This window comes from Microtus oregoni, unplaced genomic scaffold, assembly GCF_018167655.1.
Source record: "Microtus oregoni isolate MIOR12 unplaced genomic scaffold, Mior012 000069F_ref0000032, whole genome shotgun sequence".
Classification (NCBI taxonomy): domain Eukaryota; kingdom Metazoa; phylum Chordata; class Mammalia; order Rodentia; family Cricetidae; genus Microtus; species Microtus oregoni.
Genome location: NW_024543976.1, coordinates 4,803,188 through 4,870,417, shown reverse-complemented (window position 1 = coordinate 4,870,417; position 67,230 = coordinate 4,803,188). Strand labels below are relative to the sequence as shown.

Below are 67,230 nucleotides of genomic sequence, written 5' to 3'. Positions count from 1 at the left end.
ACATTTGGGGGATATGACATTTAGATATTTAATCATTAAAAACTTTTCATAACAAAAAGAGATACGTCGGCTCCTAGCAGCAGCACTCTATTTCCTCCAAAGACAGAAGACAAATGGGCACATAACAACATCCATCTGCAATTCACTTCAACTGCCAAGTGCTGACCACTGGGAAAAACTGCCTTTCATCTAAACTGAAGATCACCTGATGTGGACAGAATCACTGAAATTGACAGCCTAGCCGCTCAGCTCAAGGTAGACTTGTCTTCCTACAGATTTCTCAGTTCACAGGATCTTCTGGAGCCTGTCAGGTCCTGCACTAAACAGGAAAAGGCAAATGTGACCTTTAGTGACCATGGAGGACCCTGAGGAGTAGCTCTGGGTGTCAACCAAGTGAGTTTTCTGTCATTTTTTAATCGGTAACTCAAGTAAAATTTGTCCTTCTCAAAGATCTCTGATGCTGTCTTTACAGCTGAGAGGCTTTGTCAGTTTAAAAGGACAACCTCACCAAAAAAAAAATTTCAACAAAGTACAAATACAAGACCTGCAAGTTATAAAGGTGTGAGGGCAAATACAAGTTATCAAGCTTCTTTGTCATGCTGCCTTCCATAGTCTTAAAAATACTTTTCATTGTGCAAAAAAATAATCTGTCACAGTCATTCTGACATAAATATGCTACTTTTATACATATTTGTGTCTAAAACTTCTGTTTTCACAAACCCAAAGATTCTTCTGGGTTCCAGGGAGCCAAATTGAAGGATCCACCTTAAACAGGTCAGATACACCCCCCTCAATTCCCTGGTCCTAAATTTTTCCCCTTAACTTAACCTCTGCCAATACCTTAAACAGGTGTAAGAAATACTAGACATTTCCAGACCACAAACACCGGACAGGAACAAAGAGACTAACCATGCCAGGAGTGACCAGCACCTAGCCTTCTCAGGTTCCTCCCAAAAGAAGACGTCCACAAATAAGCGGAAGTAGCCTTGAGAATCCTACAACCCAATTCCTTTAACCTGTGGTGCCTAATCTCCCGTATTTTATTATAAAAAGGAGATGGGAATGTAATTATCTATTCTGTCCCTTTAAGAGACAATCCATGTCCACTCTCTTCCTGCTTGCAGCCTTAGTCTTTCTCTTCTCCATCTTCCACTGAGGAGGCAGCTTCTGCCACTCCCCACTTCTCCCCTTCCCCCTTCTCTCTCTCTCTCTCTCTCTCTCTCTCTCTCTCTCTCTCTCCTTTCCTCCCCTTTTCCCATCCCCTCCATAACCCACCTAATAAATGTCCAACTTTACTCTGCATGGTGTGCCTAGCTGTCTTTCACCCACCTGCCCCCACCACATGGCTCGCCAGCCAAGGATGCCACCAGGGACCAGCCACCTTTGGAGACCTGACACATGGCCTCAAACCCCAGCCCTGCCTGGAACTAGCTACTTTTGGGACTCGCTGCCCCCTGCCTGCTGTGGATCCTGCAGCAATTTTTAATAATCAATTATAATATGTCAACCCTTTATTTTCCACAAACTTGCCTACAAGTCCTTGTATGAGAGCACAACAGACCTCACAATCAGTTATGAAAACAGCAGATCCCCATTGTCACCCTGTAGTCTCCTCTTTCTATCTCACCCACATAAAATTAGTTCAAAGACTCAGGCTCTATTTCCTAATACGCTTACAATTGATCATCCCTCCTCCTTTATGCTCTGCAAGACCTCCTCAATTCCAGCTATGATTATGTCATCGATATTGCTATATTTCCTGTGATTGATTTTGCAATAACAATGATGATAAAGCAGCCAGAGTTATTTTAGTGACACTGAAGTCATACTATGTCAAGTCAATTCTGACAGGCACACAAAGATTTCTGTTTCAGTTGGAGCATTCATTGGTTATGCAGTGCACATGCTCCATACATTATACCTTTGAATACTTATTGCATTTCTGGAGCCTCTAGTGTCTGAATTCCAGCCCCCTGATGTCTTGGGCTGTCTTCTCATCTCATCACTTTGTGACTGCTTCTATGTCTTTTTGTTCTCTCCCTGTAACCACATGGCTGTTATTCACCTTTCTCTAGGTTAGGCTTCAGTTAGGCCAGATTCAGGATTTAATTCAAATTGGGATGTACAAATACCTTCCTCTTATCATTTGCCATCCTTTCATTATGTTTCAGTTTCTCCACAGCACTTGCTACCGCATAGTGTGTATTTGTCTTTCATTTGATGTTACCCCCCCACAATATAATAACCTCATGCAGCAGAAAGTGCTTTTGTCTTGCTTTTTGTCTACAACTGATAAATACCTTCGGTGATGTGGCAGGATACAAGATCAACTCAAAATATCACCCTCCTATACACAAAGGATAGAGAAGCAGAGAGGGAAATCAGAGAAACTTCACCTTTCACAATAGCCACAAATAGCATAAAGTATCTTGGGGTTACACTAACCAAGGAAGTGAAAGATCTATTTGACAAGAACTTTAAGGCTTTGAAGAAAGAAACTGAAGAGAACACCAGAAAATGGAAGGATCTCCCATGCTCTTGGATGGGTAGGATCAAAATAGTAAAATGGCAGTTCTACCAAAGGCAATCTACAAATTCAACGCAATCCCTATCAAACTCCCAAAAAATTCTTCACAGACCTTGAGAGAACAATAATCAACTTTATATGGAAAAACAAAAAAACCCAGGATAGCCAAAACAATCCTATACAATAAAGGAACTTCCAGAGGCATTACCATCCCTTACTTCAAACTCTATTACAGGGCTACAGTAATGAAAACAGCTTGGTATTGACATAAAAACAGAGACGCTGACCAATGGAATTGAATCAAAGACCCGGATATTAACCCACAAACCTATGAACACCTGATTTTCTACAAAGGAGCTAAAATTATACAATGGAAGAAAGAAAGCATCTTCAACAAATGGTGCTGGCACAACGGGATGTCAACCTGTAGAAGAATGAAAATAGATCCATATCTATCACCATGCACAAAACTCAATTCTAAATGGATTAAAGACCTCAATATAAATCTGACCACACTGAACCTGATAAAAGAGAAAGTGGGAAGTAGACTGCAACACATGAGCACAGGAGACCACTTCCTACATATAATCCCAGTAGCACAGACAACAAGAACAACATTGAATAGATGGGACCTCCTGAAACTGAGAAACTTCTGTAAAGCAAAGGACATTGTCATTAAGACAAAAAGGCATCCTACTGAATAGGAAAAGATCTTCACCAACCCCGCATCAGACAAAGGTCTGATCTCCAAAATATATAAAGAACTCAAGAAACTGGACATTAAAATTCTAATTAACCCAATTAAAAAATGGGCTACTAAACTGAAAAAAGAATTCTCATCAGACAAAGTTCAAATGGCCAAAAGACACATGTCTTTAAGGTCATGTTCAACCTCCTTAGCAAATCAAAACAACTTCCAGAAAGTGCTATTGTCTTGCGCACTTCTTCACCATGAACATGCAGATACATCATCAGGCAATGAATGGGGACTATGAGGAAAACACTTGGACTTTACTGTGAACACTTGTGCCTGTTCTGTAATTCTAACTGCTCAGTGGGAACCTGAAGTCTTAGTATATTCATAGACAGTGAATGCCAACAGCCTTGGAAGAGAATAAAAACAGTCTAATACAAAACAGAGATGTCCTTAGAATCATACTGTGAATAGGCACATACAGACTCACTGCACAGGCAGCCCCTATCCAATCTGCAAGACAAGTGGGGACAGCTGTGCAGGAAACCAAAGCTGAGAACGTTGATCAGTCTGACTGTAGGCAGAGGACGGGAAGAGGTTGGTAAAGAGATTATCCTAAAATGGAAGCTAAGCCTGATTAAATAAACACCATAGCCTGATTTATTGTTGACGGAGGGTGGTGGGGACAGCCACCCACAGAATGTCCCTGAAGCACACAAACTGTTCTCATTGTTTCAGGTTTCCCCTCTCATTCTTTCAGTTCTAGCTCCTGGATATCTGGTGCAGACTCCAGTGTGACAGTTGTCTGCAAGGTCTTTCCACAGAATATGAACACAGGGAATGAGAAGGCTGTGACACAGCAGGCATTAGAAAAGGATGCCTGCCAAATGACAGCTGTCACCACACCCTGACACAGCTCATGTTCTCACAGATGGAGAGAAGATCTTAGCACTCCTGCTTTACAGTAAAGAAAACCACAGTGAAGAAGATTCTTCAGGCTCAGATTTCCACAGCCAGCTATAGCAGAAACAGTGTGCAGAGAGACCTCTTCTCCACAAGTTGGAGGCCCCGGGATGTAGGAATTAAGTAGTTTACAATGAACTAGGAAGCAATTTGAGATGAGATACAATAAACCTAATACAGATGGCAGAGATATTCTATTATTTTATTTACAACCATTTTAGTGAGAGGAATAAGAGACCAAGCAAAACAACTTAATGAGTTTTTACCAAAACCAATATTGAGATCATTTCCTTCAGGCCTACTTCAACTTGAATGATTGGCTAAGACCATCTACAAACCTGTCCTGCTTGACTCCCACAAAGTTTCTTAGCTTCCAAACTGTGGCCCCCCACTTTCAGGGCATGTTTCTAAATGTCCTGCTACCTGTCATATCTTTAGAGATGGTGAGGGTTCAAAGGTAGATCTGAATACTGCTGTCCCCTTACCAGATTATCCTGTGTCCAGCGGATTTGCTCACTGAGTTCAGCTGCAGGAACCACACTCCACTGTGCTACAGTCTTTTCTCTTGTATCCCCTCTCTGCTTCCTCTGTGGAAAGCAGCATGATCAAGGCAGCAGGGTAGGACTTATACAGTCTTCTGACTTCTGCCCCTTCCCTCTCAGTGTGTTTTGACCAATCATCAAAGCATACGGATCTTGTTGTTTTTTGGAACCTCCTGCATTTCCAAGAAGAAGAAAGAGAAAGTTTGGCTTTGTTTTTATTCTATTATCTCTTCATTTCTTGGCAGCAAATGATGGACAGTCATAAAATAATAAAGGAGTGGAATGTGGTCTTTGGAATCAGGGGCAACCATGGACAAACAACTGACTAGATAGGAAAACAACCCTTGAAAGGTAATTTTTATGATCCCTGACTTCACAAATGCAAAGTGTAAGATTCTTACTGTTTTTCAGAAACTCCTGTACTTCCAAGAAGAAGAAAGAGAAAATGAAACTATTGGCTGTTTTTCATTCTATTAGCTCTTCATTTTTGTTTTGGGGGGGGGGCAGCAATATTGGACAGTCCTGAAATAAAAGGAGTGGAATGTGGGGTTTCAAAACAGAGGGACATGGACAAGCAACTTAGTAGATAGGCAGGACACAATCCTGGAAAGAGAAATTTTCTGATCCCTGACTTAACAAATGCAACCTGAGCAGGTCACACAAAACATTGTGCTGAGTCCCGTGCAGATGCCAATTTTTGTCTCATTGAAGAAAATACTCATTTTACCCCCCTCTGACTACATCCTTAATTTCTCATGGTTGTAAATTCACATTCCATAATTCTTGTCATTATCAATTCCCCTGTCTATGCTGCTATTTAGTCCAGCATGGGCTTGACAGGTCTTACACCTGCTGTCACAACCATGGTGAGTTCATAAGTGGAGCTGCCGTGCTGTGTGCAGAAGACACTGCTTCCCTGTCACCATCCACCAACTCTGGTTCTTTCAGTCTTTTCACCCTCTCTTCCACAACCATTCCTGTGCCTTTTGAGGAAGAATTAATATATTCTAGGTAGGACCAGATAGTCTTTTGTGTCCTAGTCTGCAACTTGGCTAGTTCTGGATCTCTGGATTGATGATCATCTGCTGCAAACAAAAGCTTCCATCATGAGGGTTGAGAGATGTCTTGTATCATTATACCATACATATTATATCCTATTTATCCTATATTATATCCTATGGGTATAACGATAACTCATTAGGTGTTGGCTTAATATTATGTCCATTTGGCAGAATAATAATTCCCACATAGGGTCTATGATCTCTCTAACCTTAGGTTCATGCTCAGATACATGTTTCCTCTTGTGGAGAAGCTATTAAATCTAACCAGGAAGCAGCTGGTTACTACCAAGATATTTTCACCACAATTGTAGTGAAGTGAATATGTGTTGTCTGGTCAATTATTATTGTAGTGCACAGAGTTCACAGCTGACTTTAATTAATGATTCCTTTTTCCCCTTGGTGTTGTTGCTAGAACCTTCCAGCACCATGAAAGCTAGCCAGTAGGGATGAAGCTTCTAGTCAGTATCAGCTTGACCTCTCCATGTTCTCTAACTCAAGTACATGGTGTCTTCACTAATAGGGTCTTACCACCAAGTTCTGGGAGGTAGACAAGAGCACCTACAATGACCTGTAATGCTGAGGGAACTCACTGGAAAACACCTTAAAGAAAATCAAACTACATCCTGGCACAGGGCTTTTTATTTGCTACCCTGTGGTGTCTAGCAGGGACATTGTTGTCCTAGTGGAGGGCAGCTCCATCTTAACTCTTTCATACATGTGCATAGATTATTTTAGGAAATGTCTGCAGTGGCAGATTTCCATGACTATTGGAAAATCCTTCAGTGTTCTTTATCCCTCCCACTTTCCTTCCTCTACTTTATCATCTACCCCCTCACTCCCCATTTTAACCTTTCTTGAGCCATAGTTTTCTTTACCCTTTTTACCAGTGCCTATTCTCTCTCCTTTCTTGCTGGTATCAACCCATGGCCACATAGTAATACAAAACCTCTGTGGGTATTCCCAATGGAACACTCATATTTGAATGGTGAGCGAGAGGAATGAAATGATGTTTACCTTTCTGGACCTGTTTTACCTCACTCAGAATGATGATTCCAGCTCCATCCATTTTCCTAAGAATTTTGTAGTCCCTTTTTGCATAACAGATGAGTAACATTCCATTCTGTCGTGATGCCACATTGTCATTATCCTTTTCTCAGTTGATGCTGTCTAGAGGGTTCCTATTTCCTGGATATTGTGGAAAGAGCATGAATGAAAATGGATGAGGAAGTAGCTCTGGAGTTGGATATAGAGTTCTTTGCCCTGGAGTGACACAGCTGGATCTGTGGCACGTCTATTTTCACTGTCTGTGGATCTTCCTCACAAATTATTTTAGGGGCTGTCTGTACCAGTTTACCCTCCCACCAGCAGTGACTGGATGCTCTCCTTTCCAGATAGCCACAGGGCTCAAAAACCTCCTTTATAATTTTTGGAGTCAATCTACAGCTTTTTGACGATATGTGCATTTTAAACAGCTCTCTGTGGATGGATGTTGAGAAGAGTGTGCAATGCCCAACTCTTATCTTGGGCTCCAACATGTAATTTGTGGGCTTGCTGCCATTGTTATGATGTGCATGGACTGACCCTCTGAGTCTCTAAGCAAGCATCCAATTGAATATTTTCTTTCAAATGCTGTCTTGGTCATAGTGTTTCCTTACAGTCAAAGATAATAATCAAAGATGCCAGTAAAAATAAAAGGGTCCTATCACAAAACACATAGTAATCAGAGACCTAGGTATAAAACTGCATACCTACAATTGCCTGAGTTTTTACATGTATGACAAAGATAAATACTGAAGAATATATAGCATTTTCAAGATAGCATGTTGGGAAAACTAGATGTTTAACATGAGGAAGATAAAACTTCATTGCTATCACTTTGTCCAGAATTCAGTTTGAAATTAATCAAAGGCTTCAAGGTAACACCAATATTCTGGACCTCCTACTGCATTTCAGAACATAGTTTCAGTTAGTCTCTTTTTGTATGGGACCTCTCTACACAGGAAGTGCAATCAGCAATCAAGAAGTGCAATTTTATGAAGTTAAAAAGCTTACAAACAGTGAAAGAGACTTTTATTCTAGTGTAGTGGCCTTCATGATAGGGAGAAAATCTTCTAAAGCATTAAACTAGAGGATTGCTGTAAAGAGCATGCAACAGCATACAAAAAACAGTAAGAAAGCAATCAATACACTTAAAATTAATTATGGGACTGACCAAAGCATTCTCAAAAGGAGAAACACAAATGAGTAAGAAATAATAAAGAGAGTGTTCAACATCCTAGTCATCAGGAAACCTCAAATTAAAACTACTATGAGATTTCATCGAACTCCAGTCAGACTATCACCTTCATCCAGAAACTGCTGGAAGCAGATACAGAGTTCTACAGCAAAGTACTGGGCTGAGCTTCCAGAGAACAGTCCAAGAGAGAGAGGAGTGATAATATGAGCAAAGGGGTCAAGACCATGACGGTAATACCCAGAGAAACAGCTGACCTGAGCTAATGAGAGCTCACTAACTCTGGACTGATAGTGGGGGAACCTGCATAGGACCAAACTAGGCTACAGAATATGGGGTACAGATGTGAGGCTTGGACAGTCTGTAGGGCCACTGGCAGTGGGACCAGGATTTATACCTAGTGCTTGAACTTGTGTCTTGGAGCAGATTCTCTTTGGAGGGATACCTTGCTCAGCCTAGATATGGGAGATAGGAATTGGTTTTGCCTCAAAGTGAAATATCAGACTTGTTGACTCCCCATGGGAATCCTTACCCTTTCTGAGGAGCGGATGGGAGGAAGGATGAGGCAGGAGGAGGGGAGTGTGGAGTGTAAAATGAAAAAAGATTGTATTAAAAATTCTTAATTAAAAAATACATATTGCTAAATATATATTAAATAAACTAAATGACTTTTTGAATTTGTGCAGGGAAAAAAATAAGACTCTGGCTAAGAAAGAAGGTAGGCTAACTGTTGATCTTTATTTTCCCTTCCCCTTCTCCAAATGCCAAAAAAAATAAGCAGGTCTTTTAGGAATATTAAACCGAATGTGAATAGCAAATTACAATAAGACTAGGTACAACCCCTCAATGGTCGATGAAGCATCACAGCAGGAGTAAAAGGGCCCCAAGTGCAGGCAAAAGAGTTAGAGATGCCCTGACTCCCACTGTTAGGAATGCCACAAGAAGTGAAGAAACACCTTAATGGAGTGTTGGGGACTGTGGACACTCAGATCCTGAATTTTCTATGACCGCTTGCCTGTTCGAGTAAACATCTTGTTTTCGTGTGCTTGCAGCTGCTCTGGGTATGATACCCTCAGGAGTTCCTGATGGCAGGGCAGTGGTTTCTGCTGGCTTGCAGCTGAAAAATCCCGAGAGCTAGGGCATGGCCATTAGTCAAAGAAAGCCCTACATAAGCTGCCCTGGAACACAATAAAATGGGCATTCTTGTTTCAAGAGTGACTCGTATCTCTGTGTTTTTTAATCCCCAGACCCTTGCCCAATCATGGTTCCAGGTGGTGCAGGCACCACAATAGAGGACATTGTGATCTTAATGTCAACTGGCCAAAATTAGAATCACTTGATAGGGAGCCTCAGTTGAAAAAGTGTCCTGATTTTCTTGGTTGATGGTAGAAGATCCATCCATCCAGAGGCCAAGGATAAGGCAGAGGGACAATCACTTGCCTTGTGCTGGTTTGGCCTTCCCTCTTACTGCAGGTTGATTTACCCTGTCTCTGCTGCTGGTTTCTTCACTGTTATCAGAACAAGCATTTCCAGGAATCCCTCCGGACTCTGGACTCTCCAGGAGAGTTTCAGGTTTTCTGTGCCAGATTGGGACTGTGGAGGTACTCTGCCTTGTGCCTGAGCAATCATGTGATTGCTGGTCTGCCTAGTGAGAGACAGTCATGGTGGGGTTCCCCTGACTGCTGAGGCACGCCCCCTCAAGTATGGAGCAATTAGTAAGTTCTCAGCCTCTTAGCTGGTTCCAGCTGTTGATACCATTTCAATGTAAGCTGTCTAATATATTGTTGTATATTAAGTACATATTATACTCGTATTCACTCCACTGAATCTCATCCTTCAGAGAACCCTGACTAACAACAAGGGGGCTGGTAGAACACATGCGACGTGAAGAAGAGGAAGTGAACCATAATAATAAAAATAACATTGTATTGCCACAATAACAGATTCATAGATCCTTGCTATAGAGCAGAGGGCCCAGTTACAAGGCCATACCATTAACACCATCTGATTTTCACAAAGACATTTTTAGGAATATTTCCTAACGCAAGCTTCCCGTCAATGCAAAATTCCCAATCAAGCCAAATCAAAACAAGCCAATTAAGAAATATCCAGGTTTAATGGGAGTTCTGCGCTCTCGGGTGGTCCCGAGAGGAAACCAGGAAGCTGCGCAAATGCAACCACTGGGAGGAAGGAAAAGGGACCACATGTTCCTCTTTTGGGGGCTCATTTAGGTACCCTGGGGAGGGGTCCTGACCCCACCCCTAGGGAGGGGTCAAGAACTGGCCTGCTGGGATTTGGAGTCAAGACCAGGCCTAGGGGCTGGGATAGATGCGAGGGGCTGGGGCCTATGCTCCCAACTTGACAGACATAAAAGAAAATAGTGGAGAAAAAAACATCTTCAACAAACATTGCAGGAAAATTGGAGAGCTACAGGTAGGACAACAAAATTAGATTCTTGTCTCTTACTCTGCAAAAAAAAAAAAAATCTATTCCAACTGAACTAAAGCCATCAACATTAAGATGCCTTTTCAATTAACACTATGTTCTCTATGCTGCAGCCTCAGTTGTGTTCTGATGTTGATTAGTTTCCTTAGTGCTATGGTGGTTATTTTTTGTCAACAAGATATAAACTAGATTCTCCCTGGTAGTGGAAATCTCAGTTGAAAAATTGCCCCCATCAGATTGACCAGGGGCATGCCTATTGACCATTTCTTGATTGAGGATTGATGTGGGAGGTCTCAGCCCACTGTGGGTGGTATCATCACTCAGGTGGTTCTGAGTGGTATAATAAAGCAAATGATCCAACTTTGATGGAGGAAGGTCATTGGCTAATAAAGGAACTGCCCTGGCCCATTTTATTGGTTAGGACATAGGTAGGTGGAGTAAACAGAACAGAATGCCGGGAGGAAGAGGAAGTGAGCTCAGACTCGACAGCTCTCCTCTCGGGGGCAGACGCCTCAGAGAGACGCCATGCCCAACTCCCAGGCGGACTCAGGCACGCGATGAAGCTCCGACCTAGAATCTTCCCGGTAAGACCGGTGCTCACAGATTATTAGAGATGGGTTGATCAGGATATCAGAATTAGCCAGTAAAAGCTAAAGCTAATGGGCCAAGCAGTGATTTAAAGAATACAGTGTCCGTGTAATTATTTCGGGGCATAAGCTAGCCGATCAGGCGGCTGGGGTGTTGGGGACGCAGCCCCGCTGCTGCTCTTATTACAACACAACTTTAGGGAGTAAGCCAATAAGTAGTACTCTCCCATTGTTCCTTCCTCTGTTCCTGTTTGAGATTTCCCCTAACTTCCTCCATGATAGACTTTGATCAGAGTGTGTAAGCCCCTAAGACTCTTTTCTCCCAAATGCTTTTGGCCCAGGTGTTTATCACAGCAATAGAAGCAAACTAGGACAGGTGTCTACCTGCTCTCAACTAAGACCTTAGCTATGGAAAAATTAAAGCTTAAGTAGAATAAGGGAAAATAATGCAAAAATTTGCATGAGTCTTTTAGTCAGCCTTAGTAATTATTAAAACACAAACAACTATTTTTTATATACTATGACTGGAAAATTCTGTATAAAATCCAAGATATCTTCTCCATTTGTGTACACTTCCTTCAATGTGTGCCTTCAAATGAATAGAAACTTAATCATCATACACCTAGTTTCTCAAACTGAAAAATAAGTAAAAATAAGGAATAATTGGCATCAGTGATTAATCGGTGTCAATTCTCTAATAATCACACAAGTGTTTGACCGTTTCATTTTTGTTATCTGAAAGTATCAGTATGTCCAGGCACTGTATTTGGTTAAAATAATTTCTCATTCGCCTAATATTACTTTCCTTATGTCTTTTTCATGACTTTCAACTCATCTCCACAAGGAATAAAAATTTTCAATTATATGAAACTTCTTTAGTCTTAAAGTCAATGTTAGTATCTGTTTATTCAACATAATACTTTAGCTTCCTAATTCATAATTTAGATTTATAATTTTCTTTTAAATCTTTTATATAATGTACTGTGCATAAAATACTTTTTCTCTTGTGTGTGTATCTATGTGGGGAGGCATTCAGTCATGGTCAGATGCTGTCCTTTATTGTTCTCTACCTTATTGATTTGAGACAGGATCTCTCATGAACCCTAGTATTTCAGCTAGACTGGGTATTTAGCCAAGTCACCCAACACTAGGATTACAGATGATTGCCACTGTGGTTGACTTTTATGCATGTGCTGGGATTCGAAGTCAGTTTCTTTTGCTTGCACACCAAGTATTTTACCCACTAAACCAACTTTCTAGGCCTGTAAATCTTTTTTTTATCCAAAAAAAGACAAGGTAAAAGTAGAGTACTACTAAGATTAAAGCTGAGCAAAACAGGTGAGACTCAAAATGGGAAAAAAATTGCCCAATAATGAAAAGAAAATACGAACAAAATTAGAAAAATATCTAACAGCTTGGTATTGGCATAAAAGCAGAGATGTTGACCAATGGAATCGAAGACCCGGATATTAACCCACAAACCTATGAACACCTGATTTTCTAAAAAAGAGCTAAAATTATACAATGGAAGGAAGAAAGCATCTTTAACAAATGATGCTGGCATAACTGGATTTCAACATGTAGATGAATGAAAATAGATCCATTTCTATCACCATGTACAAAACTCAAATCCAAATGGATTAAAGACCTCAATATAAATCTGACCACACTGAACCTGATAGAAGAGAAAGTGTGAAGTAGTCAGAAACACATGGGCACAGGAGATCAATTCCTATGTATAACCCCAGTAGCATAGACAACACGAGCAACAATGAATAAATGGGACCTCCTGAAACTGAGAAGCTTCTGTGATGCAAAGGACACTGTCATTAAAACAAAAAAGGCAACCTACTGAATGGGAGAAGATCTTCACCAACCCCACTTCAGACAAAGGTCTGATCTCCAAAATATATAAAGAACTCAAGAAACTAGACATTAAAACTCTAATTAACCCAATTTAAAAATGGGGTACTGAATTGAACAGAGAATTCTCAAGAGAAGAAGTTCAAATGGCCAAAAGACACTTCAGGTCATGATCAACCTCCTTAGTGATCAGGGAAATGCAAATCAAAACAACTTTGAGATACCATCTTACAACTGTCAGAATGGCTAAAATAAAAAGCACCAATGATAACCTATGCTGGAGAGGATGTGTAGTAAGGGGAGCACTCATCCATTGCTAGCAAGAATGCAAACTTGTGTAACTACTTTGGAAATCAGTGTGGCGGTTTCTCAGAAAATTGGGAGTCAACCTATCTCAGGATCCAGCAATACCACTCTTGGGAATATACCCAAGAGATGCCCAATCATACTACAAAAGCATTTGTTCAACTATGTTCATAGCAGCATTATTTGTAATAGCCAGAACCTGGAAACAACCTAGGTGTCCCTCAACGGAAGAATGGATAAAGAAAGTGTGGCACATCTACACATTGGAGTACTACTCAGTTGTAAAAAACAATTGCATCTTGAATTTTGCATGCAAATGGATGGAAATATAAAACACTATCCTGAGTGAGATAACCCAGATTCAAAAAAATATGAATATGGTATGTACTCACTCATTAGCCATAAACAAAAGACATTGAGCCTATAGTTCGTGATCCTAGAAAAGCTAAGTAATAAGGTGAACCCAAAGAAAAACATATATAGATACTCCTGGAAATTGGAAGCAGACAAGATTGCCAGGCAAAAGTTGGGAGCATAGGGGTGGGGGTTGGGTGGGGGGAAGGAGAGATGGGGAGGGAGAAGAAAGAAGGGGAGGGTTGGGGAAAGCTTGGGGGAGTATGGTTGAGATGGAGGAAGGACAGATATGGGAGCAGGGAAGAAGATATCTTAATTAAGGGAACCATTTTGGGGTTGGCAAGAAGCTTAGCTCTAGAGGGGCTCCCAGGTGTCCATGGGGATGTCCCCAGCTAGGACTCTGGACAGTGGAGAAGAGAGTGCCTGAACTGGTCTTCTCCTGTAGTCAGACTGATGACTATCTTGAATATCAATCACCATAGAACCTTTGTCCAGGGAAAGATGGAGATAGAGACAGAGACCCACACTGGAGCACTGGACTGAGATCCCAAGGCCCAGTTGTAGAGCACAAAGAGGGAGAATATGAGCAAGGAAGTCCGGACCACAAGGGATTGGTCCACCCACTGAGACAGTGTGTCTGATCTAATGGGAGCTCACCAAAGCCAGCTGGACTGGGACTGAACGAGCATGGGATCAAAGTGGACCCTCTGAATGTGGCTGACAATTGGGGCAGACTGAGAAGCCAATGATAATGTCACTGGGATTTTTCTCTACTGCATGTACTGGCTTTTTGGGATCCTAGTCTATTTGGATGCATACCTTCCGAAGCCTGGATGGAGGAGGGAGGGCCTTGGACTTCCCACAGGGCAGGGTACCCTGCCCTCTCTTAGGACTGGAGGGGGAGGGAGGAAGTCAGTGGGGGAGCAGGAGGGAAATGGGAGGAGTGGAGGAAGTGGAAATTTTGAATGGTATTATTTATAAAGCAATTAAAAAAGAAAGAAGGAAAGAGAAAGAGAGAGAGTGAGAGAGAGAGAGGTTTTTACTGTTCTATGTAGCAGTAATAAGCCTTACATCTTCAACATCATCTGTAGATTTGGTAAAACAGTTGGGAATTCTTACAGGGAGAAATTAGTCAGAAGAGAGGTTTTTCACACATTAAAAAAAAGGGAAAGACCATTATATTAGAGGGATTTGTGTCTCTGTATGATAATATGCTGGACAGTTTGAAAATGGAATGATTGAATGAAAGGATACCTAATTTAGATGGGATTTATGTAATGTCAAATGTAAACATTATCAGCTTTATCACTTTTGGCTTAGCACTAAAACAGTTGGTTAATCTGAGTGCTAAGATACTTTAGGAAAACCTAATAAAACAAATCACAGAGATATTCAAATCCAGACAGAAGAATTTAATTGAGAACCAATTACAGCATTGCATTATAAGAATAGAGAAGAACAGTTTAAGGTTTTCAACAACTAACATTAATATATCCAGTAACTTTACCAGAATTGCCAAATGGCAGAGGCTCTGTTATAACTAACTGTACTCATGTGCCAATGTTAGATTTAAGAAGATTAAAGGAAGCAACAGTCTCATATTGTGTGCATTCACCTTTTGTAAAGCAAATGTTAAGCTGGTGGCTAGTTCATAATAGAATTACCCAAAGACTGAATAGAATTGGTTTAAGGTGTTTTAGAGCCTTGTTCACTATTACAATGGTGTTCTTGGATCAGAGAAGAGGCTAAGATTATTGAACAATGGATTAAAGCTAGAGATGGGGAAATTTCCCAAGATCAGATCCTTGGAGAAGAAGATAATGCTACTATAGAAAGGCAAGCTGTATATGATGACCACAACCTGGATTTATGCATCCCATCAGCTTTGAATGTTTGGGACAGAATTGAAGAAATAGGAAAGAAAATTGAGTCATTTACTAAAGTTATACATGGCCCAAAGGAAGCCTTTACATATTTCTTACAAAGAATGACATCAGCAGTTAACAGAATGATACCAAATTCAGAAACTTGACAAATAATAATTAAATCTCTGGGTTTTGTAAATGCCAATTCTCTATGCAAAAGGGTAATTAGACTATTAAAGACAAGGTCAACTGATGGAGGAAGGTCATTGGCTAATAAAGGAACTGCCTTGGCCCATTTTATTGGTTAGAGGATAGGGGGGAGGAGTAAACAGAACAGAACGCTGGGAGGAAGAGGAAGTGAGCTCAGACTTGACAACTCTCCTCTCGGGAGCAGACGCCTGAGAGAGACGCCATGCCCCGCTCCCGGCATGAAGCTCCAACCCAGGATGGACATAGGCTAGAATCTTCCCGGTAAGACCGGTTCTCACAGATTATTAGAGATGGGTTGATCGGGATGTGAGAATTAGCCTGTAAGTGCTAGAGCTAAAGGGCCAAGCAGTGCTTAAAAGAATACAGTGTCTGTGTAATTATTTTGGGGCATAAGCTAGCCGAGCAGGCGGCCAGGGTGCTGGGAACGCAGCCCCGCTCCCCCTATTACTACAGTCAACACCTTTGGAGGAATGGATTCAAGATACAATTAGTATTGAATCTCATGACCAGGATGATGCATGGATAAGAGAGATTTCCAGAGGTATGAGGAAAAACAGAAATGTCAAATATTATACTTGTAGCAAACAAGGTCACCTTAAAAGAATTGTAGACATTGTATTCCTAGAAACAATGGTTTTTCTAAGAATAATCCACTCACAATGTCCTTTTTTTCTAGATTATGTGGAAGGTGTGGCAAAAGTAGGCATTGGACTAATGAATATAGGTCAATGAGGAATATTCAAGGTAATTCTTTGCCATCAGAAAACTCCATAAGGAGCCTCTCACAAGGCCTTACACGAAACTCGTTCATTCATTTCCTGCTATCATAGAGGAAACTCCTCCCCAGAGCAATTGAAAAACCTAATGCATATTGTAAGAAACCATATTGCTCTGGATAACAGAAAAACTATAAAGAGAACAAAAACTTCAGGAGAAACCACAAAATGAGTATTTTGGCAAACTTTTTTTAACCCCATTCCAGGTTTCTGAGGCACTTTTCTTTTCTTTTTTTTTTAATTTATTTATATATTAAGGATTTCTGCCTCCTCCCCGCCACCGCTTCCAATTATCCTCCCCCTCCCCCGATCAAGTCCCCCTCACTCATCTGCTCGAAGAGCAATGAGGGTTCCCTGACCTGTGGGAAGTCCAAGGACTGCCCACCTCTATCCAGGTCTCATAAGGTGAGCATCCAAACTGCCTAGGCTCCCCCAAAGCCAGTACGTGCAGTAGGATCAAAAACCCACTGCGATTGTTCTTGAGTTCTCAGTATTCCTCATTGTCCGCTATGTTCGGCTAGTCCAGATTTATCCCATGCTTTTTCAGACCTAGGCCAGCTGGCCTTGGTGAGTTCCCAATAGAACATCCCCATTGTCTCAGTGTGTGGGTGCACACCTCGTGGTCCTGAGTTCCTTGCTCGTGCTCCGTCTGCTTCTGCTCCTGATTTGGACCTTGAGATTTCTGTCCGGTGCTCACATGTGGGTCTCTGTCTCTGTCTCCTTTCATCGCCTGATGAAGGTTAATATTCATGAGAATGCCTATGTGTTTGTCTTTGGATTCACCTTCTTATTTAGCTTCTCTAGGATCGCGAATTATAAGCTCAATGTCCTTTATTTATGGCTAGAAACCAAATATGAGTGAGTACATCCCATGTTCCTCTTTTTGGGTCTGGCTTACCTCACTCAGGATAGTGTTTTATATTTCCATCCATTTGCATGCAAAATTCAAGAAGCCCTTGTTTTTTACTGCTGAGTAATACTCTAATATGTATATATTCCATACTTTCTTCATCCATTCTTCCATTGAAGGGAATCTAGGTTGTTTCCAGGTTCTGGCTATCACAAACAATGCTGCTATGAACATAGTTGAGCATATACATTTGTTGTATGATAAGGCCTCTCTTGGGTATATTCCCAAGAGTGGTATTGCTGGGTCCAGGGGTAGGTTGATCCCGAATTTCCTGAGAAACCACCACACTGCTTTCCAGAGTGGTTGCACAAGTTTGCATTCCCACCAGCAATGGATGAGTGTACCCCTTTCTCCACAACCTCTCCAGCAAAAGGCTATCATTGGTGTTTTTTATTTTAGCCATTCTGACAGGTGTAAGATGGTATCTTAAAGTTGTCTTGATTTGCATTTCCCTGATCGGTAAGAAAGTTGAGCATGAACTTAAGTGTCTTTTGGCCATTTGAACTTCTTCTGTTGAGAATTCTCTGTTCAGCTCAATGCCCCATTTTATAATTGGGTTGATTAGCCTTTTACGGTCTAGTTTCTTGATTTCTTTATATATTTTGGAGATCAGACCTTTGTCAGTTGCGGGGTTGGTGAAAATCTTCTCCCAGTAAGTGGGTTGCCTTTTTGTCTTAGTGACAGTGTCCTTTGCTTTACAGAAGCTTCTCAGCCTCAGGAGGTCCCATTTATTCAATGATGCCCTTAGTGTCTGTGCTGCTGGGGTTATACGTAGGAAGTGGTCTCCTGTGCCCATGTGTTGTAGAGTACTTCCCACTTTCTCTTCTATCAGGTTCAATGTGTTCGGACTGATATTGAGGTCTTTAATCCATTTGGACTTGAGTTTTGTGCATGGTGATAGATATGGATCTATTTTCATTCTTCTACAGATTGACATCCAGTTTTGCCAGCACAATTTGTTGAAGATGCTCTCTTTTTTCCATTGTATACTTTTAGCTCCTTTATTGAAAATCAGGTGTTCATAGGTTTGTGGGTTAAAGTCAAGGTCTTCTATTCGATTCCATTGGTTGACTTGTCTGTTTTTATGCCAGTACCAACCTGTTTTCAATACTGTAGCTCTGTAATAGAGTTTGAAGTCAGGGATGGTAATGCCTCCAGACAATCCTTTATTGTATAAGATTGTTTTGGCTATCCTGGGTATTTTGTTTTTCCATATAAAGTTAATGATTGTCTTCTCCAGATCTGTGAAGAATTTTGATGGGATTTTGATGGGGATTGCACTTTTGGTAGAATTGCCATTTTTACTATGTTGATCCTCCCAATCCAATAGCAAGGGAGGTCCTTCCATTTTCTGGTGTCTTCTTCAATTTCTTTCTTCAAAGACTTAAAGTTCTTGTCAAATAGATCTTTCACTTCCTTGGTCAGAGTTACCCAAAGATATTTTATGCTATTTTTGGCTATCGTGAAAGGTGATGCTTCTCTGATTTCCCTCTCTGCTTCCTTATCATTAGTGTATAGGAAGGCCACTGATTTTTTGGAGTTGATCTTGTATCCTGCCACATTACTAAAGGTGTTTATCAGCTGTGGGAGTTCTTTGGTAGAATTTTTGGGGTCGCTTATGTACACTATCATATCATCTGCAAATAACGAAAGCTTAACTTCTTCCTTTCCAATACAAATCCTCTTGATATCCTTATGTTGTCTTATTGCTATTGCTAGAACTTCAAGCACTATATTGAAGATGTATGGAGAGAGTGGACATCCTTGTCATGTTCCTGATCTTAGTGGGATGGCTTTGAGTTTTTCTCCGTTTAATTTAATGTTAGCTGTTGGCTTGCTGTAAATAGCTTTTATTATATTTAGGTAGGACCCTTGTATCCCTAATCTCTCCAAGACTTTTATCATAAAGGGGTGTTGAATTTTGTCAAATGCTTTTTCAGCATCTAATGAAATGATCATATGTTTTTTTCTTTCAGTTTATTTATATGGTGGATTATATTGATAGATATGCGTATGTTGAACCAGCCCTGCATCTCTGGGATGAAGCCTACTTGATCATAATGGATAATTTTTCTTATGTGTTCTTGGATTCGGTTTGCCAGTATTTTATTGAGAATTTTTGCGTTGATGTTCATGAGTGAGATAAGCCTGTAATTCTCTTTCTTGGTTGGGTCTTTGTGTGGTTTAGGTATCAGGGTAACTGGAGCTTCATAAAAGGAATTTGGCAATGACTCTTCTGTTTCTATATTGTGAAATACATTAAGGAGTATAGGTATTAGTTCTTCTTGGAAGTTCTGGTAGAATTCTGCATTGAAACCATCTGGTCCTGGGCTTTTTTTTGAAGGGAGATTTTTGATAACCGTTTCTAATTCTTCGCGAGTAACCGGTCTATTTAGATCATTCACCTGGTCTTGGTTTAGCTTTGGTATATGGTACTTATTTTAAAAAAATGTCCATTTCTTTTGTATTTTCCAGTTTTGTGGCATACAGGCTTTTGTAGTAAGATCTAATGAGTCTCTGAATTTCCTCTGTGTCTGTGGTTATGTCCCCCTTTTCATTTCTGATCTTATTTATTTGTGTGTTCTCTCTCTGTCGTTTAATTAGTTTGGATAGGGGTTTGTCAATCTTGTTGATTTTCTCCAAGAACCAGCTTTTTGTTTCATTGATTCTTTGGACTGTTTTCTGTGTTTCTATTTTGTTGATTTCAGTTTTTTGTTGTTCAGTTTCCATGAGTTTGTCGGCTTTCTGGAGGTAGGATTGTTGTTGAATTCTAACTTCAATCTGTGGTGATCTGATAAGATACAAGTGGACACTGATATTTTTTTGTATCTGTGGAGGTTTCCTTTGTTTCCGAGTATGTGGTCATTTTTGAGAAGGTTCCATGAGCTGCAGAGAAGAAGGTATATTCTTTCCTATTTGGGTGGAATGTTCTATAGATGCCTGTTAAGTCCATTTGCTTTATTACCTTCAGTAGTTCTCTTACTTCTCTATTAGGTTTCTGTCTGATTGACCTGTCTGATGGAGGAAGGTCATTGGCTAATAAAGGAACTGCCTTGGCCCATTTTATTGGTTAGAAGATAGGTGGGAGGAGTAAACAGAACAGAACGTTGGGAGGAAGAGGAAGTGAGGTCAGACTCGACAGCTCTCCTCTCGGGAGCAGACGACTCAGGGAGACGCCATGCTCCCAACTCCCAGGCACACACCATGAAGCAAGCTGCCAGGTTAGACATGCTGAACCTTTCCCGGTAAGACCGGTGCTCACCGATTATTAGAGATGGGTTGATTGGGATAACAGAATTAGCCAGTAAGGGCTAGGGCTAAAGGGCCAAGCAGTGTTTAAATGAATACAGTTTGTGTGTTGTTATTTCGGGCATAAGCCGAGCAGGCAGCCGGGGTGCTGGGAACGCAGCTCTGCCGCCTCTTATTACTACACCTGTCCATTGCTGAGACAGGTGTATTGAAGTCTCCTACTACTAGTGTGTGTGGTTTGATGTCTCCCTGAGTTTTAGTAATATTTCTTTTACATAAGTGGGTGCTTTTATATTGGGGGCATAAATATTCAGGATTGAGACAACATCCTGATGAATTGTTCCTGTTATGAGTATAAAGTGACCATCTCGGTCTCTTCTGATTGATTTTAGTTTGAAGTCAGTTTTGTTAGAAATTAGTATGGCCACACCTGCTTTTTTCTTAGGACCATTTGCTTGAAAGACCTTTTCCCAACCCTTTACTCTGAGTAGGTGCCTGTCTTTGTGGTTGAGATGTGTTTCTTGCAAACAGCAGAATGTTGGATCCTGTTTTCGTATCCAATCTTTTAGCCTGTGCCTTTTTATAGGTGAATTGAGCCCATTAATATTAAGTGATATTAATGACCAGTGGTTGTTTACTCCGGTTATTCTTATTGCTTTTGGTAGTAGAGATTGTGTGTCTCCCTTCTTTGAGATGTGCCGGTGAAGGGTCACTAGATGCCTGGGTTATTGTAGGCAGTATTGTCAGTGTTGGACTCCTTGGGTTGCAATTTTTCTTCTAATACTTTCTGTAGGGCTGGATTTGTGGCTACTTATTGTTTAAATTTGTTCTTATCCTGGAATGTCTTGTTTTCTCCATTGATAATGAACGATAGCTTGGCTGGGTATAGTAGTTTGGGTTTGCATCCATGGTCTCTTAGCTTCTGCAGTACATCTATCCAGGACCTTCTGGCTTTCATAGTTTCCATAGAGAAGTCAGGTGTAAGTCTGATTGGTTTACCTTTATAAATTACTTGCCCTTTTTCTTTTGCAGCTCTTAATATTCTTTCTTTGACCTGTATATTTTGCGTTTTGATTATTATATGGCGAGGAGATGGGTTTTTTTTTGATCCAGTCTGTTTGGTGTTCTGTATGCTTCTTGAATATTTAACTGAATATCTTTCTTTAAGTTGGGAAAGTTTTCTTCCATAATTTTGTTGAAAATATTTTCTGGGCCTTTGAGCTGTGACTCTTCTCCTTCTTCTATTCCTATTATTCTTAGGTTTGGTTTTTTTATTGTGTCCCATATTTCCTGAATGTTTTGTGTTGAGAATTTGTTGACTTTGCTGTTTTCTTTGATCTGTTCGTTTATTTTCTCTATGGTGTCCTCAGAATCTGAGATTCTTTCTTCTATTTCTTGTATTCTATTGATTATGCTTGTTTCTGTAAACTCTGCTTGTTGACCTAGATTTTCCATATCCAGCTGGTTCTCAGTTTGTGTTTTCTTCCTTGCCTTCATTCTGCTCGTTGACCTAGATTTTCCATATCCAGCTGGTTCTCAGTTTGTGTTTTCTTCCTTGCCTTCATTTCAGTTTTCAATTCTTGAACTGTTTCCATTACCTGTTTGATCGTTTTTTCTTGGTTTCCCAGGGTATCATGCGTGTATTTACTCATTTCTTCAAACTTTTTGTTATACTTCTCATCCATTTCTATAAGGGCATTTTTTACATGTTGTTTAAGGGACTCTATTGCCTTCATAAATTCAATTTTTTCCACTTCTTCTGTGTTAGGTTGTTCAAATACTTCTGTTGTAAGATCATTGGGTTCTGGTGTTTTCATGTTGTTTTTCAGATTATTGGGTGAATTCTTGCCTTGGCGCCTGCCCATCTCCTCCTATTGATCCTATCTAATGGGTCTTTTAAAAACCGGATCAGGTTTCCCTACTGGCCAAGGGCTCCTCTTACAAAATGTCCTCGCTCTGATTCCTGGTTCCTGCCGCAGGCCAAGAACCCTCTCACCCCTCCGAAAGGTCTTCAGGACAGGACCAGGCTCCCCGTGTGCCAGTGACCTGGCCAACCAAAGGCCTACCTCTTTGATTTAATTGTAGTAGGGTGATCTGCTCTCCTTATTGCACGCCTGTCCCTGCCGCTTGGGTCTGCCGCTGCCGGTCCCCCAAAGCCTCTTCCTGAATGCGGTGTCGCGCAGCCGCGTCTGGCCGCCGTGCCGCCTCTGTGTGTCTGGCCGCCACGCCACCTCTGTGAGTCTCTTTGGCAAACTTTTATAAATAAACAAAGACCAAAATTAAAAATATGAATAAATGATGCTATCATTGAAGGTCTGTATTAATAATAATTTCCATCAGAATCTTAGCATCCAAATTGGTCTCTTCAGGATGTAAATGTTCAGTTCTTAGGGAATGGAACTTTATCTCATGTAAAGCAGAGCACAAGCTGGGTCAAATATATAGGGATAGAAACAAAGAGAGGAATATTAAAAACAGATGTGGCTAACATAGCAATGAATTTGTGTGGATGTGATTTATTATAGTAATGAAATACTCAGATTAACATAAGATTTCAATCTTAGAAACAAATCATAAATTAACATATACTTCTGAGAAAATATTAGAAGGTTTTACAAAGAACAGTCACTAACCATTCATATTGTATAAGACAGGGTACAACAGCTGCTGATATTTCAAAGGCACCAATAGTCCTGCCTTAAAAATGGTTGGCCACACAGCCCTGTATGGATCAAACAATGGTCTTTAACAATAGCGAAGCTGCAGACTTTATAGCAACTGGTACAGGAGCACCTCAATGCTCGGCCTATCGAAGAATCAACCAGTTTTTTGAATTCTCCTGTATTTGCTGTTAAAATAAATCTGGAAGTTGAAGAAGGGTAACAGATCTAAGAACTGTTAATAAGGTGATTCAGCCTATAGGATCTCTACCAGTCTGGCATTACTTTGCCTTTCCTATTGCCTAAAGGATGACCTATTGTAGTTATTGATTTAAAAGAATGCTTCTTCACTATGCCTTTACAATAAAAATACAGAGAAAAAATTGCCTTCACAGTGCCTACTTATAATAATTCTTAGCCTGCTAAACAATATCAATGATAGGTTCACCTACAGCAAATGTTAAATAATCTCACCCTGTGCCAATATTTTGTAAGTCAGTCATTGGAAATGATATGTAAACAATTTCCTGAATATATAATTTTCCATTACATGAAAACCATTTTGCTATCTGATTTAAATGTAGATACTTTAGAAAAAATGTTTAAAGAAGTAAAGAAAACTTTGCCTTGTTGGGAATACAAATTGCTCCTGAAAAAATACAAAGAGAAGATTCTATTAATTATTTAAATTATAAAATAAATTTAAAAACTAAGACCCCAAATGGTACAAATTAGGAGAGATTGATTGAAGACTCTTAATGACTTCTAATGATTTCTAGAAGACATTTCCCATCTACAAAGCACTATTGGTATAGCTCCTGTTGACCTGATTAATTTAAACCAAATCTTAGATGGTGACAAGGATTTAAGTAGTCCCAGGTAATTATCAGATGAAGCTGAGAGAGAACTGGCTTTGATTGAAGAAAAATTACAGAAGGCACATGTGGATCATGTGGAGGATCCAAATCTTAACTGCATTCTGGTTATATTACCCTCCAGTTATTTCCTTATAGGAATTTTAATGCAGAGGGGAGGTGTTATCTTAGAATGGATTGTATTACCACATAACTGGAGTAAAAAATTAAAAACTTATATGGAAAAAAGGTTTTATGAGTTTATTCTAAAAGGGAAAATAAGAATTTGTCAATTAGCAAGAATAGAATCAGCAGAAGTTATAGTACCTTTCAGCAATAATGAAATTGACAAATTATGTGAAGAAAATGAACCCCAGTAAAGAGACTAGCAATTTTTGAGAGACATTAATAATAACTATTCCAAAGCTAAGAGAATTCAACTTATAAAGAGAACTAACTGGATTCTTCATTGCATTGTATGCGACACACCAATAAGTAGAATTCCAATGTTCTATATAGATGAAAATAAATCAGGAAAGGCAAGTTACAAATCAGAAAATTTAAGTAAAGTGAATCAAAGACCTTTTGATTCTGTACAAAACTCAGAATTATATGTTATTCTCATGGTACTAAGGAATGTTAAGGAAACTCTCAGCATATTTACCAATTTGCAATACACAGAAAGAGTTGTTTTACATATTGAAACCACTAAACTAATGCCAGTTGATACAGAGTTGACTTTATTATTCATTCATTTACAAGTTACAATCAGGAATAGTAATCATCCCATATACATAACACACATCCAATCTCATGTGGATCTTTCAGGTCCTCTAGCACAAGTTAATGCAGAAATAAATCAATTTTTGATTGAAAATGTATGGAAGGCCTTGGAATTTCATTGAAAAAGTCATGTCAATATCAAAGATCTAAAGAAAAAGACTTTTCCATCATGTGGCAACAAGTTAAGGAAATTATAAGTAAATAGGAAATGTCCTACTTGTTTTTTGAACAACCAAACACCACTTCCTTCAGGCAGTAACTTAAAGGGTACTCAATAGAATGAAATCTGGCAGATGGGTGTGTTCAATTTTGTAGAATTAGTAAAACTGAAATATGTACACCACTACATTAATATGTATTCAGGTTTTCAATGGGCAACGATTTTGAATTCAGAAAAGGCTGATTCGGTAATCATACATTTGCTAGAAGTTAAGGCCATCATGGATATACCTACATAAATAAAGACAGATGATGTTCCAGCATATGTCTCAAAGAAAATGAAACAGATTTTGCTTATTATAATATAAAGCATAGTACAGGTATACTACAATCCTACAGGCCAGGCAGTTACAAAAAGATCAAATTGAACTCCAAAGGATATGATAAGTAATCAGAAAGGGTTACTAAATACCACCAGAAATAGATTGCATAATGCTTTATTAACTTTAACTTTTATAAATGCTAATTAGAAAGGAACAACAGCTGCGGAGAGACATTGGATAGAAAAAAAAGGCGGAATTAAATAAGCCAATATACTTTCAAGACATACTGACTTCAGAATGGAAACCAGAATGTTACATTGGGGAAGGGGTTTTGATTTTGTTTCCATAAAAAAGGAAAGCTATGGATACCATCAAAATTGATAACGTTTCTTTTAAAACAAGAGACATTTCTTAATTAGAAGTGATGATAGTTCATCAAACAGTATCACTGTTTAAACTAACCTATAAAACTAGCAAATGCTTTACATTTGATCATATATAACTTGCCTAAAAAAGAGTCTCTCCAGAATTAGGGTTGGTTAAGGGTTTTGTTTCTGTCTTTTCAGGAGAACAAAGATAATCAGATAAGGAATCTGAAGACCACTGGACAAATGAGACAATTGAAGAATAAGGACAAATCATCCATGAAAAAAAAATGTCTGAAGAAAAAAAGTAAATTGGCCTATTAGTATATCACATTACCAATAGGATAAAAATTCATAAATCATCCCAAATGTTTGTTTCTGCTGTTCTCTACAAACATGTAGTACAAATGGTCTTTTTGTAGTCTCAGTCCAATTAAAGATTAAAGCTGGCCTTGGAATTGGAGTGTGGCTCTCTTCTTCTCTAAACTCAAGCATTCTTGTTAAAGTGATATCGAAAATCTCTGTCTCATTTCAGAAGAGCCATCTGGTATGGAACAGAATAAAAACAAATATTTAAGGACTACTTTATTACTGCTAATCTCATAATCCTTTGGTTTTATGTTGATTCTTTAACAGATTGTCTTAAAGGATAAGAATATATATATATTAAACTTTCTGTCATGATATTAATGGTTATATAGAGTACTAACTAATTCTAGTAAAAGGTTTCATCTATTTCCCTGTACATGATTTTTGGTTTGTGTCTTTATCAGTTTGATGTGGGATTTCCAGTTTTATACTATGATTTCTATTAATGAATTAAAAAAACTGCTTTGAGTCTATAGCAGAGCAGGGCAGGGCAGAGCAGTGGTAGGTGGGGAGGAAGGACTGAATGCTGGGAGAAAGAAGAGCAGTATAAGAGAGAAGCCATGGAGCCACCAGAGACAGATCCTGGGAACTTTACCCTGTAAGCCACAGTCATATGGCGATATACAGTTAATAGAAATGGGTTAAATTAATATGTAAGAGCTAGCCAATAAAAAGCTAGAGCTAATGGGCCAGGCAGTGATTTAATTAATATGGTTTATGTGTGATTATTTCAGTTCTGGGCAGCCAGGACTAACAAGCAGCCTTCCCACTACAACAGTTTTCTTTAGTGAACCATAAGCACACCTAACAGTGACTTTGAAGTCTGCAAAAGAAAAATGGGGCCCCACAACGATGACTCCTCCAGGACTATGATACTATCATTCAGCTGAAACCACCACCTAAAGATTGGCTTTGGACTACAAATTGCTCAGCACAATTTCTGAGCTAGCTGAACAATTTGTGGCTAACTGAAATGATCCAGCCTAACAAACTGCTCTAGCCAGGATTTGAGACAAGCCCTACACTTTCCCATTATGCAGAGACTAGACAAAAAATGATACAGCTACCTCTCCCAGGACTTGACAATTAGCCAAAATTTTTCTTTTAAGCATCCCCTAAAGATGCCATGACCCCAGACAGGAGGAGATAAATTTAAGAATAACATAGTCACATTCCCAAGAGGTGGAGTGGGTGGTTTTTGTTGTTCAATGGATTATGGATATTTGTCATTGTTTATGGGGGTTGGTTGCAAGTTGTTATTGGTTACATCCAGGAGGAAAGTTGGTCAAAGAAGATTAAACTCAGAGTTCTTGTTTTGAAAAGAAAAAAGGGGGATATAGATATAATAAGATAAAAGAGTAGATAGTAAATCTACTCTGGAAAGAAAAAAGGGAGGATATAGTTATGAAAAGATAAAAAGATTATTGAATCTACTTTTTTAAAGCAACCGTTCATTTTAAAAGTTTTACATTGGATTGGATTTTTTTATATTGTAAACAAATTTTGTGTATTGATACATATTTGAGATTAATTTTGTTAGAACATACCGTTTATACATTTCTACTCTTGTTCAAGATATTGAACCTATACGACTAACTTAACAATATAATGCAAATTTCTTGTCCTTGGAAATTATTATTGCCAACTGTTTATGATAGCAAGCCTTGCCTTGGCTGCTGACAGTGTGCTGTCCTAATGGGACAAGTAGGACACAAAAGAGGGTAGAGAGTAACTGACAAACATTGTCAAGACAAAGCAGCACAGCCCTTTAGAATATCCTGTGTTACAGAAAAGTCTGTCAAAATGCTAGGTCTGCAGGCCAAAGATGGATGCTCCAACATTGCAGAGGAACTTTGGGAGACTGTCCATACAGTCATCTATTTTGGTCATTTTTTACATTTTTTTTTTGGAAGTTACTTGCTTGCACTTTCTGCTTACTCAATATTTCTTTCTTGGGCCTCTGATGGAATTGATGACTAGATAGTTGTAGTTTTCTTGTTTACCAGATGCAGAAAGCAAGTTATGATAGAACCATATACAAGACTTTGGGCTCATACGATATATAATGTAGTATTTTCTATGAATTTTTAAAATGCAAATGGGCTAGATTTTGTTGATGCTTTTATTGCCTGTATATATTGCATATGGTTATTGTACTTATTGTGTATAGTTTTTCTTACATTAGTTATAACCTTCTGTGTTTTAATAAGTAAAACTTGCCTGAAGGTCAGTGCAAAGCAGCAACACTAGTCAGTCATTCAGGTCAGGCAGTGGTTGCATACACCTTTAATCTCAGCAGCCATACTAGTTAGCCATAAAAAACAGGCAGTGGTGGTATGCTCCTTTAATCCCAGCTCTAGAGAGTAATATAATATGGGAGGATACAGGTCTCAAGCTTATTCTCTATCTGAGGATTCATGGAGACAGGTTCTCACACATTTTTGCTCTGAGGTAGAGGAAAGAACCAGTGGCTGACAGCTTTGCATTTCTGATCTTCAGATTGAACCCCAATATCTGTCTCTGTTTTTTTTTAATTTGTGCCACAATTGTTTATCTCCTGTTGGCTTAATTTTGGTAAGTCATATTGATGTAGGAATTTATTTAGTTCTTTTAAATTTTCCTATTGAACAATTAAGAAAATGTTCTACAGACACTCCCACAGGACAATCTGATAGAGGTAAATTTCTCAACTGATATTTTCTCTTCCCAGGTATATCAAGGTTGTGCCAAACTGACCAGCCCAAACTAGTATATGAATGTACCTCTGTATTCATTTCATGTATGTTTAGAAGAGTTATGTCCTCTGAACTGATTGATCCCTTAGCCAGTAGGAAATGACCATAATTATATTTCCTCACTAGTTTTGTGTGCCGCCCCTTTTGTCAGATATTAGAACAACAACAATTGCTTGCTTCTAAATTCATTGACTTGAGCACCTTTTTACATTCCTTCACCCTAAGTCAATGCCTGGCTTTTGTGGTGAGGTGATTCTTGGAGGCAACAACATACTTTCTGATCTAAACTATTGGTCCTTTGATTGGGAAACAGAGCATTAATATTGAGTTCCTGTTGAAAGTTATGTATTGATTCCTGCCATTTTGTTGAGGTTTCAGTTTTATGTTTGGGGTTTGCTTGCTATTCCTCTCTTGCTTAGCTTTATTCTAGTATAGCCTGTTTTTGCATCTAGCCTGCCTCATGCTGGAATTGATATTTTTTCAGTCCATAGAATTTCTTCAAGTATCTTCTGTAGAGATGGTTTAGTCCTCATAAATTCTTTTTTTTTTTATAGAGTTTGAAATGGACTTTATTCAGAACTCTGATCTACCAAGTTAGCGTTTTCCTCCAACTCGGGGAGCAGAGACCTTCACAGGCTTCACAATCTTTTGTTTAGGTGCTGCTTTTGTGGGGGCCTTGGCAGCAGCCATTGCGGTCTTCTTGGATGCCTGCTTAGCCTTTTTTGCTTCCTTGGCAGCCCTGATGGCCTGCTCTCGCTGGGCTTTCCTAACTTCTGGTTTCTGATTCCTCTTGGCCATTATATCAGCAAGGGATGCACCAGTGATGGCCCGCTGGAATTTGACTGCGCGGCGGGTTCTTTTCTTTTGAATTTCCTCCGACTGTCCTTTTTTGTGTTTCCTTCTGTACAGGACAGTCCAGTTTATCTGCCGGGGATTCCTTTTGGACAGGAATGCGGACTCGCATTTTGCATTAAGAAACTGGAAAACCTTCCCATCGGTCCTGGCGTAGCGCCGCCCGTGTCCAGGGTAGATCTTGTACCTGCTGAAACTGCACAGCTCGACCTTCATGATGGGAGTTGCCGCCCGGCCGGAGGAAAGATGACGAAGAGCTCCTCATAAATTTTTATTTTGTCTGTTTTCATCATAGAAAGTTCTTATTTCTCTCTCAGTTGTAAGAGTTATCTCTGTTAGCTCAGAGTATTCTGGTATTGACAATTGTTCCTATTTAAACCTTGAAGGACATCTTTCTAAGCCTAGGTGTCAGTTGAGTAATCTCTGTTATTCTGATGACCCTGCCTATATGAGATGTTTCTTAATATTTCAGAAATTTGATGTTTCTTGCCACTTTCAATACTCTTCCTTTACTCTGTGTACTTGCTGTGTTACTTATGATGAAAGAGGCTTTTTCTGGCCTTGTCTGTTTGGAGCTCTAAATGACTCCTGTACCTGACTGGCATCTCTTTTTTAACTCTGGGGAAATTCCTGTTATGATTCATTTAAAAGTGTTTTCTAGGGATTTAGAACAAAATTACTCTTTTCTTCCTATGTCTTTAACCCATAGATTTTACCTTTGGGGACTGCCCCACATAACTTGGAATGCCCACTGGTACCTTATTATCTTATCACTGACCTTGGATTGTTCCAGTTTCTGTACACAGTCTTTAAGTTCAGGATTTTTTTTCCTCACCTTGGTCTTTTCTAAGCTGAGACTTTTCACAGAATTATTTGACTTTCTAGTTTTTGTTTGTTTTCTATTTGTTTGCGTGTGTGTGTGTGTGTGTGTGTGTGTGTGTGTGTTTTCATTTCAAGCATTTAGGTTGTTTTTTCTTCAATTACTTCTGTTCCTATGTTAAATTCCTCTTTCATATCACTCATTGCTTTCCTTATCTCATTTAGCTGGTTGGGTCTTTGAACATATTTGTAATAATTTTTTTGAGTTCTCTGTCTGGGATTTATCCAAATCACTTTCACTAAATGCCATTGTTGTGGAAATGATAACACTGTGAAGAAGTCACAAGTCTTAGATCTTATTTCTTTTGTCACTACATTGGGAGTTATGTATGTGGTGTCACTTCTTTACTTGACTTCATTTTCACTATATATGCTCATTCTGATGAAGTATTGGCAGTGTCCAGGTGGGACATAGATGTGATATTTTTGAGTGTGTTCTTCAGAAAATAATTCCTCGGACAGGAGGTGTGGATGCCTCATGTAAGCTCTACATTATTTCCCAAGAAGTATATTAACTGGGAGAGCAACTACAGCTGTTTGAAATTACCACTATGCAATTGTCACTTAGATAATTATAACAGTAGTCCTTACACTTCAGAAACCATTAGAGAGTAAATGAAGGATACTCTCAAGTCTATTGGGACTGTAGTCAAAAAGATTAGGAGAAGGAGGACAGTGGAGCAGATAGAAATAAGGATTAAGTGTTAAATGAACTTTGAAATGATAGGGTGGATAAAGATGGATTCTGAAAAAATAGGGTAGGTAAAGCTGGACTTTGAAAAGATAAGGTGGGTAAAGATGGATTTTGAAAAGATAGGGTGGATAAAGATGGACTTTGAAAAGATAAGGTGGGTAAAGATTGATTTTGAAAAGATAGGGTGGGTAAAGATGAACTTTGAAAAGATAGGGTGGGTAAAGATGGATTTTGAAAAGATAGGGTTGGTAAAGATGGACTTTGAAAAGATAGAGTTGCTAAGTGTTCTAGTTTGCTCTTTATGTGAGAAACAAAGTTTACCTAACAAAATAGTCTATGGGCAATCGCCTCCCATGATTCACTCAAATACGTGTTGGACTATTATCAGATTGCCCCACTGCAATCTCTGAGTCCTTAAAAGGACTGCAATTAACTTTGAATAAGATTTTCCTTTCGTTCCAGGCTCCTCAACCAATCAGGTACCAACCGCCTGACCACCCATTCCAGCCTGGAGATCCTGCTGGTGCTTCAAAAGTGACTGGATTGAACCTAAATGGAAAGAACCTTGCACTGTAATTCTCTTGATGCCTATGTCTGTTAAGGTTGCTGGTGTTTCTATCTGGATTCATCACATACACCTCAGGAAGATACTCTGGTAATGCACAGAAGAGGAGCCCAACCTCTAGAGATAGAAAGTGACCGAAAAACAACCATTAAACACCAAACTTTCTAAATATAACTAAACATTGTGTTCTTGCTGTTTGAATCTGTATCATGACTGTCCCATGGCTAGCAGTTTTATTGCTTTATTTTAAACCTATAAAAACAGAACCTAAATGCATCTTGACATGGAAAATAAAGGCACCCTTATCATGGGAAACACCCTAGCACTGTCTTGTCATGAAAAACATTCCTTTTATCCACCAGGACCCATTGTTGTGGCAAAAGAAGGGGAATAAATAGTCTTTCGCCAGACAGATGGAGGATACTTGGGATAGACTAATCTAACTGACCAATCCCAAAACAGTAACACAGACTTCAACATAATCAAATATTCTTTAAAGGAGTCTGATAATGAAAATTATCAGAAAAATTATCAAATGTAAGGAAAAATCTTTCCATCTATTAGATTCCACTATAGTTACTGCTACCACAGCCTTTCTGTTACCTTTCCCAGGACATGTTGTTGAACTACAAAAAGAAATTTTAAAATAGCCTACCAAATTCAAAAACTGCTACTATTGCAACAGAAATGTTAATTAAAATTAATAAAGAAATGAGATAATTTAGAACTACAAAATATATTATAGACTATTACTTAAACATAATCGTGGTTGTCAGCAATTTACTAGAATGTGCTGTTTAGTATCTCTGATTTTTCCCATATTATTGACAGCCAAATTGATGATCTATGTAAAGAAATAGACAATTTTTGTCTGACCAATATGGCTAAAATGGTTTCTCCCCCTTCTTTGGCTCTCTAATATTATTTCTGATTTTCATAATCAGGACCTGTGACTCCAGTGTGTTACTAGCTCGATAACCCATCAGATAAACAATTCTAGAATCATTGCCATTCTATGACATTTTTTAAGACAGTCCCAAATTGAAGATTTGACAGAGAAACATAGGTCAAGGGGTGAATAAGGTACCTGTTTGACTTCATTTGAAAGGCAGGAGCCACTACATTGTATTTTTAGGATAAGTTTCTATCTGTTTCTGAAATCTGCCCTGCCATGACCTTGACTTGTTTGTGGGAACACTCAAACTCTCCGAGACCCTCACTAATCACGCTAACCCTCCTTGACCCTCCCTGATCACCATAAACCTCCTTGATCACCCTAACCCTCCTTGGCCCTGCCTGGTCATCTCAACCCTCCCTGACTACCCTAACCTTCTCTAACCCTCCCTGACAAGTCCAACCCTCCCGACCTTCCCTAATCACGCCAACCCTCCCTGATCATCCTAATCCTCCCTCATTACCCTAACCCTCCCTCATCATCCTAACCCTTCCTGATCACATGGCAACACCATGGTGAATGCTGGGTTTTATTGTTGTTGTTTTCATTTGGTTTTTAAATATTTTTCTGTACTTTCTCACTGTTCCATTATCTTTGCAAGTACTCCTGATTTTATCCTTTAAGAAGGCACTAAGAATTAAACTCAGAGTTGTTTTCTTTAAGTGGACCAGGGAGGCAATCTGGCCAGCTTTCAGATGCACCACAATAAAAACAGGCTTTCTGTTCTCAAAAAAAAAAAAAATCAGGCTTGCTTCAAATGTGGCTCAAAAGTGTGATAGTGGTCTTATTCTCATCCAGGGGGATTAACAGAAGGGAACATTGCTTGGTTCCTCCCCTTGAAGTGGAGAAATACTTGTAATGGAACCATACATACAAAAAATAAAAGTACATACAAATAAACTATATCAAAAGCTGTAAAGAGGGACGGAACCCGGTCGCGGAGGCGGACAAAGGACGCCCCCCGCAGGCGGTGGGGACCAGCTGGGACCCGAGCAGCAGCAGAGGACGCAGGCCACAGGCCGCAGGAACCATCGTGGCAGCAGATGCTGGCTGCAGGGTCCGCAAGCAACACTGAGAGCAGATCGCCCCACTACAATTAAATCAAAGAGGTAGGCCTTTGTTTGGCAAGGTCCCTGGCAAAGGAGGAGCCAGGCCCTATTCCTGAAGACCCTTCTGAGGGGTGAGAGGGACCTTGGCCCCCCAGCAGGAACCAGGAAACAGAGCGAGGGTATTTTGTAAGAGGAGCCCCTGGCCAGCAGGGAAACCTGAACCAGTTTTAAAAGACCCATTAGATAGCATTGATAGGAGGAGATGGGCAGGCACCAAAGCAAGAATTCACCCAATAATCCAAAAAACAGCATGAAAACACCAGAAGCCAATGATCTTACAACAGAAGGTCTTCAACACCCTAACACAGAAGAAGTGGAAAAAATGGACTTTATGAAAGCAATAGAGTCCCTTAAACAACATGTGAAAAATGCCCTTATAGAAATGGATGAGAAGTATAACAAAAAGTTTGAAGAAATGAGTAAATACGTACATAATACCCTGGGAAACCAAGAAAGAACGATCAAACAGGTAATGGAAACAGTTCAAGAATTGAAAACTGAAGTGGAAGCAAGGAAGAAAACACAAACTGAGGACCAGCTGGATATGGAAAATCTAGGTCAACGAGCAGAGCCTACAGAAACAAGCATAATCAATAGAATACAAGAGCTAGAAGAAAGAATCTCAGATTCTGAGGACACCACAGATACAACCTCCACAGATACAAAAAAATATCAGTGTCCACCTGTGTCTTATCAGATCACCACGGATTAAAGTTGGAAGGCAACAACCACGATACCCCCAAAAAACCGACAAACTCATGGAAACTGAACAGTCAACTACTGAACCACACCTGGGTCAAGGAAGAAATCAAGAAAGAAATTAAAGTCTTCCTTGAATTTAATGAGAATAAAGGGACAACATACTCAAACCTATGGGACACTGCGAAAGCAGTACTAAGAGGAAAGTTCATAGCACTAAGTGCCCACTTAAAGAAAACAGAGAATGCATACATCGGAGACTTAACGGCACAACTGAAAGCTTTAGGAAAAAAAAGAAGCAGACGCGCCCAGGAGGAGTAGAAGATTGGAAATAATCAAACTGAGGGCAGAAATCAACAAAATAGAAACACAGAAAACAGTCCAAAGAATCAATGAAACAAAAAGCTGGTTCTTGGAGAAAATCAACAAGATTGACAAACCCCTATCCAAACTAATTATACAACAGAGAGAGAACACGCAAATAAATAAGATCAGAAATGAAAAGGGGGACATAACCACAGACACAGAGGAAATTCAGAGACTCATTAGATCTTACTACAAAAGCCTGTATGCCACAAAACTAGAAAATGGAAAAGAAATGGACATTTTTTTAGATAAGTACCATATACCAAAGCTAAACCAGGACCAGGTGAACGATCTAAATACACCTGTTAGTCGCGAAGAACTAGAAACCGTTATCAAAAATCTCCCTTCCCCAAAAAGCCCAGGACCAGATGGTTTCAATGCAGAATTCTATCAGAACTTCCAAGAAGAGCTAATACCTATAGTCCTTAATGTATTTCACAATATAGAAACAGAAGAGTCATTGCCAAATTCCTTTTATGAAGCTACAGTTACCCTGATACCAAAATCACACAAAGAACAACCAAGAAAGAGAATTACAGGCCTATCTCACTCATGAATATCAATGCAAAAATTCTCAATAAAATACTGGCAAACCGAATCCAAGAACACATTAGAAAAATTATCCATCATGATCAAGTAGGCTTCATCCCAGAGATGCAGGGCTGGTTCAACATACGAAAATCTATCAACATAATCCACCATATAAATAAACTGAAAGAAAAAAACATATGATCATTTCATTAGATGCTGAAAAAGCATTTGACAAAATTCAACACCCCTTTATGATAAAAGTCTTGGAGACATTACAGATACAAGAGTCATACCTAAATATAATAAAAGCTATTTACAGCAAGCCAACAGCTAACATTAAATTAAACGGAGAAAAACTCAAAGCCATCACACTAAAATCAGGAACACGACAAGGATGTCCACTCTCTCCATACCTCTTCAATATAGTGCTTGAAGTTCTAGCAATAGCAATAAGACAACATAAGGGGATCAAGGGGATTCGTATTGGAAAAGAAGAAGTTAAGCTCTCGTTATTTGCAGATGATATGATAGTATACATAAGCAACCCCAAAAACTCGACCAAAGAACTCTTACAGCTTATAAACACCTTTAGTAATGTGGCAGGATACAAGATCAACTCCAAAAAATCAGTGGCCTTCCTATACACTAAAAATAAGGAAACAGAGAGGGAAATTAGAGAAGCATCACCTTTCACGATAGCCAAAAATAGCATAAAATATCTTGGGGTAACACTGACCAAGGAAGTGAAAGATCTATTTGACAAGAACTTTAAGTCTTTGAAGAAAGAAATTGAAGAAGACACCAGAAAATGGAAGGACCTCCCTTGCTATTGGATTGGGAGGATCAACATAGTAAAAATGGCAATTCTACCAAAAGCAATCTATAGATTCAATGCAATCCCCACTAAAATCCCATCAAAATTCTTCACAGATCTGGAAAAGATGATAATCAACTTTATATGGAAAAACAAAAAACCCAGGATAGCCAAAACAATCTTATACAACAAAGGATCATCTGGAGGCATTACCATCCCTGACTTCAAACTCTACTACAGAGCTACAGTATTGAAAGCACGTTGGTATTGGCATAAAAACAGAGAATTCGACCAATGGAATCGAATAGAAGACCCTGACTTTAACCCACAAACCTATGAACACCTGATTTTCGATAAAGGAGCTAAAAGTATACAATGGAAAAAAGAGAGCATCTTCAACAAATTGTGCTGGCAAAACTGGATGTCAATCTGTGGAACAATGAAAATAGATCCATATCTATCACCATGCACAAAACTCAAGTCCAAATGGATTAAAGACCTCAATATCAGTCCGAACACACTGAGCCTGATAGAAGAGAAAGTGGGAAGTACTCTACAACACATGGGCACAGGAGACCACTTCCTACGTATAACCCAAGCAGCACAGACATTAAGGGCCTCATTGAATAAATGGGACCTCCTGAGACTGAGAAGCTTCTTTAAAGCAAAGGACACTGTCACTAAGACAAAAAGGCAAGCCACTAACTGGGAGAAGATCTTCACCAACCCCGCAACTGACAAAGGTCTGATCTCCAAAATATATAAAGATCTCAAGAAACTAGACCATAAAAGGCTAATCAACCCAATTATAAAATGGGGCTATGAGCTGAACAGAGAATTCTCAACAGAAGAAGTTCAAATGGCCAAAAGACACTTAAGGTCATACTCAACTTCCTTAGCGATCAGGGAAATGCAAATCAAGACAACTTTAAGATACCATCTTACACCTGTCAGAATGGCTAAAATAAAAAACACCAAGGATAGCCTTTTGCTGGAGAGGTTGTGGAGAAAGGGGTACACTCATCCATTGCTGGTGGGAATGCAAACTTGTGCAACCACTTTGGAAAGCAGTGTGGCGGTTTCTCAGGAAATTCGGGATCAACTTACCCCTGGACCCAGCAATACCACTCTTGGGAATATACCCAAGAGAGGCCTTGTCATACAACAAAAGTATATGCTCTACGATGTTCATGGCAGCATTGTTTGTAATAGCCAGAACCTGGAAACAACCTAGATGCCCTTCAATGGAAGAATGGATGAAGAAAGTATGGAATATATACATATTAGAGTACTACTCAGCAGTAAAAAACAAGGGCTTCTTGAATTTTGCATGCAAATGGATGGAAATATAAAACACTATCCTGAGTGAGGTAAGCCAGACCCAAAAAGAGGAACATGGGATGTACTCACTCATATTTGGTTTCTAGCCATAAACAAAGGACATTGAGCTTATAATTCGCGATCCTAGAGAAGCTAAATAAGGAGAACCCAAAGAAAAACATATAGGCATCCTCCTGAATATTAACCTTCATCAGGCGATGAAAGGAGACAGAGACAGAGACCCACATTGGAGCACTGGACGTAAATCTCAAGGTCCAAATCAGGAGCAGAAGGAGAGAGAGCACGAGCAAGGAACTCAGGACCGCAAGGGGTGCACCCACACACTGAGACAAAGGGGATGTTCTATTGGGAACTCACCAAGGCCAGCTGGCCTGGGTCTGAAAAAGCCTGGGATAAAACGGGACTCTCTGAACATAGCGGACAATGAGGACTACTGAGAACTCAAGAACAATGGCAATGGGTTTCTGATCCTACTGCACGTACTGGCTTTGTAGGAGCCTAGGCAGTTTGGGCGCTCACCTTACTAGAACTGGGTGGAGGTGGGGGTTCCTTGGACTTCCCACAGGTCAGGAACCCTGATTGCTCTTCGGGCTGGGGTGTGGGGCTTAATTGAGGGAGGGGGAGGGAAATGGGAGGCAGTGGCGGGGAAGAGACAGAAATCTTTAATGAATAAATTTTTTAAAAAAAAGCTGTAAAGAAAAGCATCAACTCACAAAAGAAAACGCATCAAAATAACATCAAATATCTAAACAACAACCCTAAATGACAGGAAAATGTGGGGTGGTAAATTTCAAGCCCTAAATATGAATAATTACCCATTAATATCACTATATCCACAAAGCTATCTTTTAAAATTGACAGAAAAGTAGAAACAGTTTAAGACAAGCACAAATTCAAACAGTTATGACTACTAATCTAATACTCCAGAACATACCTAAATGAATGCTATATATAGAGGAAGAAAAGGACAGTCTCAGTCATGAAAGCGTAAGAAAGAAAGCAATCCATGAGAGGATAATGAACAGGGGAGAAGAAATGAGAAAGACTGCATCCTGTCCAGCACAGTGAACCAACAAACAATGGGGGATGGGAAAGGAGATATAATCAACCAGAAAAAGAACCAAAATTACAGAATTTGGCAATGGTTATCTTAAATGCAAGTGACCTCCAACTCACCAGTTAAAGAATGAAGAATTGCTGACTGGATTACAAAACAAAATCTAACTATCTTTAACTATATTTAAGAAACATATCTCATGGAATCGAATAGAAGACCCTGACTCTAACCCACAAACCTATGAACACCTGATTTTTGATAAAGGAGCTAAAAGTATACAATGGAAAAAAGAGAGCATCTTCAACAAATTGTGCTGGCAAAACTGGATGTCAATCTGTGGAACAATGAAAATAGATCCATATCTATCACCATGCACAAAACTCAAGTCCAAATGGATTAAAGACCTCAATATCAGTCCGAACACACTGAGCCTGATAGAAGAGAAAGTGGGAAGTACTCTACAACACATGGGCACAGGAGACCACTTCCTACGTATAACCCCAGCAGCACAGACATTAAGGGCCTCATTGAATAAATGGGACCTCCTGAGACTGAGAAGCTTCTTTAAAGCAAAGGACACTGTCACTAAGACAAAAAGGCAAGCCACTAACTGGGAGAAGATCTTCACCAACCCCGCAACTGACAAAGGTCTGATCTCCAAAATATATAAAGATCTCAAGAAACTAGACCATAAAAGGCTAATCAACCCAATTATAAAATGGGGCTATGAGCTGAACAGAGAATTCTCAACAGAAGAAGTTCAAATGGCCAAAAGACACTTAAGGTCATACTCAACTTCCTTAGCGATCAGGGAAATGCAAATCAAGACAACTTTAAGATACCATCTTACACCTGTCAGAATGGCTAAAATAAAAAACACCAAGGATAGCCTTTTGCTGGAGAGGTTGTGGAGAAAGGGGTACACTCATCCATTGCTGGTGGGAATGCAAACTTGTGCAACCACTTTGGAAAGCAGTGTGGCGGTTTCTCAGGAAATTCGGGATCAACTTACCCCTGGACCCAGCAATACCACTCTTGGGAATATACCCAAGAGAGGCCTTGTCATACAACAAAAGTATATGCTCTACGATGTTCATGGCAGCATTGTTTGTAATAGCCAGAACCTGGAAACAACCTAGATGCCCTTCAATGGAAGAATGGATGAAGAAAGTATGGAATATATACATATTAGAGTACTACTCAGCAGTAAAAAACAAGGGCGTCTTGAATTTTGCATGCAAATGGATGGAAATATAAAACACTATCCTGAGTGAGGTAAGCCAGACCCAAAAAGAGGAACATGGGATGTACTCACTCATATTTGGTTTCTAGCCATAAACAAAGGACATTGAGCTTATAATTCGCGATCCTAGAGAAGCTAAATAAGAAGGTGAATCCAAAGACAAACATATAGTCATCCTCCTGAATATTAACCTTCATCAGGCAATGAAAGGAGACAGAGACAGAGATCCACAATGGAGCACCAGACATAAATCTCAAGGTCCAAATCAGGAGCAGAAGGAGAGAGAGCACGAGCAAGGAACTCAGGACCGCAAGGGGTGCACCCACACACTGAGACAAAGGGGATGTTCTATTGGGAACTCACCAAGGCCAGCTGGCCTGGGTCTGAAAAAGCCTGGGATAAAACGGGACTCTCTGAACATAGCGGACAATGAGGACTACTGAGAACTCAAGAACAATGGCAATGGGTTTCTGATCCTACTGCACGTACTGGCTTTGTAGGAGCCTAGGCAGTTTGGGCGCTCATCTTACTAGAACTGGGTGGAGGTGGGGGTTCATTGGACTTCCCACAGGTCAGGAACCCTGATTGCTCTTCAGGCTGAGGAGGGAGGGGGGGACTTGATTGGCGGAGAGGGAGGGAAATGGGAGGCGGTGGCGGGGAAGAGACAGAAATCTTTAATAAATAAATAAAAAATAAAATAAATAAAAGTCAAACTTGGGCAGCAAAAAAAAAAAAGAATTTTATTTTGAGATTTTTACCCCAGTCAGAGTAGCTAAAAACAAAAATACAAAGGGCAACAAATGCTGTTGTGCCTGTGGGGAAAGGGAAACACTCAGTCACTGCTAACGGGTGTGCAAACTTGCTCAGCCACTAAGTTAATTTGTATGGAAGTTCCCAAAAAAGTGATAATAAATTTACCTCATGATCAAGCTGTACCACTCCTGGGAATACTCCCAAAGGACTCTGTACTTCTACAGAGATACTTGCTCATCCATGTTCATCGCTTCTCTATTAACAATAGCCAGAAAAAGGAAACAGTCTAGATATCCAACAAACTGACGAATTAGTAATGAAAATGTGAATAGGAAGAGTGGGAGGGAAAAATAACACTGAAGTATTTGAAAAAGTTATATGAAAGCCTACTACTATAGAGGCTTCCTAAAATAAATCTACACACACAAATACACACACACACACACACACACACACACACGTGTGTGTGTGTGTGTGTGTGTGTGTGTGTGTGTGTGTGTGAAAGGAGTTAAGATGGAGTTGCCTTCAAATTGGACAACAGTGCCCTTGCTAGACACCAATGGGCAATAAATAAAGAAGCTGGTCCCAGGAATTAGAGTTGTGGGCCAGTGTGGTCCCTGATCATTGCAGGTCATTGGTTAATTTCCAGAACTTAAAACTTCCAATTAGTGAAGATACCTTGTACTTGTGTTATAGAACATGTCAAAATCAGGCTGATGCTGACCCAGAAGCTCTATTCCTACTGGTTATCTTTCATAGTGCTGTAATATACTACCAGAGGTGAAAGGGAGTCATTAATCATACCAAGCTGTAAGCAGAGACTGTACTTTAGTTTCCCGACTGCCCAGACCCAAGTAATCATACAGAAACTATATCAATTACAACACTCTTTGGCCAATAGCTCAGGCATATTCCTAACTAGCTCTTACATCTTAAATTAACTTATTTCTATTTATCTATGTATCACCACAAGGCTGTGACTTACTGATAATGTTCTGATATCTTTCTCCTTAAGCAGCTACATGGTGTCTCTTTGACTCTACCTACACTCTCTCTCGCTCTATCTCTTTTCAGATTTCCCACCTGGCTTTACTCTACCAAATCACTGACCAAAGCAACTTTATTTATCAACCAATAAAAGCTACATATTATACAGAAAGACATCACACATCACCCAGCTGTGAGCTACTATGTTATCTACAATTACTGACACCATAATATACAAGTGGCAAAATTGTTATGGAAGAAAGCAACTGTTTCCTGATCAAATTTAATAACTTCTCCACAAGATAAAACCCCTATCTGACCAAGAACTTAAGGCTGAACAAATCATAGACCCTAGGTGAGAATTACTATTATTTTACTGTTAAATGGATATAGTATTAACCCACTTCCTAATGGTTTATCATTATACCCATAGATTAAGGCATCACTCAACTCTTACAATGGATGCTCCTATTTTCAGTAGATGATAAACAATACAGATAACCACAGTGGCCATGATGCAGAGAATAAGACACTGAGGAATGTCTTGCCTTTCATGTAGCATGAATATTTCTACCTCAAAGGCACAGGAATGATTGCAGAAGATGCGGTGAAAGGGCTTAAGAGCGAAAGGTGGTGTGGATGACCACAAGAAAACAATGTCTTCTGGACACAGCAGGACAACTCCACAAAGGAACTCACAACGGTAATAAGACCAAGTGCAAGACCTGTCAAACCAAACTCATAATAAATCCCAGTGGGACATGGGGGTTGGGAATAACAAGAATTCAGGAAATATGAATCTTGTGAGGAAATAAAGTTATAGTCAGAAGGGGGAGATAAGTTGTATCTTGGATGAAACTAACACTGATTGGCATCTGAACAGTCCACAGATGATGTGTGTGTGACTTTATTTCAAGCTACATTTGTGAAGTCAGGAATCAGTAAAATTGTCTTTCAGGGGTTGTGTTCCAGAGTAGCTAGTAAGCTGCTGCTCCAAGTTCACCTTCAGTTTCCAAGCCCCACATTCCACATATATTATTTTAGGATTGTCCAACTATCTCTTTCAAGAAAGCAAAGGTTAATAGATGTCTTCCATTCTATAGTTTGATTTTCACTTTCCACTTCTTGTAAATGCAGGTGATTCTGAAAAGGAGCCTCATCCATATGCTTCTATGATTGGTCAACACACACCTGGAGAAGAGGGGCAGATGTCAGAGGGGTATATAAATGATACCCAACTGCCTTGCACCTACTGCTTTCCACAGAGGAAGCAACGGTGTGTTTCAAGCCAAGAGCCTGGAGCACAGCGGAGTGGTTCCTCTAGCCGAAGTACAGTGTGAATCCAGAAGACACAGAATTTTCTGGTAAGTGGATAATAGCATTCAGTTCTAACTTCTAACCCTCACCATCTCTTTTCTCTGAATAGATGTAGGTAACAAGACATTTAGGACTTGCCCTGAAAGCGATGTTCCTCAACTTGGAAGCTAGGGTGCTTTTATGGAATGTGGGCAGGACTGGTTTGTGATGGTCTTGCCCAATAATTCAATGAGGAAGACATAGAAGAAATAATATGGATGTTGTTTTGATAAATGTGTCCAATTGTTTTGGCTTGTCTCTTATTCCTCTCCTAAAATGATTGGAATTTTTTGGTTTTTTATTTTGTTTTATTTTATTGAGCTATACATTTTTTCTCTACTCCCCTTCCTGCCTCTCCCTTCCCCCTCAACACTTTCTCTTCTATAAGGTTCAGTGTGGCTGGCTTTATGTTAAGGTCTTTGATCCATTAGGACTTGAGTTTGGTGCATGGTGATTAGATATGGATCTATTTTCATTCTTCTACATGTTGAAATTCAGTTATGCAAGCACCATTTGTTAAATATGCCTTTCTTTTTTCCATTTGATATTTTTTACTTGTCAAAAATCAGGTTTTCAAAGGTGTGTGGATTAATATCCAGGTCTTCAATTCAGTTCCATTGGTTCTCCTGTCTGTTTTTATGCCAATACCAGGCTGATTTCAGTACTGTAGCTCTGTAAAATGACTATTAATGGATGCTTCAGGTAATGGATATCTCTGCAGTGTGCATGAGGTTGTATCTCAGTCTTGTCTTGATTTCAGGTTCAGTGTCAACTACTTAATCCCTTATACCCTGAGGCCTTTGGCCTGTGGAGAAGAGGTCTCTCTGCACACTGCTTCTGCTGTAGCTGGCTGTGGAAATCTGTGCCTGAAGAATCTTCTTCACTGTGGTTTTCTTTATTGTAAAGCAGGAGTGCTAAGATCTTCTCTCCATCTGAGAGAACATGAGCTGTGTCAGGGTGCGGTGACAGCTGTCATGTAGGCAGGTTTCCTTTTCTCATGCCTGCTGTGTCACAGCCTTCTTGTTTCCTGTGTTCATATTCTGTGGAAAGACCTTACAGACAACTGTCACACTGGAGTCTGCATCACAGATCCAGGACCTAGAGCTGGAAGAATTAGAAGGGGGAACTGAAAAGGTGAGAACAGCTTATGTGCTTCCAGGGACATTCTGTCTGTGCACTGTGATGACTTTCTGCTTCAACAGTAAATCAGGCCATTGTGTTTAACTATCTTTAGCTTCTCTAGCTTCCCTTTTGGGACATTCTCTTTGCCTACCCTTTCCTGGCCTGTATCCACAGCCAGTTCTGCAGCTCTGGTTCCTGCCCAGGTGAACCTATTTGTTCTGTAGATTAGACAGGAGCTGCCTGTGCAAGTCTGTATGTGCTTGTGCAGGGCCAAGGGCACAGTATGAGTCTAAGGAGATCTCTGTATTGTATTAGAGTATTTTTGTGGTCTCCCCAGACACTTGGCACTCACTCTTTATGAATGTATTAGAACTTGAATATCCCACTTAGAACTGCCCAAAAGACACAAATGTTCACAAGAAACATCAAATATTTTCTCATATTCCTCACTCATTCTCTGATGATTAACCATATACCAGTGTGTTGGTAATAAAGAAGTGAGGAGGGGAATAAAAGCACATTCTGCTGCCTGAGGTTTATTGTATTGTGAGAGAGTAACAGCAAACAAACCTAGACATCACATGTAGCAAGTGCTGTGGAGAGGCAGAAGCATAATGAGAGGATGGCCGATGATGGCAGCAGCTACATGTTTACATCCCAATGTGAATATAAATCACAATTCTGCCTAATTGAAGCAGAACCTAGAGAAAGGTAATACAGTTAATAGCCATGTTATTCTCCAGTTAATAACTGGGGAAGAGCAACATGGCGAGGTAGCAGCCACTAAGTACAAAGTCCCGAGAGTAGAAGACAGCCAGAGATAACAGGGTGGCTGGGATTCAGACAGTAGTGGCCCCAGAGGAGTAACAATAAATTTCAAAGGTATGTTGTATGTAGCATGCATACTGTATACCTTAATGAACTTTCGCTGAGGGAAATGGGGACGCTTGTAGTCCCTTTTAGAATTGACTTAACATGACATGATTTCAGTGCCAATAGGAAAACTCTGGCTGTTTGATCATCCATGTTGTTACAGTAACAGGAAATATAGTAATGTGGATGACATAATCAAAGCTGCAACTGAGGAGGTCATGAAGAAGATAATGGAGATGGAATGATTAGTTGGGATTGGATTTGGAAATAGAAATTAAGTCTGAGAACTGATCTGATATTGTTGAAACAGAAAAGGAGGCTCCAGGACACAGTCAGGATTTGCTGTCTCCTTAACCAATGGTGAGGTCCAATGTGCTACCATGGGAGGTCTTGCAGCAGGTTTGTGGAGAATAAAGAGCAGAAATATGAGATCTGAGTTGATCTGATTTAATTAAATAACCAATAATCCAACTCAGGTCCTGAGGCCTGAGCTGTCTGAGTTTGATTTTTGTTCTTTCAAGACATGGACTCAAGTAGCACAGCGTAGCCTCTAACTCACTATGTACCAAGGATGACCTAGAAGTACTGACCCTCTTACCTCAACTTCCTCAGTTCCCGAATTACAGGGATCCACAAGCAGCTGCATTTAATGATGTGCTAGGGATTGAACCCAAAGCCTTATTCGTGCTGGGAAAGCTCTCTACCAATTGGCCTACATCTTCAGTGCATAGTTAGATTGCTTCCATAAAATAAAAGTTTTAGAAGGAAACAGTAAAACTAAATGATGACTTGAAGATACTGAAACAATGTGTTGAAGAAATGGATTTTAACATGGACTTTAAGGGTAAAGAAGTTCTATATCATTGCAAATTTATATTCCTCATGAAGCAAGTTCCAAGTAAAGAAAAAGACAGAAGAAATGTGAATCTAGGCAAATTAAGAATTATTTCAACCAAATACAATAGCTTGACTTACTGACATCTTTTGAAAATAAAAATAAAACAGAAAGATATGTGAGATCTTTAGAGGCATTTATCATAAATTAAACACTGATGTCAATTAGCATTCATTACTACTTACAACTAAGAAACTAGATGTCTGTTAAGTTCCCAATAATTTGAGGCATGCACTGAGGGAAGTGTGCACAGATGGAGAAAAATCACTGGATTTCTTGCTTTTTAAAATTGTTTTTATTGAGCTATATATTATTCTCTGCTTCCCTCCCTTCCCCTTATACCCTCTCCCATCATCCCCATACTTCCAATTTTATCAGAAGATCCTATCTTTTCCTATTATCCATGTAGTTTAGATCCATGTATGTGTCTTGTAGAGTCCTCTTTGTTGTCTAGTTTGTCTGGGATTGTGAAAATTGTAGGCTGGTTTTTCTTTGCTTTATATCAAAAAGCCACCTATGGGTGAGTACATATGATATTTATCTTTCTGAGTCTGGGTTACCTCACTCAATATGATGTTTTCTAGATACATCCATTTGCCTGCAAATTTTAAGATGTCGTTATTTTTTTCTGCTGTGTAGTACTCCATTGTGTAAATGTACCACGTTTTCCTTATCCATTCTTTGATTGAAAGGCATTTAGGTTGTTTCCAGGTTCCAGCAATGACAAACATTGCTACTATGAACATAGTTGAGCACATGACCTTGTGGCATGATTGAGCATCTTTTGTATATATGCCAAAAAGTGGTATTACGGGGTCTTGAAGAAAGTTATTTCCTAATTTTCTGAGAAATCGCCAAACTGATATCCAAAGGGACTGTACCAGTTTGCACTCCCTCCAACAATGTAGAAGTGTTCCCTTTACCCCACATGCTTTCCAGCATAAGTTGTCATCAGTGTTTTTGATCTTGACTTTTCTTATAGGTCTAAGATGGAATCTCAGAGTTGCTTTGATTTGCATTTCTCTGATGACTAAGGATGTTGAGCATTTATTTCCTTAAGTGCCTCTCAGCCATTTTAAATTCCTCTGTTGAGAGTTCTCTATTTAGGTCTGTATTTCATTTTTTTGTTGAATTATTTGTTCTTTTGGTGACCAATTTCTTGAGTTCTTTGTATAGAGATCAAACTTCTATCTAATGTGGGGTTGGTGAAGATCATCTTTTTCCACTTTGTAGGCTGCCGTTTTGTCTTGTTGACTATGTCTTTTGCTTTATGGAAGCTTCTTAATTTCAGGAAGTCCTATTTATTATTGTTTCTCTCAGTGTCTGTGCTACTGGGGTTATATTTAGGAAATGACCTCCTGTGCCAATGTGTTCAAATGTACTTCCCACTTTTTTTTCTATGAGGTTCAGTGTGGTTGGTTTTATGTTGAGGTATTTAATCCATTAGAACTTGAGTTTTGTGCATGGTGATTAGATATGGACCTATTTTCATTCTTCTACATGTTGATACCCAGTTATACCTACCCAAGAGCATGGGAAATCTTTCTATTTTCTGGTGTCTTCTTCAATTTCTTTCTTCAAAGATTTAAAGTTCTTGTCATACAGGTCTTCCACTTGTTTGGTTAGAGTTATTCCAAGATACTTTATGTTATTTGTGGCTATTGTAAAGGATAATGTTTCTCTGATTTCTTTCTCAGCCCGTTTATCATCTGCGTAAAGGAGGGCTACTGATTTTTTTTTTTGAGTTAATCTTGTATCCTGCTACATTACTGAAGGTGTTTCTGAGTTGGAGAAGTCCCTTGGTAGAATTTTTGGGGTCGCTTTCCTATTCACACCATCAGTAAATAGTGAGAATTTTACTTCTTTTTTTATTTGTGTTCCTTTGATCTCTTTTTGTTGTCTTATTGCTCTAGCTAGCACTTCAAGAACTAAATTGAATAGATGTGGAGAGAGTGGACAACCTTGTCTTGTTCATGACTTCAGAGGAATCACTTTGAGTTTCTCTGCATTTAGTTTGATGTTGATTGTTGGTTTGTTGTATATTGCCTTTATTATGTTTAAGTATGTTCCTTGTATCCCTGCTCTCTCCAAGACCTTTATCATGAAGAGATGTTGTATTTTCTTGAAGGCTTTTTCAGCATCTAATGAGATGTTCTTGTGGGGTTTCTTTTTTTTCAGCTTGTTTATATGGTGGATTACATTGACAGATTTCCATATATTGAACTATCCCTCCATCTCTGCAATGAAGCTGACTTGATTATGGACGATGATTTTTCTAATGTCTTTTTGGAGTTGGTTTGTCAGTATTTTTTAAGTATTTTTGCATCAATGTTTATGAGCGAGATTGGTCTGTAATTCTCTTTCCTTTTTGTTTTTTTTATTTAGTTTTCCATTCAAAAATTTACACTTCCTCTCCTCCTCCCATTCCCCTCTGGCTCCCCCATTCACCCTCCTCCCTCCCCTTCCCTCCTTAAGAGAGGGCATGGAACCCTGGCCTGTAGGAAGTCCAAGGCGCTCCCCTCCATATCCAGGCCTAGATAGCTTTGCATTCAAATAGATGAGGGACCTAAAAAGCCTGTATATGCAGTAGAAACAAGTCCCGGTGCCTTTATCAATGGCTTCTCAGTCAGCCCCCATTTTCAGCCACATTCAGAGAGTTCGGTTTGAATGGAAGCTCATTCAGTCCCATTCCAGCTGAATTTGATGAGCTCTCATTAGAACAGGCACACTGTCCCAGTGGGTGGAACAACCCACGGTCCAGACTTCCTTACTCTTTCTTAGTAATATCTTTGTGTGATTTTGGTATTGGGGTAATTCTAGCCTCATAAAAAGAGTTTGGCAATATTCCTTCTATTTCTACTTTGTGGAACAATTTAAAGAGTATTGGTATTGGTTCGTCTTTGAAAATCTTGTAGAATTCTGCACTGAAACCATGTGGTCTTGGTCTTTTTTCGTTGGGAGACTTTTGATGATTGTTTCTATTTCTTTAGCAGTTTAGGCTGTTTAATTAATTTTGGTAAGTGATATTTATTCAGAAAAGTGCCCATTTCCTTTAAGTTTTCCAATCTTTTCTAATATGACCTAATGATTCTCTGGATTTCCTCCATATCTCTTGTTATGCCCCCTTTTTCATTTCTGATGTTATTAATTTGGATATCCTCTCTCTCTTTTAGGTAGTTTGGATAAAGGTTTGTGTATTTTGTTGATTTCTTGGGCCTGTGGGAGCAGCCTTAGGCCTTCTCTGGCAGAGGTCACTGGCTCAAGCCTGCTCCTGTGGAGGTTGCTGCCTTGGGCCTACTCCAACTGAGATTACTGATTCTGGCCTACTCTGGCAGAGGTTGCTGGCTCAGGCCTGTTCCCACAGATGTTTGGGATTGGACCTGCTCCATCCTCAGTCGCTCTCTTGTACCTTCTCCTGTGGAAGTCACTGCCTCAGGACTTCTCCAAGGGAAGTCTCTAATCCTGTATTTCATATAGAATACTCCAGTCATATTAAAAGAAACACAATAACAATGGCTAAATGACACATAAAGATTTGTATATTATTTTCCTGTACTTTACTTAAGTTTTAATGTTTCCATAACAAAGGGTTTAATTGAGAGCAAGTGGAAATCTCCATTCTACAGTCAGATTGCTTTCAAAATATAAAATGATGACTTGAAGACTCTGAAATATTGTATTGAAGAAAATGATGTTAATGTGGACTTTAAGGGCAAAGAAGTTTTATATTATTCTAAAATGATCTCCAAATAATAAAAAAGGCAGAAGAAAAGTAAATCTAGGCAAATAAAAAATTATTTCAACCAAATACAATAGCTTGACTTTTGACAACAAAAATAAAACAAAGATTTATGTGACCACTAGAGATTTGTCACTGATTAAGCACTGATTTTAATTATTCTTTATTTTTAATTATTTTTCAGTTTGAAAAACCAGGCACAGGTTGATTAAGTACTCAGTCATGTGAAGGCACACTTTGAAGGAAGTGTGCAAAGATGAAGAAGACATCTTGTATTTCATACAGAATACACCAGTCAGACTAGATGAAACACAGTTTTTTGTGTTTTGATAATTGCTAATACTGGCTAAAGGACTTATGTAGATTTTATATTATTTTCCCTTAATTTACTCAAGTTTTATTTTTCCATAATTAGGGGTTTAGATAAGAGCTAGTAGATACCTGTCTTGGTTTGCTTTTTATTGCTGTGATGAACACAATGATGAAAAGCATTTGGGGAGAAAAGAAGTTGTTCTTTTGTTTATTTGCTTTTGACTTATACACTCTGATCACAGTCTATCACTGAGGGACATCTGAGCAGAAACTCAGGCAGGAGCAGAGGCAGAAACAATGGGAGAATGCTGTTTACTGGCTTGACCCCACATCTGGATCATTTGCTTTATCTTACAACTCAGGGATACCTGCCCAGGGATGGTACCACCCATCGGGACTGGGACCTTAAATATCAGTGTCAATCAAGAAAATGTCCAATAGACCTGATGTGTCCAGTCCAATCTGATGGGGGCAATTCTTCAAATGAGGTTTTCTCTAACACAAGGACTCCATTTTGTATCTTGTTGTCAAAAAAATGGCCAGCACAACATATATGGAATTAGTCACTATCAGATCATAACTAAGGCTGCAGCATAGAGAACACAGTACTAAGATTGAAGGTATCTTCAGGCTATTGAAACTTACTCTCCCTTCCTCCTTTCAGGGACCTTTTCCAACCCAGTCATGGGTCAGGTATTCTCTGCTGCATCTAAGAAGGAAGACAATGGAGATTTGCTTTCCAGCTTTACTGAATATTTTAAGAAGATCAAGACAGAAAGCAAAATCATTTCTCCAGAAACTATCCGTTCAATTGAGCTACATCTGAAAAATGGAAACATTCAGAGGGCAAACTCTGTAATCAGGGATGCATTAAAAAATATTGATAATGTCCCCATAAACATTGCTGTGACTGGAGAGTCTGGAGCAGGGAAGTCCAGCTTCATCAATGCCCTGAGGGAGGTGGGGGATGATGAGAGAGATGCAGCTGAAGTGGGGGTTATAGAGACAACTATGAAGATAACTTCATACAAACACCCCAAAATTGAAAATTTGATTATATGGGATCTGCCTGGTGTTGGAACTCTGAATTTTCCACCCAAAGATTATCTGAAGAAAGTAGAATTCCAAAAGTATGACTTCTTCATTATTGCTTCTGCCACACGTTTTACAAAACATGAAATAGATCTTGCTAAAGCAATCAAAAGGATGGGAAAGAATTACTACTTTGTGAGAACCAAGGTGGACTTTGATATAGATAATGAAAAGAAATGCAAACCACGTACTTTTGACCGAGAAAAGATCCTAGACCAAATCCGAAAATCCTATGAGGATACCTTTTCTGAGAATGAAATTCCTAAACCACAGATTTTCTTGATCTCTAATCACAATTTTTCTGACTATGATTTTCCAAATCTAGTGAATATCCTGATAAAGGATCTTCCTGCTCAAAAGCGCCATAATTTTACTCTTTCCTTGCCCAATATTACAGAGGCAGCCATTCAAATGAAGTACAACTCTTCGAAGCAGTTTATCTGGTTGGAAGCCCTCAAGGAAGGCGCTTTGGCTACTATTCCTGCATTGAAAAGCCTCAGCAACAGTGATGTAGAGAAGCTAGAAGCGAGTTTAAACCACTTCAGAGTCCTCTTTGGAGTAGATGATAAATCCGTGGAATTAATTGCTAAGGATTGCCAAGTGCCTGTCGAAAAACTGAAAGAAAAACTTAAATCTCATTCTTTGTTGACAAATAAGGAAAATGAAACATTAGGAGAAAAGCTTTTAAAATGTTTGGAAACATTTCTCTCTGTTAGTGGTGGGTTCCTTGCTACAGGTCTTTACTTTGGGAAAATCTTTTACTTTCAATTTCTTTTCCTTGACACAGTGACTGAAGATGCCAAAGTTCTCCTTAGAGAGGCATATTTAAAAGAATAGCTCAAATTCAACTCACCTACAGCTACTGATCATGACAACATCAAATGATTAATATCAGGGAGGCATTAGAATAAATTACCCCCTCCGACATCTTTTCTAGCCAATCCACTACCACATGGCAAAACATAAGGATAAGGGTCATGTGCGTTAATATGTCAGAACCTGACAACGCCCAATCTGTCTTCAACTCTCTGTGTTCACCTACACCTTCTTTCAAGTCTTTCAACTACACACACAAACTTGAACACACAGAGAGAGAGAAAGAGTGAATGAGAGAGAGGGAGAGCAAGAGAGAATGAGCTCTGTGTCACCTCCGTACTTCCTTACAATGATTATCTGTTGCAATGTTAACCTCTGGAACCTGTGCACAAGCATATCTTACTTTTCACGCACCTTGCTCTGTTGTTCTCATTGTGTCTCGCCACACACACACACAAACACACACACATGCCCACTCATGTATTCATGCGCATTCACCTAAATGTAACTTCTACCCTCATTAAGTCTGAGTTAAAAGAGTAACTAGCATGACTGATAAAGTCTATCAAGAGGAAGACTTTAAGACCAAAGTCAAAAGAAAGCATAACCACCAACCACAAGTTTGTTAATAACCTATCAATTCCTAAAACTCCTCATCAGAATCCTTCTAGAGACAGTAAAGAAAATAATTCTATGCCAGAACCAGCAGAGAACCCTGAGATTCCTCTGTCTGTCATTTCTTACCTTGGCAATGATTGTGAAGAACGATTTTGATTCATATATGATGCCATAAAATAATACTTAATAAATTGCTGATACAAAGAGTGTCTGCTGTTGGTATTTGACATTCCCAGTATACTCATATACACTCATGTTGGTTGTTGGCAGTATTACCTTTGTTGATAATCTCAGATCCTGTCCCCTGGCCTAACACTTTGTTTTCCTCAAAATAAAATGTGATAATCAGTAAATGAGTTAAACGTCTGGAAGAGACACAAAAGAAGGCACTGATTTGACAGTTCAGGCTGCAATAATATCCTGTAGACTTAGCTCTCATACTGCTGCACACTAGGCATCTAAGATTCAGGTGCCACCAGTCAGGTCCTTGAGATCAACCACCCTCGTGTCCACACAGGTTGCTTGTTCTTGGTCTTTCTGTGAAAGGATCTCTCCTGTCGTTGTGTTGTCTTCATGACCTCTGGTGGCCATCAGAACCTGCCCAAATCTCTTCCCCCAATATCATCCTATGTAGTTTGTTATTAATAAATTCATAAAGTAGGAGTATAGTGCAAGTATTGAACCTAAGATACTCATTTCCAAAGGAAAAAAATTCAAAGTATTTTCAAGTTTAATAGAGATAAAGATTGAGTATCCCTTCACAAAAATGGCTGAGCTAGCAAAGCCTTAGTTTTCCTACCCTCAAGCCAGTAAACTATACTAAGATCTCAGATATCATTCAAAATATTAAGGAAAATCCTTCCGCATTTTTGGAACGCCTGACAAAAGCTCTGTTACAGTATACTGACATAGATCCAGAAACCACAGAAGGCAGACAGTTACTCATGACTCATTTTTTAATCAGTGCTACTCTGACATTAAGGCTAAACTTAGACGTTTGGAGAAAGGTCCCTTGACCCCACAGGCAGAAGTCTTAGAGTTGGATTTTAAGGTATACCATGCGAGAAATGACAAAGCCCGCAATCATTGTCACATGCTAGTCGTGGCCTCCCGACCGGTCGAGGTGACAGACCACCCCATCCAATCTGTGCCATCCATGCTGCTCCCTTGCCCCCCGGGGCTTGAGAACCACCAGGCCCATGTTTCAAATGTGGTAGAACGGGTCACTGGGCCCAAGCATGCCCTAATCCTCATCTTGGTCCCACGAGACTTTGTCTGAGATGCCATAGAAAGGACAAAGGGCAGCAGATTGTCCTCGTGCACATAGTGGCATGGAGACATCAAACCCAAAAAATTCCTTCTAGGTCTGGCCATAGACAAGTGAGGCTGCCCAGGCTCCTTTGTCCCGACCACAACCGTCATCTGAAACAGGGAGCCATGGGTAAACATCATGGTATAAGGACAGCCCATATCCTTTCTCTTGGACACAGGAGCCAAATACTCGGTACTGAGGGAATTCTGGGGGCCTACCTCTCCTTCTAGTTTCCCTATTGTCGGGACATGGGGACAGCCTTATCTGCCTCAGCAAACCCCACCACTTAATTGTGTTTATAGGGATATTTATCTCACTCATTCATTTTTAGTCATGCCGACCTGCCCAGTACCTCTCATGGGAAGGGATATTTTAGCAAAAGTAGGAGCTTCCATTTCATTTGCTCCTCCCATTCACCTTACCCCAGACTCACCAGCAGCTCAACTCCTCCTTCTAGCCTCCTAACCTCCCAACTCCAATGTGTCTTTTCCTCTACCAGCCTCCCAAGTGGACCAACAAGTCTGGGACACCTAAAACTCCATTGCTAAACACCATTCCCACATTGTTATTCAATTATGAGATCCTACTAAGTACATTACCCAATCTCAATACTCCCTCTCTCTTCAGAACCTTATGGGACCTAAGCCTATTATCTCTGACCTTTTAAGAAAAAAACTACTTTGCTCCACCTCTTCTCCCTTTAACACCCCTATACTTGCTGTTAAAAAACTTAATGAAACCTATCACTTGGTTCAAGACCTCCGGCTCATTTACTCTGCAGTGGTACCTCTTCATCCTGTAGTGCCTAACCCTTACACACTTCTTTCCACTCTTCCTCCAGGAGCCTCCCACTTCTCCGTTCTAGACCTCAAGGATGCTTTTCTCTCTATTCCTCTTAGCTCTCAATCTCAAAACATCTTCGACTTCACCTGTACTGATCCTGATGCTCACCTCTCCACACAGCTCACCTGGACTGTCCTTCCCCAGGGATTCTGGGACAGCCCACACCTGTTTGGCCAGGCTTTGGCCTCTGATCTTCGCTCACTGTCTCTCCCTAAGTCTAAACTCATACAGTTTGTGGATGACATTTTACTTTGCAGTCCAACATTGGAAATCAGCAAAATGATACCTCCGCTCTTTTAAATTTTCTGTCCAAAAGGGGTTATAGAATCTCACCTTCTAAGGCCCAACTGTCTACTCCTCAGGTCATTTACTTGGGATTAACTATTCCCCAACCCAAAAAGCTATTACCCTAGACAGAAAAAACTAATTCAGTCCCTTGCAGTTTCTTCCACAAAAGAAGAGGTTTTATCATTCCTAGGAATAGCTGGCTTCCTGCATTCCTGGATCCCCTTTTTTTCTCTCCTCACAGACCTGTTATATGAGGCAGATCTGAGCTCTCTGCATGAGCCCCTTCTCCATACAATTACCAAACCCTTTCAGAGACTCCAACAAGCCCTTATCCAGGACCCAGCTCTTCATCTCCCAGATTTAACTCGTCCCTTCTCCCTCTATGTAACAGAGAAGAAGGGATATGCACTTGGAGTCCTAGGACATCAGCTGGGACCTTCCTTTGCACCTGTACCATACCTGTCAAAGAAGATGGACCTCACCACTCAGGGCTAGGCACTCTGCATATGTGCTTTAATGACCAACCGTTGAACGTTTTATTCATGAGTCAAAGAAACTAACTTTTGGATCACCCACCACTGTCTTCTCCCACCACAATCTGTCCCATCTCTTATCTTACAAAGGCTTACATACATTACCCCCTTCCAGAGTTATTTCCCTCCAGGTGGCACTAGTAGAAGATGCCACACTCACTTTCCAATGCTCACCACCCATTAATATCTCAAATCTCCAACCTCAACCTAACATTAATTACACCCCATCTCACTCCTGCATAGAGATCTTAGAGGATCTACTGCCCCACCCCCCACATATACAGGAGGGCAAACTGTCCCAGGCTACTTATACCTGGTACACAGATGACAGCTCTTTTTTATGTGATGGGACCCGTAGAGCAGGCTATGCCATAGTATCAGATACTGGGGTAATAGAGGCACAGGCACTCCCTGCCCATACCACTAATCAACAGGCTGAGTTGATAGCTCTTACCCGTGCCTTCCAGCAAGCAAAGAGACGATCTTTAAAAGTTTACACAGACTCCAAATATGCCTTTCATATCCTCCTGTCCCACGCAGCTATCTGGAAGGAACGCAGACTTCTTATGACAAAGGGATTCATAACTTACTCAGGTACATTATGGACCTGTTAAAAGCCTCCCATCTCCCCAAAGCTATAGGAATTATTCACTGTTGGTCTCATCAGAATGACAGCTCCATTATTTCCCTGGGAAATAACCGGGTTGACCAAGCAGCTAGAACAGCATCATTCCAGAGCCCAAACCTACCTCAATCACTTCTGAAGCCCACATTCTCATAGACAGCCCCTGACACCCAGAAAATTCTGTCTTACCTACATTAGTTCTTTCATCCTAATAGCAAAGCTCTGTTTCATTTTGTCAAGGCTCATCTCCACCCCACCCCTGAGGACTTAAAGTTCTTAAAAGCTATCACTGCCTCTTGTAAAATCTGTCAAAAGTCAGATCCCAAGACCAAATATCAGTTTCCCTTTTCCCACACATGAGGCCAGGGGCTCCCTTCCAGGAACTGAATGACAGCTGGATTTTACTCATATGGCCCTGGTCAGAAGAGTTAAATATCTCCTGGTCTTGGTGGACACCATGTCTGGGTGGATTGAAGTGCTTCCCATCATTACCAAGAGGGCCCAGACAGTTTCTGAAGTTCTTCTCTGAGAAATCATTCCCCGTTTTAGAACCCTACTCTCTCTTCAGTCGAATAATGACCCAGAGTTCACTTCCCAGATTTCCCAAAATTTGTCCAAGACTCTTAACATCCCCTGGCATTTTCATATCCCATACCACCCTCAGTCTTCAGGGAAGGTAGAACAAACTAACAGTTCTTTAAAAAATGTTCTTGTTAAAATGTCACAGGAGCTTCACCTTGGCTGGGTAAAATTTTTGCCTCTGGCCCTCCTAAGGCTTAGGACTCTCCCCAAAAGCCCCCTTTTCATCTCGCCCTTTGAACTCATATGGGTGGCCAGTTTTAACCCCCGGCCTCTCACCTAAAACCTCCCCCCTTCCTGATCACCTTCTTACTCCACTGTTATCCCATTTACACTCTCTATAATGGGATTTTACCAACTACTCATTACCTCAACCATGTGTTAATTCATGCCCGCCACCAATTAAAATAGGGGATCAGGTACTATTCTTTCCCCATACCAATGCCCCTCACTCCTTTCCCCTAAATGGCAGGGCCCCTTTAAAGTAATTCTTGTAACTCCCACAGCTGCCAAGCTGGAGGGACTTCCTCATTGGATTCACCTGTCCCACCTTAAACCTTTTACTCTTCCAGCTCAAGATACTCCCTTGTATATGGTAACTCAAGCAGGAGCCTATTCCCTTAAGTTCCAGAGGGCACCAAGATCAGCCACTCTTTCTCCAGTTCAAGAAAAATAAAAGTCCCATCCTTACTCAATTCCCCTGTGCCAAAAACTCCATATCTCTCCCTCTTCCTCTTTCTCCTATATGCTTTACCAACTTCTCCATATCTCCAATGTCATGCTTACCACTCAGCATGATATTACAGGGATGATCATTAAACATAGAGCCAGCGGTATAAGGACAGTCAAAAGTCCAGGTGGTAAGAAACAATAACGAGTTTGTAGCCCCAAACTTCAAAAAACTCACAAAACAGACTTTAACATAACAGGTTTATCACTAACTGCAACAGTGTTTCCTGGATGTTAAGGTAATACCATGATGCAAAAGGATTTACTTCAGGTAAAACATTAAAGAGTCTAATAATTATCCTTTTCAATAATCTCCTCCTTCTCCCCGCCACCATCTTCCATTCTATCATTATAATCATAAACTTTTAATATGCCTAAAATTTTTTTCAAAAATTTTATAAGCTCCAGAGAGTCAATTGGACCTACCTAAATGGACCAGACTCACCCAGAATAAGTATCATTTAATACTTTCCTTATCATTCCTGGTCTTGGGAACTCCTGGAAAATTCTCCCCTTCACCTCCCAAAAAAGAACCCCCCTCTATCTTTCATCTTGGGACTCTCCTCTGCTAATCACCAGGATCTAAAATTTTTTCCAGACATAATTTTCTGCCTTTCGAGCATCTTGCAAGGTCCAAACTGCTAGCGGGCCAGTTCCTCAGAACCCAGAAAATAGAACAGTAATCAGCCACCCCAGGATGTGGTCAAACATCTCAACTCCTCAATGCCCACAAAGTCAGCATGAAGCAGTCACGAGAGACCTTACAATGCCCCATTTCCACCCATTAAGATCCCCAAGCCCCCCAATTTTTATAATAAACAAAAGGGTGGAATGTAATTATTCAGCCACAGATAAGGCTGTACTTCTAGGTTCTAAAGGCAGGCATGTGCAGACAGGCCCTTGGGCACAAAGGGCCCCGCGTGACCCACGTGTGTGTATGTGTGGTAAATCCATGTCCATGTCAGCTAAAATCTTTCCGCGCATGCGTGAGTCGCCCATCATCTGTGTCATCAGTGTACAATGAGTCACGCCAACCCAGTGTGCACTTGTGCTAGGCAGCTTTTAAAAGCTGGATGAGCCCCCCCCCCCCCCGCCTTCTCTTTCTTGCACACAGATCCCCAGGCCTGTACGCAACCCTTCTAATAAACTCCTGAGTGGGTTTGTTTGTGTTTCCTTCTCACTCAGGCCAGGTAATTTCAAAAGGACTTAACATACACTAAAAGCTCAATAAGGAAAGATATTGTGGGTGTAGTGAGATGACTCAGTGGGTAAGGGGGCTGTCTACCAAGCCTGAGGATGTGAATTCACGTGATAGAAGCTGAGAATAAACTCCCACAAGGTGCCTTCTGGCCTTTAAACACAAACCATGGAATATGTGCACTCATATGCATACACGCAGAGATAGATATAAACAAATAAGTGCGCAAGCCTAAATAAATAAAAATTTTAGTGAGAATGTATCATGATACTTTTCAGGAGAGAATGTAATTCAGGTGGACCAAGAAAGGATACAAATGAGATGAATTACATCAAACTCTGTCACGTTTGGATGATTCGTGGGTTCCCTCAAGGTGCTAGTGATTAATAGCAGTGATTAAGATATGAGCAATTGATTGCTGGGGGAAATGTAAAGTGTTTGCTGCAGAAGCATGATGACTTCAGCTTAGACCCACAGCACACATAAAGGACACCAGATTGGGTGGCATGTACTTGTAATGTTAGCAGCACTGGGAGGTGCCAACAGAAGGATCTCAAGAAATCACAAGCCATGTAGTCAAGACAATTGATGAGCTCAAAAGTCTGTGAGAAATTCTATCTCAAAAAACAAGTTGGAGACCAGACAGTGGTAGGGTGGCACACACATCTAATCCTAACATTCAAGAGACTGAGACAGGTAGATCTCTGTGAGTTTGAGACCAACCTGGTCTACAGAGCGAGTTCTAGGACAGCCAGGGCTCTGTCTGGAAAATAAAAAGCAAAGTAAAAAGAAACAAGTTGAGGAATGATCAAGGAAGAAAGTCAATGATAACTTCTGAACTCTACACGTACAAACGTATAAGTACCCTCACACACACACATGAGCACACATCCACACAAAATACACACAAAGACATGCTTTGTTCTGGTGTAGCTGTTTCTTTAGTTGAAACAGTCCCCTGTTCTCCATGCATAACACATGCAGCTGAAGGTCCGAGGATGCCCAGTGCATTGTCAGAAGAGTATATGTAAATCCCAAACCAAGTGGAGTCCCAGAATGCTAAGTTATCCTCATGTTCTTGCCCACCTGAAGGGAATGACAGAGGACAATAAAAGTTCTAATAAAACCCTAAAGCCCTCACTGTCTCATTAAACTAAACATTGGTGGAATCACTCCTTTAATTTGTCATAGGCATCCTCCCTAGGGTAAATAGGCATTTCTTCATCTATTGCTAGGGGAAGTCATATAATAGGATGTTGCGGAAGGTCCTCCCTCCTCCAGCCTATAGCCGCTGAGATACCAGCCCATTGGGGCATGGTCTCTCTCCCTTTAAAAAAGCGGCCACTTCCCTCTCCTCTCTCTCTTCACTTCCTGCTCCTCCGGCGACTAGACTCCCTTCTTGGTTGCACAGAGGGCTGACGGTGATCTGTAAGTTTTTTTTCCCCCTTTAAATAAATACCACCCTATTAATCATAATTCCAAACTGGTGTGGCATTGTTTATGACTTACGCCTTCAGTTGGAACCCAACGTTTGGTTTTAGAACCTCTCCCTTCCCCACTTGGCTGCTGGCCGCGAGTTCGGCTTGGCGGGAGCCCTCCCTTCCTGTACCTTGCAGTGGCGGCCTTGGCCTCCCCATGTGGATTTAAACTCCACAGGCCCGCGTAGTCTCTGCCCGCGTGGTTTGCTCTTTTCTGAGTCGTTTTTAAATCTCCCTTGCAAGCACAGATCTTAAGTGGCGCAAACCAGAGCATGCGGTTGCTGAAAGCTGCAACCCCTCAGGGTGACTCTGTCACGTGGAGGCATAAGCGGCTTCCAGGTTGCTCTTCTCTACCCCTGGATTCTGGGTTTCTGGTTCCGTCTCTGGAATTGATTTAATTACATTTACTTTGTTGAGCAACTTACATTTTCCAGTTTTTAACAAATACTAGGCGGACTCTGAAACAGGACCCTGTTTTCGTCGTGACTTGGCAACAGAGCCACCTGCTGGATAATAGGTAATATGGCAGTTTTCGTTTCCAACGCGAATTTTACTGTTCTGGTTACCAATACAATGGGTTATATCATGCAAGGTTTATATGACTATGGGGATAACTTAATTTACTGGTTACTAGGTTTCAGTATTCTTTTGCATATTCTATCATTTAGGAAGATCATGGCACTCCTAAGAACCATACAATCTTTACTAGAAACTCATGCAGGTCAAGAGATTCAGGATTCAAAAGAGACAATAATAAAGACAATAATAAAAAGACTTGAAATGATTGAAGAAATGATTGGAGCTGGTGAACAGAGTAATAAGGCACAAGGACAGGATACAATGCCAACACCAGCTATTAGAACTGGCTTACCCAAGGTTTTAGCGGCATACCCTATACTTAATTCTGACAAAGCGTCAACTTCTAAAGGCTCAAAGGGAGTCAGAGAAGCTAGATGGATGCCAATAGCAATGAATGATCTAAAAGAAATTAAGCAAGCTATTGTTAATTTTGGCTTGCACTCTGCATACGTAAAGGAAATGATAAGGATTTGGGCTTCTAATGCTAGAGCTACCCCCCATGATTTCCATCAGTTAGTGTCTGCAGTTTTAGATAATGGACCTTCCTTGATGTTTGGAATTTATTTCAGAGAAGAATCCAAACATATGGAACAGCAAGGAAGAGCAAAAGGTGTCGAGGTTTCCCAAGATCAAATTCTTGGTGCAGGAGAATATGCTGATCCACAGGTCCAAGCTCTTTATGATGATGAAGTACTGTGTCTATGTCACCAAGCAGCTTTAAATGCTTGGAATAGGATACAAGATCCAGCAAAAAGGGTTGAATCATATACCAGAATTAGGCAGGGACAGAGAGAACCCTTTATTGACTTTTTGCAAAGATTAATTAAGGCTCTGGACATAGGGGTAACAGACCCAGAAGCTAGACGAATACTTCTTGAATCTCTAGCTTTTGAGAATGCAAACATAGAATGCAAAAAGATAATTGGGCCTTTAAAGTCTAGAGCAGCATCCATGGATGAATGGATTCAGCATACGATGAATGTTGAGACGTTTAGCTATAACGATGAATCTTGGGTAGGAGAAGCGATTTCCACAGCAATGAGGAGACATCAAACTGCCAGGTGTTTTAATTGTGGTAAATTAGGACATCTGAAAAGGGATTGCAGGCACAGAATTTCTAGGAATAATATCTCCTCTGGGAATGACAAAAATAGGAGACCTTGGCCTTCAGGTATATGTAGGACATGCGGTAAAGGCCGACATTGGTCCAACGAATGCAGGTCAACAACAGACAAACAAGGCAACCCAATACCGTCGGGAAACTCCTTGAGGGGCCTCTCGCAGGCCCCCAAGCCAACAGTGGCCCAGTCATTCCCAGTCACAGTGGAGAACGTGACTCACCAAGAAAATTAAAGGCTCCAATTTCTGCTGTAAAAAGTAATACTGGTCTAAATGATGAAATACGTGTGGAGGATGAGTCAAAAAACCCAGTAGGACACAGTAAACATATATTTTGGCAGACTTCTATTAATGATCAAAGACCAAAGGTAAGAGCCTGTATAAATGGCACTTTTTTATATAAGGCTTATTAGACACAGGTGCGGATGTAAGTATCATTACCCCAGAATCTTGGCATCCGAATTGGCCTCTTCAAGAGATAGATGTTCAGTTCCTGGGAATTGGAACCCTATCTCATGTAAAACAAAGCACAAGATGGGTTGAATGCATAGGACCTGAAGGGCAAATAGGAAGACTAAGGCCATATATAGCCAATATTGCCATAAATTTATGGGGCCGTGACCTGCTACAGCAATGGAATACCCAGATTAACATTCCTGTAGTTCCAGGAACTCATAATTCTGGGAAGGAAATGATGAGGTATTATGGGAAAAGGTCACCGGCCATTCAGACTGTACAAGAACATACAGCAAATACCAAACCTTTAGAGGTACCAAGCCCTACCTGTAAAATGGCTAACTGAGAAGCCAATATGGATCAAACAGTGGCCTCTAGCTGAAGATAAATTACAGACATTGGAACAGCTGGTGCAGGAGCAACTAGATGCTCACCACATTGAAGAATCAACCAGCCCTTGGAATTCTCCTGTGTTTGTTGTAAAAAAGAAATCTGGTAAATGGAGAATGGTGACAGATCTAAGAGCTGTCAACAAAGTAATTCAACCTATGGGCCCACTACAATCTGGAATTCCTTTGCCTTCTCTGTTACCAAAAGGATGGCCTCTTATAGTTATTGATTTGAAAGATTGTTTTTTCACTATACCGTTACAAGAAAAGGATAGAGAAAAATTTGCCTTCACAGTGCCTACTTATAATAATTCTCAGCCTAATAGGAGATATCAATGGACTGTCCTCCCACAGGGTATGCTCAATAGTCCTACATTGTGCCAATATTTTGTAAGTAAGCCATTGGAAATAATTTGTAAACAATTCCCCAAGTCCATAATTTATCATTACATGGATGACATCTTGTTATCTGATTCAAATAAAGATACTGTCTTGCCTAGGTGGGGATTACAAATTGCCCCTGAAAAGATTCAAAGGGAACCCAGATTGCTCTTTGGGTTGACAAGGGAGGCGGACTTGATTGGGGGAGCGGGAGGGAAATGGGAGGCGGTGGTGGGGAGGAGGCAGAAATCTTTAATAAATAAAAAAAATAAAAAAGAGGAAATTCTATTAATTACCTAGGTTACAGAATAGGGTTAGAGAAAATTAAAACGCAAAAGGCACAAATTAGGAGAGACCGGTTAAAGACTCTTAATGACTTCCAAAGATTGTTAGGAGACATTTCCAGTCTACGACCAGCTGTTGGGATAACACCTGATCTAATAGTTCATTTAAACAAAACCTTAGATGGTGATAAAGATTTGAATAGTCCAAGAAAACTGACAGCTGAAGCAGAAAAGGAACTGACAATGGTTGAGGAAAAATTACAGGAGGCACATGTGGATAGGGTGAACCCAAATCTTAGCTGCATCCTAGTCATATTGCCTTCTAGAATTTCTCCTACAGGGATTCTAATATAGAGGGAAGATATTATTTTAGAGTGGATATTTATACCTAATAAACCAAGTAAAAAATTAAAAACTTATGTGGAAAAAGTCTCTGAATTAATTATAAAAGGTAAGCTGAGACTTTGTCAACTAGCAGGTATAGACCCAGCAGAAATTATAGTGCCTTTTACTACTGAAGAAATAAAAAAGTTATGGGAAGACAATGAACCATGGCAAAGAGCTTGTGCTAATTTTTTGGGAGAAATTAATAGCAACTATCCCAAAAGTGGTAGACTTAACCTCATAAAAAGAACTTCTTGGATTCTTCCTAGAATTGTACGTGATGCTCCAATAACTGGAGGCTGTATGTTCTATACTGATGCAAATAAATCAGGGAAAGCAGGTTACAAGTTAGATGAATTGAGTAAAGTGGAACAAAGCTCTTATAATTCTGTCCAGAATGCAGAATTATATGCCATTCTTATGGTGCTAAGGGATTTTAAAGAACCTCTTAATATAGTTACTGATTCACAATATGCAGAAAGAGTTATCTTGCATATTGAAACCACTGAATTTATATCAGATGACACAGAGTTGACTTCATTGTTTATCCAGGTACAAGACATAATCAGGAACAGGCTTTGTCCGATGTACATAACACACATCCGATCCCATACAGGTCTGCCTGGTCCTCTAGCCCAAGGCAACGCTGAGATTGATCAATTATTGATTGGAAGTGTGTTGCAGGCCTCAGAATTTCATAAGAAGCATCATGTCAATAGTAAAGGCCTAAAGAAAGAATTTTCCATTACTTGGCAACAAGCTAAGGACATTATAAAGAGATGTCCTACTTGTTCTTTCTATAATCAAACACCGTTGCCTGCAGGGAGTAACCCAAAGGTCACTAAGAGAAATGAAATCTGGCAGATGGATGTGTTCCACTTTATGGAATTTGGTAAATTAAAATATGTACACCACACCATAGACAAGTATTCAGGTTTTCAATGGGCTACTGCCCTGAGCTCAGAAAAGGCTGATTCAGTAATCACACATTTATTGGAAGTTATGGCCATCATGGGTATACCTGCACAAATAAAGACAGATAATGGTCCAGCATATGTATCTAAGAAAATGAAATGCTGTTTTGATTATTATAATATAAAACACATTACAGGTATACCAAATAATCCTACAGGCCAGGCAGTTATAGAAAGATCAAATCGTACTACAAAGGATATGCTGAACAAACAGAAAGGGACTGAAAATACCCCCAGAAATAGATTACATAATGCTTTATTAACCTTGAATTTTCTTAATGCTAATGAGAAAGGAACGACAGCAGCAGAAAGACATTGGATAATGGAAAAGTCTGCTGAACTAAATCAACCGATTTATTTCAAAGATGTGCTGACCTCTCAGTGGAAGCCAGGAGATGTGCTACGTTGGGGAAGGGGTTTTGCTCTTGTTTCCACAGGAGAAGAAAAATTGTGGATACCATCAAAATTAATAAAGTTTCAATTTGAAGAGGAGAAACCTCTTGGAAAGGAGAAATGACAACTCATCCACAATGATCATATTCATACAGGTGGTAAGAAAAACATATAGAATGGGGGCAGGGTTCTGTTCTTATCTCCACAGGAAAACACTCATCTTTGAGAAATTCAAGGGACCCTGGATGTTTGGATACTGACAGATGGAAAAATACCTGCCCAATAGGAAATATCAAGAAAACTGGATGGGTTGTGTAAGTAATATTAAACCATATTTCTAAATTTATAAAGCTGGTTTTGAAGTTGGACTCTGGCTCAGTCCCTCTCCAATTCCAAGCCTGTTAGTAAGAGAAAAACCCAGAGTTTCTGGAGTTTCTGTCTCATGTCAAGAGCCATGATATGAGACAGAAAGAAATATGAGTTTAGAAAACATCTTTGCTTTTCTTCATATCTATCATACTTTTCATTGAATATATCTATCATGCCTTTCATTGAATATATATATATGTGTATGTCTATATATGTCTATATGATTAATGTTTAAGTTTTTCACAATGAACAATGAGTTTTTCCTGAAGTGACATTTGAAGTTTCCAGGAAGAAGATGGGGCCCCATAACAACTCCACCTGGTTGATACGACGTCATGATACTGATAGCGCTTCTACAAGACCTGCTTTGGGTACCAGCTGCACAAGACAGTTCCAACTTGGTTAGCTGAAATGGTGCACATCTTATACAACATTTTGGCCAGACCTGCACAAAATACTCAGAGACTATTGGCAATTTTAAAAGACATTGATCTTGAAATTTAACCATCATTTTACTGTCACAGGATCCCCCAGAAAGAACGTCACCCCCATGACAGCTGGAAGTAATTCTAGAGGACGACGTCCCCTCTCCCAGTAAAGTTTGCCCTTGGGTTTAGGGACATCATTTAGGGGTTGATTATAATTAGTATACGATTGAGGGTTGGGGGAGGAATTTTATAAGCTCAGGGATCATTTTGAAAAAAAAAAAGAGGGATGATGGGATAATAGATTTGTAATTGTGAGTTACTGTTTTTAGACAAATATATTGGTATAGATTCTTGTATATTGATACAAAGTTAAATTATATTGACTATCGTATGCATGCATGTTTCTACCTCTGTTTAAAACATTTTTATGTATTGACATATATTGTATTGATATATATATTGTATATATTTACCATATTGCAGTGTACATTTCTACCTCTGATTAAGATATTTATATAATGTTTGTGTATTGATATATATTTACCTACTGCAATGTATATTTGTACATTGTCTATATTTGGAGGTCATTGTCCTCATTTGTTTCACAGTCGTTTATTGTCTTAGTCTTTAAGTTAGATAGATATTGAGAATTATATAAGCTAATAGTCATCTAAGTTTGTCATTTATAATTAGACTAATCGGGTTCTTTAGATATATAAAGATTATAGTCAGTATAGATAGATAATCTTCAACTTCTTCAAAGAGCTGTAGAAAATGGCCTTTAATCTAACTCAGAGTTTTGTGGTAGTGAGACACAATTGCTCCTGGCAACACCACTCTATTCCCGAGAGAATGTTGAGCACCAGACACTCCACCTGGAGCCTTCCTTTTTGGCAGAACTGGCCTTGGGGCAAAGAAATGTACCTCAACCACTGACAAAGATACAGAGCATGCATCAATGGATAAAACAGGACTGTCATATCCTGCCAAGACAGGGTAAGATAGTTTTGAAAAGTTGCTTGCCTTTGAAAATGGTATGTCAGTTATGTTAGGCCTTAGCCAAAGTTGGTTGCTTCAACGCTGCTAATGTGACTTTGGGTGATTGCCCAGGTAGCTAGTTGTCTCTGTGATCTGTTGCATGTTTTGGAAGTTGTTTTACTGAACTTCCTAATTACCCAGGTAACATTATTTCCTTTCTCAGATCTTCGATGGGGTTGAAGACTATATAGATGTAGTTACTTTTCTCTCATGACTTGGCCAAGTTATTTATTATACAAGACCTAAGCTAGTTAGAATAGGATATTTGTACTTATTGTATATAATTTCATAGTAGGTTTAGAACTCTCTTATTTAAACAAAAGGGGGAGGTGTTGCGGGAGGTCCTCCCT

General features: G+C 39.9%; 2 protein-coding genes across 2 annotated transcripts; one reads left to right on the top strand and one right to left on the bottom strand.

Annotated features, from left to right (window-relative positions):
• Positions 1-29,384: 29,384 nt before the first annotated feature.
• On the bottom strand, positions 29,385-29,901 carry LOC121440678 (60S ribosomal protein L24-like). Its single transcript, XM_041641475.1, has one exon. The coding sequence runs from the start codon at positions 29,899-29,901 to the stop codon at positions 29,428-29,430; it is 474 nt and encodes a 157-aa protein (XP_041497409.1). The 3' UTR covers positions 29,385-29,427.
• A 20,758-nt stretch (positions 29,902-50,659) lies between these two features.
• Positions 50,660-51,904, top strand: LOC121440577 (interferon-inducible GTPase 1-like). The gene has a single exon (XM_041641330.1). It carries the CDS (start codon positions 50,660-50,662, stop codon positions 51,902-51,904), a length of 1,245 nt encoding a protein of 414 aa, XP_041497264.1.
• Positions 51,905-67,230: the final 15,326 nt, after the last annotated feature.

Bases quoted from the DNA above. Each gene is read 5' to 3' on its own strand.
- LOC121440678 (XM_041641475.1), bottom strand. From the start codon at position 29,901: ATGAAGGTCGAGCTGTGCAGTTTCAGCAGGTACAAGATCTACCCTGGA.
- LOC121440577 (XM_041641330.1), top strand. From the start codon at position 50,660: ATGGGTCAGGTATTCTCTGCTGCATCTAAGAAGGAAGACAATGGAGAT.